Source organism: Juglans microcarpa x Juglans regia, chromosome 3D (genome assembly GCF_004785595.1).
Source record: "Juglans microcarpa x Juglans regia isolate MS1-56 chromosome 3D, Jm3101_v1.0, whole genome shotgun sequence".
In the NCBI taxonomy this organism is placed as follows: domain Eukaryota; kingdom Viridiplantae; phylum Streptophyta; class Magnoliopsida; order Fagales; family Juglandaceae; genus Juglans; species Juglans microcarpa x Juglans regia.
In genome coordinates this window covers 11,937,716-12,009,500 of record NC_054598.1, presented here as the reverse complement: position 1 = coordinate 12,009,500, position 71,785 = coordinate 11,937,716, and the positions used below count along the sequence as shown (strand labels likewise).

The 71,785-nt window shown below is 36.3% G+C and overlaps 5 protein-coding genes and 1 long non-coding RNA gene across 7 annotated transcripts; 4 read left to right on the top strand and 2 right to left on the bottom strand.

Moving 5' to 3' along the window:
- Positions 1-24,999: 24,999 nt before the first annotated feature.
- On the top strand, positions 25,000-28,753 carry LOC121254124 (probable LRR receptor-like serine/threonine-protein kinase At3g47570). Its single transcript, XM_041154089.1, has 2 exons — positions 25,000-27,780; positions 28,225-28,753. Exons 1-2 carry the CDS (start codon positions 25,074-25,076, stop codon positions 28,659-28,661), a joined length of 3,144 nt encoding a protein of 1,047 aa, XP_041010023.1. The 5' UTR covers positions 25,000-25,073; the 3' UTR covers positions 28,662-28,753.
- A 219-nt stretch (positions 28,754-28,972) lies between these two features.
- LOC121256192 lies at positions 28,973-33,714 on the top strand. 2 transcript variants are annotated; one of them, XM_041156864.1, is made up of 11 exons: positions 28,973-29,335; positions 29,500-29,591; positions 29,715-29,822; positions 30,217-30,299; positions 30,644-30,777; positions 31,390-31,439; positions 31,561-31,653; positions 32,918-33,009; positions 33,201-33,307; positions 33,459-33,547; positions 33,651-33,714. In XM_041156864.1, exons 1-10 carry the CDS (start codon positions 29,108-29,110, stop codon positions 33,498-33,500), a joined length of 1,029 nt encoding a protein of 342 aa, XP_041012798.1. In that variant the 5' UTR covers positions 28,973-29,107; the 3' UTR covers positions 33,501-33,547; positions 33,651-33,714. The 2 variants fall into 2 exon arrangements, with proteins under 2 accessions (XP_041012798.1, XP_041012797.1); XM_041156863.1 differs by having other exon boundaries at positions 33,459-33,714.
- A 14,762-nt stretch (positions 33,715-48,476) lies between these two features.
- On the top strand, positions 48,477-50,307 carry LOC121255977 (protein FEZ-like). Its single transcript, XM_041156553.1, has 3 exons — positions 48,477-48,786; positions 49,002-49,303; positions 49,411-50,307. Exons 1-3 carry the CDS (start codon positions 48,606-48,608, stop codon positions 50,149-50,151), a joined length of 1,224 nt encoding a protein of 407 aa, XP_041012487.1. The 5' UTR covers positions 48,477-48,605; the 3' UTR covers positions 50,152-50,307.
- A 1,504-nt stretch (positions 50,308-51,811) lies between these two features.
- On the top strand, positions 51,812-67,501 carry LOC121254626. The gene is made up of 3 exons (XR_005938676.1): positions 51,812-51,849; positions 57,941-57,945; positions 67,390-67,501. It is a non-coding gene; the product is annotated as an uncharacterized LOC121254626 (long non-coding RNA).
- Positions 63,140-66,338, bottom strand: LOC121254625 (60S ribosomal protein L34-like). Its single transcript, XM_041154750.1, has 4 exons — positions 66,178-66,338; positions 65,912-65,991; positions 63,621-63,730; positions 63,140-63,501 (listed from the first exon to the last, which is right to left on the bottom strand). Exons 1-4 carry the CDS (start codon positions 66,254-66,256, stop codon positions 63,408-63,410), a joined length of 363 nt encoding a protein of 120 aa, XP_041010684.1. The 5' UTR covers positions 66,257-66,338; the 3' UTR covers positions 63,140-63,407.
- Positions 67,401-71,271, bottom strand: LOC121254624. Its single transcript, XM_041154749.1, has 5 exons — positions 70,817-71,271; positions 69,427-70,730; positions 68,270-68,686; positions 67,934-68,175; positions 67,401-67,836 (listed from the first exon to the last, which is right to left on the bottom strand). The coding sequence occupies exons 1-5, from the start codon at positions 70,888-70,890 to the stop codon at positions 67,585-67,587; spliced, it is 2,289 nt and encodes a 762-aa protein (XP_041010683.1). The 5' UTR covers positions 70,891-71,271; the 3' UTR covers positions 67,401-67,584.
- Between the last annotated feature and the right edge of the window lie 514 nt (positions 71,272-71,785).

The following is a 71,785-nucleotide window of genomic DNA, read 5'->3' as shown; positions in this document are numbered from 1 at the left end:
AATAAATTGAGATTAAAATTAAAAGTTGATTAAAATATATTTTTTTAATATTATTTTTATTTTAAAATTTAATAAAATGAAATTATTTATTTTATTTTATATATAAATTTATAAAAATTATAATAATTAAATTAGATGAATTGAAAAAATTTATAAAAATAAATCACAATATAAAAGTGATAAAATTAGAATGCGAATCCCAAAAAAAGAAGGGAAAGGGCGAGGAAGAAATGCCACCCATGCGGGTATTTGACGGGACCCACGCGGAAGAAAGTGGGTGATAAATTAGGTAACAAAGGATGGGCAGACATGATATGATACGAGGGATGAGTAATGTCACTTATAGGCGAGTCGAGTGAATAAATATTACGTAGTAATTTTGACAAAGAGAAAAATTTATTATTAAAAAATTTATTTTTATTTTTATTTTTTTAGGTACACCCCGTGCTGCGCTTTCGTATTATTTCTCACGAGAGATGCAGGCTAGCTCTAGCTGGGGGGTCGCGTTAAACCTGGGGGGCTCGGGTCCCACTCCCATAAATATGAGTACGACCAGTGCACAAACGTCAGTCCCTGCCGACCGATGTTTTTGTGGATCCAAGGATTCAGATTGGACTGTCGTGGTTTTGTGGAAGAGGCGTCTTTTTATATTCCAATGTAAAAACAAAGGGGAGGAAATAAGAGCTGGTTTGGATTAAAAATGAGATCGAATAGTTTAAATGATATTTTTTTAATATTATTATTATTTTAAAATTTGAAAAAATAAATAAAATTTAAAAAATTTATATTATTTATTATATTTTATGAAAAATTTAAAAAAATTATAAAAATAAGATAAAATAAAATATTTTCTAAATTCAAACAAGGATTAAAATTCTCTTATAAACTCTACATTAATATATTGACCTCAAAGGGGCGTCTTCTTGCTTTTCCTTTTAGCACATGGAGTTTTAGCCATGAGAGGGTCTGGAGACCAGACGCGGTGTGCATATAAAATTTACACCCTCTAAAAGAAGAGTGACACGTATGTAATTTATGAATTGAATGATAGAACTATATAGATATACTTTTTTTATTTAATTTTTTAATTTATCTCAATTCATCTCAATTTATTATTATATTTTTTTTAAATTTTAATATAAAATATAATAAATAATTCAATTTTATTAAATTTTAAAATAATAATAATATTAAAAAATAATATTTTAATAATATTTTATCATCTTAATTTAACTCAATTCAATTTAATATCTAAACATAACCTTAAACAAATGTAATGCGATTCTCTCCCTCTGTCTCTCTTTCTCTCCGCTGTCTTTCTCTCATCAACGAAGGTTAGATTTTCTCCCCTCTCTCTCTCACTCCTCAGAAGGGCGAATAAGGAGAGATGTGTGGAATATCTTTGATTATCTTAGGCATTCGCATCTATAAAACGCCATCTCTATTTCTTGATTCGTACCTGCAACCTCTTCGCCCAAAGCTGAGCAAGTAAAAGCTTTCCATCTCTTCACGTCTGCAATTTTCTTTTATTGCTTTCATTCGGCTTTTCATTCATCAAGTGAAACCAGAACGTTCTTTACTTAGAATGAGACTTGTTTAGTGTCTATCCAAATCTTCATCTCTATTTGAAAACTAAAACAAAGAAAAAAGGGTCTCAAACAAATTTGTTATTGGGTGAAGCAGTTTACGCAATATATTATAATATTATTGGTTGCCGGGATTTGAAATGTTATTTAATTAGAAAATGGTTATTTGGGTTAAGATTTCTCTTAATAATCAAGGTTTTCAATTGAATTTTTATTTTATATAAACTATCATAGAACCCTTACTAATACAACTAATTTTTATGACTCCACTAGCCGGTGTTCTCCATAGATAATCTTAAAGCAGCTCTACAGGGAAGGGGGTTCTGATAGATCAAGTAGCAAGAAAGTTTTTCTTTATGTTCACACTTCAAGCTCCATCAAAGAAGAAGAAATTGGGAGATCAGATGTGTGGAATAAAATCTGGTAAGGAAAGGGTGGTGACGGGTTTGAGATGAGAGAGAGAGAGTGAGTATTGATGTAAGGGAGGGGAGAGCTGGGGTGGAGAAAGGGAGAGATCAGAGTAGCTTTAGAAAAGAGAGAGAGAGCAAAAGGTTTCACCATAAATAAACATAGGCCACTTACGCGTCCGTTTTTTATTGAAGGGTGTATAATTACATTTCACACCAAATCCAGTTTGCAGCATTTTCTCTTTAGCCATTTCATCCATGTGCGAGTATTTTCTCTTTGTTTTTTTCAAGTTCATTGAAATAAAGCTGTCAAATTAGGCCATCCAATTTCATCCTTATTAGAAAATAATGGTTGTAAGTTTGTAACTATCTCATTTGAGGCTTTTCTTAGCTTTCTTCTTGTTTGACAAGAAAACGTCCCTTATTTCGATCATGGTACTAGTAGATTGATGACAGAAAGTCATAGATAAAGGAGCGGTTACCTAAACAATTGCTATAAGCTATATCCCACATAGGTACACGCAAATATGAGAACAAAATGTTGGAGATATACTAAAAAAGTTCATTCTAGCATGGATATAATTTTTCTATATTCTCTTCTTCATTTTCTTATCATTTCATGATATGATATTAAATAATAAATTTATAAATAAAATATAATAAATAGTCTCTAATCTTCTAATGACATATAATAAAAAAATAATAAAAATTTGAATGATAAATAGTATTATTCCAACAAAATATATACATGCACTTTGATATCATTTCGAAGATTGAAACATATATTTTTTGTCGGTAATATCATGGTGGGTTCACGAAAAAGAATATTCTCACCTTTATTTTTAAAAAAATATATATATACATATACATCATTGAGTTGGACCGGCTTTCATTTTCAGCGTTAATCGAGGATTTAATTAAGAGTAAATCAGTTAATATTATATATAGTCATGGAAGTATCCTATATTTATTTTTAAAAAATGTATAGTCTATTATTAATAAATTAATTTTTTTATATGAATTTTATATTCAAAATAAATATATGATATTTATGCACTGTATGGCTATAAACATCATTTTTATTTAATTCATGGTTAGCCCCTATTGTCCCCACAACAAAATCAAATCGTTAATTTACACACGGCAAGAGACTTTGGAGTGCACTGGCCCCATCTACATTTAATGTTGAATTATATTTTTATGTCGTTTCCGAACATGAATGCAGCTTCTTGGAGCATCTGATCTTGTAATAACTCATGTTGTTTGTATTGAACTCAATTTATTTTATCTCATCTTATTTAATTATTATAATTTTTTTAAAATTTCACATAAAATATAGAGAGTACCTAAGAGCAGAATGCGGTGACACATTAGATTTACACCACCTAATCAATGTTTGACACGTATGAATTTTAGCAAATGTAAAATAGAATTGCTTGTAGGAGACAAATCAACATCCTGTTGACCATTTCTCGTTTCTCACGGAGACGTTTGTGAGAACGAGTCTATCACTTAAGAGTCATTGAAGTGTTCCACTACTCTTCCATCACGTTCATAAACTGATCTCATGAAAATAGGATCATGTGGGACACGTAAACACCGAAGTTTGATGGAGGCTTCGGCTATAAATACAGTGTTTGGTCTCCAGACTCACTCACTCAATTCCCTTCGGTATTACACCATCTAAATAGAGTGGAGAAGAGTTTAGAAGTGCCAAATACAGAGAGAAACGCAGCAAAAACAATGAATAGTATCAATGGCTGGAGGTATTTTTCTTGGCATTAAAACCTATCAATTCTTGTTTCTAAAGTGTTATTCCGCATTCTAGAATTGTTTTTAGTCTAACAGTTGGTATTAGAGCACCGTTTACCTCTGTCTTGGTGTTTAAACTCAAAACTCGATTCATCTCTGTTTTTGGCCGAAAATTTTCAAAATTTTTAAGTTTTGATTTTTATATGGTTTTGATTTGAAAGAAGTTTAGAAATATTTTAGAAATAGTTTTTTTAAACTTTTTGTGATTAAAAACGTGGTTTTTGGCGTGAAAAATGGTCTGAAAATCGTGTTTCTGCGTGCTGTTTGGAGGTTGAAGTTGTTTGGACAGGGAATGTTTCATTCAGTAATACTAAACAACATGTTGTTTTCAATTTGATGAAAACGACATGTCGTTTACTTCAGGAGTCTATATCACGTATAATGATAAACGACACGTCGTTTTCAATTTGATGAAAACGACGTGTCGTTTTGTTCGGAAGCCATTTAACAAGTATGAAACTAAACGACACGTCGTTTATAAAGTTAATAAAAATGACATGTCGTTTACATGGTTAGTTTTTTCTTTTAAACAATAAGGAAAACGACACGTCGTTTATATGAGTCTGTTAAAAAAAAAAAATCCACTTTTATTTAGATAGCTTGAAAAGTGGATTTTTTGGGCCCATGCCCTTTGTGTTTATAATTTTTATTTAATTTAATTATATGCAATTTGGATAATTGTAGTATAAATTTGTTTATTATGCTCATATTTAGTTTGCATGAATTGATTAATTTTGCTTTATATTAATACATGCAATTTTTGGATGAGTATATAGTTTAAAGCATGAAATTAAATGTTATGCATAATATTATAGTTTTGATTGTGTAATATTTATGCTTATGTTGTGAGTATATTTGTGCATAATAATAACATGTTAGTATTATGTAATTCATAACATTAAGCTAGTCTTATGAAATTTAATGTCTAGTGATCCATATAATTTTAATTAATTAGAGAATAGCCACAGCATCTTTAATTAAGAAAAATTATTATGATTAATTAGAATCACATAAAGAATATTAGACATTAATTATAATTAATTATACTTAATATAATAAATTTTATCCCACATGAATTTTTATTATATTTATATTATTAATTAGGATAAAATATCAAGTTATTCATAAATTACCTACAGGAATTAGAATTAAGTAAATAATTTGATAGTTTTATCATAAAAGCCTAAGATAGAATATAAATCAAATCATAATATACCCTTTAGAATTATGAATTAAGTAAATAATTTGATAAAATTCTATCATATAGATTAATTGGATCTACTTGAATTAAAAATTTAGCCCACAGTCAATTGTATGTCATTAGATTCAATTTTTAAACATGATTTACATTGGTAAAACATGAATATTTATTTAGGCCTCAATTTTAACGTAAGCATGTAATCTATATGCAGTTACACAACCTATAAATTTCTCTGATATTCGTTATGATATCTCTGAACTTAAGGGAGATAATTATAAAGTCTGGAAGGAGAGAGTTCTTCTTCATTTAGGGTGGATTAGACTATGCTATTAGGAAAGACGAACCATCAGCACTCACTGATACCAGCAATGGAGCAGCCATCGCACTTTATGAGTGATGGGAGCGATCTAATTGCCTAAGCATGATGTTCATTAAGACTAGAATATCTGCTGGTATTCGTGGTTCTGTCGATCAGCATGAAAAGGTCCGAGACTTGCTAAAGGCCATTGATGAACAATTTGTCAGTTCAGACAAGGCACTAGCAAGCACCCTAATCATGAAGTTCTCATCCCTAAGGCTCACTAGTATGAAAGGTGTGCGTGAGCACATCATACAAATGAGGGACAATGTGGCTCAATTGAAGAAACTCGAGATTGAAATGTCGGAATCCTTTCTTGTGCACTACATCTTGAACACCCTCTCGCATCAATATGGACCCTTTAAAATCTCATACAACACACATAAGGATAAATGATCAATTAATGAACTCATGACCATGTGTGTTCAAGAGGAAGGGAGATTGATGATGGAACAGGGTGAAAGTGCAATACTGGCAACGCATGGAAAGGGCAAATCTCAAGCCAAACTGAAAGGAAAAGGCAAAATACCTTCCCAAGGTGGTATTAAGAAAGATTTCAGGTATTTTTTCTATAAAAAGAAAGGACACATGAAGAAGGAATGCGCCAAATTCTATAAATGGCTTGCAGACAAAGGTAATCCAATCTCACTTGTTTGTTATGAATCTAATATGGTTAATGTCAATATTAACACATGGTGGATTGATTCTTGCAGGGTTTACAAAACCTAAGGAAGCCAGTGGGAAGTGAACGAAGCATCTTATCAGGAAACAAAATGGGCTCGCATGTGGAAGCTGTATGAACTTGCTATTTAATTTTATCTAGTGGTGTTGTTTTAAAGTTAGAAAAGACCTTTTATGTTCCAAGTTTCTCTAGAAACTTGATTTCAGTTTCAAGACTAGTATCTTTTGAATATTCCTTTAATTTTTCAAATTCATCATTCAGTTTATTTTATAAATCTGATTTTGTTGGGAATGATATTTTGTCTGATGGTCTTTACTGCATTAATTTACAAAATAATATCACTTATGATTCAATGCATGTTCACACTGGCACTAAAAGATGTGTTATTAATGAGGATTCCTCTAAATTATATCACCGGAGATTAGGTCATGTCTCTATAGATAGAATTAAAAGATTAGTAAATGAATGGGTACTTAATGCTCTGAATTTTTCTGATTTTGAGACTTGTGTGGACTGTATAAAAGGAAAGCAGACCAACAAGTCAAAGAAAGGTGCCAATAGGAGTTCAAACATATTAGAGATCATACATACTGATATATGTAGTCCAGACATGGACTCACATAGTCAGAAATACTTCATCTCTTTTATAGATGATTACTCACGATATATGTATCTTTACATGCTTCATAACAAGAACGAAACTTTAGATGCCTTTAAAATATTTAAGGCTGAAGTAGAGAAACAATGCGATAAGCAAATTAAGATCTTGAGATCAGATAGAGGTGGAGAATATTATGGTAGATACACAGAGAATGGACAAGCACCTGGGTCATTTGCAAAGTTTCTTCAAGAGCATGAGATTGTTGCCCAATACACTATGCCTGGTTCACCGGACCAGAATGGTGTAGCAGAAAGAAGAAACCGAACATTATTGGACATGGTGCGGAGTATGCTTAGCAACTCGAATCTTCCTAAATCATTGTGGGCTGAAACACTTAAAACAGCAGTGTATATATTAAACCGAGTTCCAACCAAGGCTGTTCCTAAAACGCCATTTGAATTATGGAAAGGTTGGAAACCGAGTTTGCGACATATGCGCATTTGGGGATGCCCGTCTGAGGTGAGAATTTATAATCCACAAGAGAAGAAACTAGACCCAAGGACCATTAGTAGGTATTTCATTGGATATATTGAAAGGTCTAAGAGTTATAGATTTTATTGTCTATCTCACAGTACTATGATTGTGGAATCAAGAAATACAAAGTTTCTTGAAAATGACTTTATCAGTGGGAGTGGTCAAACCAGGAACATAGTTTCTGAGAATGATCATTCAAAATCTCAACATTCCACTTCCAGTGATAGATTGGTTATTGTTTACAATACCCCTCAAGTGCAAACTAGTGTTGAACAACCAATCATTGACATTCCACAAGCTGCTGACGATGTTCCAGTAGATCAAGTAGTTCAAGAGTTGACAACAACTTTTGAACAACAAGTTGAAACACATACTTCTCAGAAAGATAATGGTGGAACATTAAGAAGATCTATTAGAGCAAGGAGATCAGCAATTCCTAGTGATTATATTGTGTATATGCAAGAATCTGACTATAACATTGGAGCCGAAAATGATCCCGAGTTCTTTTCACAAGCTATGAGTTGCAAAAAATCAGAATTATGGTACAATGCCATGAAAGAAGAGATGAATTCTATAAAGAGTAAAGAAGTCTAGGATCTTGTTGAGTTGCCTAATGGTGTAAAAGCCATTGGATGTAAATGGGTTTTTAAAACTAAAAAAGACTCATTGGGCAACATTGAGAGATACAAGGCAATACTCATTGCTAAAGGATTCACTTAAAAAGAAGGAATCGATTACACAGAGACTTTCTCTCCTGTATCTAAGAAAGATTCCTTGCGTATTATTTTGGCATTGGTAGCCCATTTTGACTTAGAGTTACAATAAATGGATGTGAAAATAGCATTTCTCAATAGAGATCTAGAGGAGGAGGTTTACATGAAACAGCCTGAAGGATTCCACTCTAGTGATGGTGAGCAATTGGTTTGCAAGCTCAAGAAATCCATATACGGTTTAAAACAAGCATCCCGACAATGGTATTTGAAATTCTATAATGTAATTTCTTCATTCGGTTTTGTAGAAAACGTTATGGATCAATGTATATACCAGAAGGTCAGTGGGAGTAAAATCTGTTTTCTTGTTTTATATGTGGATGACATTTTGCTAGCAACCAATGATAAGGGTTTGCTGCATGAGGTGAAACAATTCATCTCTAAAAATTATGATATGAAGTTTTAGAGAGATACCAGATGAAAGATTGTTCACCAAGTGTAGCTCCCATTGTGAAGGGTGATAGGTTCAATTTGAACCAATGCCCAAGGAACGACCTTGAGAAGGAACAAGTGAAGAACATTCCATATGGTTCTGCTATCGGAAGCCTAATGTATGCTCAGGTCTGTACAAGACCTGACATTGCATTTGCTGTATGAATGTTGGGACGATATCAGAGTGATCCAGGTTTAGACCACTAGAGAGCTGCAAAGAAAGTAATGAGGTACCTTCAAGGAAACAAAGAATACATGCTTATGTATAGACGAATGGACAATCTGAAAGTAATTGGCTACTCAGATTCTGACTTTGCTGGTTGTATTGATTCACGCAAATCAACATCAAGATACATATTTTTGATGGTTGGTGGAGCTATATCATGGAGGAGTGCCAAACAGACTTTGACTGCCACTTCCACTATGGAAGTCAAGTTCGTCTATTGTTTTGAGGCTACTTCACATGGTGTATGGCTTAAGAGTTTCATTTCTGGGCTTAGAGTTATAGATTCGATTTCTAGGCCATTGAGAATGTATTGTGACAATTCAGCTACTGTTTTTATGGCTAAAAACAACAAAAGTGGGAGTCGGAGTAAACACATCGACATTAAATATTTAGCCATAAGGGAACGTGTTAAAAAAAATAAAGTGGTCATTGAGCACGTAAGCACTGAACTAATGATCGCTGATCCTTTAACTAAGGGCATGCCACAGTTGAAATTCAAGGATCATGTAGTGAACATGGGACTTGGTTCTAGTATGTAATTTTTCATTGTATGAACAATGTTATTTTAATGAAATTCATAAATATTTTGATGTTTTTTCTCATATTGATATGCATCTTAATTTAAATTTTGAGAAAAATTCATCTGTGTTGGACCAAGAATAAACATAAGGTTTATTCATTAAGAAATTGTTCCCACATAAATTATAATGTTTAAAGAATAAATACATAGTAATACATGGAATGTAATACTCGTCATTAGAGGGTCTATCGTCATGATTCATGTATTTATTACTTAAATGGAGATTATCAATGAGTTTAATATGAAATCTTAGATTAGGAGTGTGGACCAAGTGTGAAAATGTTGACCGTTTCTCGTTTCTCACGGAGACGTTTGTGAGAATGAGTCTATCACTTAAGAGTCATTGAAGTAGTCCACTATTCTTCCATCACGTTCATAAACTGATCCCATGAAAATAGGATCACGTGGGACACGTAAACAACGAAGTTTGATGGAGGCTTCGGCTATAAATACAGTGTTTGGTCCCCAGACTCACTCACTCAATTCCCTTCGGTATTACATCATCTAAATAGAGTGGAGAAGAGTTTGGAAGTGCCAAACACAGAGAGAAACGTAGCAAAAATAGTGAATAGTATCAACGACTGGAGGTATTTTTCTTGGCATTAAAACTTATCAATTATTGTTTCTAAAGTGTTATTCCGTATTCTAAAATTGTTTTTAGTCTAACACATCATTCCCCGCTCTCTCTATTTGTGTTTCTCCTTTCACTAAGAATCTTTTTTTGCCTCTCTCTCTCTCCTCCAAGGTCTGATTCTCAACCCCGATTGTTTTTCAATGGTCGCCATATATCTTAACCAACGAATATAATTTTTGTCCAACATAGTTGAAAATACTTGGATTCCGAGTCTCTATCCTAATGAAAATATAAATGATTAACATGGATGTCTTGTCCAAGTGTTTCTAGCTTGCAGGGTGGTAGCCTATGAACAATGATTTGTTAATTTTGGTCCATTTATTAGGTTCTTCTGCATTTTCCCAACTAGCCGACCAAAATTGGAAGAGGACTAAACTTCTAACATTTAATTAGTTCATTTTACCTGGAAGTTGAGCTAGAAGGGAGGTTGTCTGTTTGTGGGTGTGTTTTTATTGCCAATGAATTGGGTACAGCTCTGCACAACAAGATGAATCAGGCAATGAATCTCTAGTAGAGAGAGAGTTAATTGCAAAGATTAGGGAAAATATGGAAATGGGTTTGAAGATGAATATGGGTTCGAAATCGCATTCCTGCTCTGGCTGAAGGAGATGGGTTCCAATCGCGACCTGTTGAGAAGAGGGATCGAGGACCAGATGGAGTTGTTTGGATAGGCAACTGGAGGGAGAACGATTGGGGGGGAGAGAGAGAGAGGGAGATGAAATGTGACCGGAGAGAGATTGATTGGGAGAAATGTTCTAAATGCGCACTTACGGTAAATAACGTGAATTTCTTACGTTTCCGTTTTCTATGAGATGACGTAAATTAAAACTTTACATATTTTCTCTAAAATATAATAAATAATTTAATTTTTTTAAATTTTAAAATAAAAATAATATTTTAACAATATTTTATTCAACTTTCATCCCATCTTATCTAAACTCAGCTCACTATCCAAACCTTCCCTAATTAAAGGTGGACCAAAAGTACTTAATAATTATTTATTCATGTTACTTTCCATTGTTCACTTGATTTTGAAATCCGACAGAGTTTGTAATTTTGATTATGCGTAAAAATTTAAAAATCTGACTTCAACCAAACATAGCTGGAGTTGGATTTCTTTTTTTAGTCAGAGGTGTTGTTGGACCGACTCCAACTCTAACTTTATCCTCCAACTCTGAATCTGAATCTGACTCCGATATTATACATATATTATAAAAATATGTATTTATCTATATATTTATCATATATATTAGTATCGTTATATAACTAGAATTTATACAGTTAAATTTAATAATATACTAGTACAAGCTAAATATTATAAAATAATATATTTATACTACAATATAAATAGACTAATGATAGTTTAGTATATGTAAACATCATAATATTACTACCATATATAATCAAGTTTAGAAATAAGTTACAAATTAGTATTTAAATAAGTCTAGTATAATAAGTTAATAGCACATATACTAATTTACTAAAGTAAAATAACATAAAATTAGATACTAGAAAGTCTAGTATATAAGACATTAACATAATAATATGTAATACTAATTTATAATAACTTTCTAATTTCCTGTTTTATCTCATTAATTTCTTGTTGTATATCTTGAATCGTAATTTTCTGTTTGTCAGTTTTAAATCAGATCAGATGGTACTATTGATTTTCATAATCTTACATATGGTGATATAATAAGTAAGATTAATAGAACTGGATTAACTATGTGCAATGATTTAAGATTAAAAAAGCAAATGGAAAAAGAAAAGAAGTTTGCTAGAAAAGAATTAGGTACTTTTTGTGAACAATTTGGTTACACTCCTTTATTAGCCCCCTCAAGAAGACACAAAAAGGGAAAAAGAGTTTATAACAATTATTCCAATAAAAAATGAAAATACAGAAAACCTTATAAAAAGACAAAAGATAAACAAATATATAATAAGCCACTTATTGTTATTACTATTTTATTTTATTGCTTATTTTATTGCTATTGATATTTCTATCTTATTTTCCTGATATTTACGATAGATTTTTATTATGCTCATAGTACTGGATTTCGCGATTTGTATGAGTTAAAATGTACAGAATATAATTTAAGAATGGATCTACAAATCTTGATGGATAATATAAAAGATCTTAAAAGACAACAACAATTAATGAGGCAAAATTATACACTAATGATGACTAAATATCATGTCTATCAAAGTAGGCAGTCTGCAATAGAATACTATGAAGCTGACTGCACTTTCCTTAGAAAAGAAATTAATGCCATAAGAACATCTAAAAATACTTGCTTTATAAAAAAAAAAAAAAAAAAAAAAAAGTAAAGGAATCATTGATACAAATTTTACAAAGATAACCCATAACTAGAGAGAAAAATGTATATTGGGAAGCTTGTGTTGGTAAGCCAAGAAAAACCGATAGTCAGCCCATTTAAGCCAGAAGGCTCTAAGGGTGGTCCCGGTGGTGTTCCCTCAAGTTCTTAATCTACTTATTTCTCTTTGGAAATAGGAAATTTTTGTTGAAAATCTGAATCAATGAATTCTTTATTCAAACCTAATGAATCTACCACTAGCATCCCTATAGAATCTGATAATATTAATCAAGAAGACTATAGTATATTAGATATAGAAAGAAATCTACAAGATTGGACAATTCCCGATGTTCCAAACAATCAAATATATAAAATCTCAACTTTTTCTTCTAAATTTTCATTCCTTACAAATTATACAATTAAAACAGTAGAGAAAACTATTAGTTTAAATAATGACTATGAATCATTACATCTCTTAACAAAAAAAGCTATTGATCAACACAAAAAGTAAAATTATTCTTTTATCCATATTGGATTAGTACAAGTAGCTATAAAGCCACTCACTCGAAACGGCTTAAATACCTCAGTATTGCTTTGTTTAAGAGACGGAAGACATTATAACTTTCATGATTCATTACTTGGAATGGTAGAATCCAGCTTGTTCCAAGGACCGGTCTATTTTAACTGTTATCCCAATTATTCTTTATCATTATTTGATGGTAACATTTTACACGCCTTAATACTAAATATTAAAACAAATGGCTATCAAATGATGAAAGGGTCACATGCTTTAACAGTAGTTTACAGGATTCATTATAAATTAATGAAAACAACATTAGAACCACAAGCTCTAATTACTAGCCCTAAAGGATATACATTATTATTACAATCTAGCACACAAAATTCTAGTATACAAATTCCTAAACAAATCAATTGGAATCAAGTCACACTTCCTAATGAATGGCAATTAGAAAATATCACTCCAACACCCAAGATAGAAAATAATTCTAAAGATAATCTCGAATATATAGATCAAAAAACGGATGGGACGGTTCAAATAGCTTTTCAGCCTTTCAGAAGATCTTTCTCACATTATTCCTCTCCAGCACCTTCCAATTATCATACACCCAGATTTATTCTTACATCAATTTCTAGAAATAAATCTCAAAATTTTGACACCAGATCTTTAGATCTTTTGATACTAGATCCCAAAATCTTGACACCCAGATTCGAGGGATCATTCCTGGAAACATTATTGATACACCAGTATATGCTATTAGGAATCCTGATAGAGCATCTACCTCCCAAAATCCTGAAAAAGAACCCTCTTCTCCAACGTATTCTCAAGTAGTTGGAGATGATGCCCAAATATATACCCTGAATAAAGAAGAATTTAAAATTAACAAAGAATATCTCAAACAAGATTATATGAAAAAAGAAAATAGTCACAAAAGAATAACATTTTTCTCAACCTTTACAAAAATAGAAAGAGATTATATTCAAGAAAAATATTACGAAGATTTAGAGAAAATACAGATCAATATTCCTTTCTTTACATGGTTTGAGATATATAAATCAAACCAATTATCTACCATAAACAGGACTACTAATCAATGGATTAAAAGAGAAAATAACCAAATTATTTATGAAGAATATCCCCCTTTTGAAGCCATCAAGTACAATCAAAGGAATACTCAAATTCTGGCTACACCAATAAAAAAACATAATATTGTAAATACTGAAAAAAACCTTGATAATATAATACAACAAAACAATTATACTAATTTATATTTAAAAATCATGGGTAAGCAATTAGAAAGGATTGAAACCCAAATATCTCCTATAAAACCCACTATTAAAGAAATAGAAGAAACTCCCTTATTTGTTCCTCACGAAATTCCATCCCATTTAAAATCAATATTTTCCAAAAACAAAAATGATTTATTGGAACAAATCTCTAGTAAATTAGAAAAATTAACTATTAGTAACACTGCCACCACCTCAAAACAATCACATATTAATGTATTAAGCAAAATAGACTCACCCGTAATATCTGACTCTGAAATTAGTAATATTGAAAACCAATTTAAAAATCTAGATTTACAGATAAACAAGATTAGAGGAGATCATGTTAATAACTTTTCGGCTAGAGATTCAAAACATCATGTCTCTATTACTCGTAATTGGTATTCCAGACCTACTCCACCGGATATGCAATTCGAGGAAAGAGAACATATAGTAAGATCAGCCTTCGCACCAGATGTATTATACGAATGGAATATAGACGGATTATCTGAATACGAAATACTAAATCATTTTCAAGAAATGATTATGGTAGCCAACGTCTATAAAAGTAACAGAAAAACTGATCATCAAGTAGCACACATTATTGTTACAGGATTTACTGGCCAACTAAAGGGTTGGTGGGATCATTATCTTTCATATGACGAAAGGTCACGTATATTAACAGCCTATAAATATGATGAAAATATGCAAATAATTAAAACGGAAAATGATTTACCCCTAGAAGATGCTGTCAATATATTAATATATGCATTAACTAAACACTTTGTAGGTGATCCCGTTCAATTTAAAGAAAGAACTAGTGATTTATTGATTAATCTTAAATGCCCTCAATTATCTGATTTTCGTTGGTATAAAGATGTATTTCTAACTAAAGTTATGATTAGAAATGATTGTCAACAGCCATACTGGAAGGAAAAGTTTATAGCCGGACTTCCATATTATTTCGCCCAAAAGGTACGAGAATCATTATTAAGATCAGACGGTACTAGTCCAAATCTTCATACGCACGGCCGCCATCTCCTCCCTATCCTTCACCTTGTCCTTCTGCAACTCCAAGACCTTATACGGTATTGGGATCATTACCACAAAATATTAGACCCTCTTACAATCCATTTTCACCATTAGCCTCTCCAAAATTACCAACCTATTCCAAAACTGTTTCTCCTCCTTCTCCTTCCCAAATTATTAATCCTCCATTATTATCTCAACCTTCTTCATCTCCTATTATTATCAAATCTCATTGGCATCCGGTCTTTCCTATTGAATCTGAAATACAACATCTGTCTGACCCTCAGAAATTACTTGATGTCTTTCTCCTACCGGACTGGCATTATGTTCCACAAAATATTAAGAAAACCTAGCATTTTTATGAATTTATATTAGTAGATACTGACTCAATTATTCTCTCAGAAATTCCTTGTTCCCTTCAAACTCAACCTTCTCCACCAGCGTCTCCAATTATTGCCTTTCATAAAGTCACTATTAAGCAAGTTCTCACCCTGGAACAATGGGAAAAAAATCCCTACTTGACAAGAAAATTCTCTCATCCCTATGATCCTCCTTATTATGATTATTACGATTACCAACAAGCATGGACAAAAATATTTTTAAAACAAAACAAAAATTTGCGTCATTCATGGTTCCTTCATTTTGATAAACTACAGGAAATTAAAACACTCCCGAAATGGTTCTCACTATGGTGGGAATATTATGGACCTGAACCTCTTCTCCTTCCTCTTCCCCTTCAGGAAAGTCTCCAAAATTTCATCTCACAGAATGACAGCCCACCAGCATTAAACCATTGCTCACCCCTCTTGCTCTTCTTTCTCAAAATAAAATTAAATTGGATTATGAAATAGGACATGAGTGAGACATGAGGGCTGCAAATGTCAGAGGGAGGTAAAAAGGAGACAAGAGAGATATTAGGGTTGTAAAGTATCAAAAGATTAATGGGAGAAGCAAACGGTTCACGCAAGGGAGATTTGCCAACTTAAGCCAGGCTAACATGTACAATAGAGGTTCAAGCAAGGCTATAAAAGGGGATGCCCAGACAATATTAAAGGGGACTTCTATACTTTTAGACCTTTTTGGACTAATGAAATAGAGAGAACGACGAGGAAGAGATGGATAGATCAAGAGGGATTTTTGAGACAGATAGGAAGAGCTCCAACCTTCTCTATACAGTGAGCTATGAAGATCCATGAGTGATTGTAAACATATATATTATATCGAAGACTTCCCTCCCCAAACTCTTGTAGACGTAGGCATATTGCAGAACCACGTAAATCTTGATGTCATCTCTTTTTACTTTCACAGTACTTATTTTTCATTCACCGCCATGTACGTACAAAACGCCAACGTACAGCCGCATCGGAACATTGTCAGGGGCTCCAAATAATTCACATTGCGGCACCAGGGGCATAGATTTGCCCAGACCTGCGAAACACGACATTAACAATATTTTTAATAATTTATTTTATTACATCTATTATATTTATATAAAAAATTAGAATTGTTTTACTTATGCTTTTATTGTCATTATTTAACTACCCATATATTTCAAATTGTTGTTTTTTTTTTTAATTTCTATAGGATGTATAGGATAAATCAGACATGAGAGTATCATATTCACTAGAATGATATTAGATTTTTATGTTAAGAACAAGTTTCACACACCGGTCAACGATCTCAATGAACTTATAGCACAAGAAACGTGAAGGCTTGGTGGGTGGTGAAGCACCTACGATGCATAAATCAGTTTTCTAGGCGTTTAGAGTGAGCTTTTATGTAAGAGTATGTGAGAGCGTATTTCTAACTTGAGGTTAAGCTTTTATATTTCAGGGCCAGGTCTTCCTGTGTTAGGGGTGTCCGTCTTGTGTACGAAGTACCATGCCATCACATTTAATGCGATGTGGCTTTTTCGAGTTATGTCCCCTGTGGCAGTTGGGTGAGTACGACCATTTTCTGGACACTCTCTTGTGCTCTATTCAAGAAAGAGCCTCTCCCTGAGATCTTCTGCTTGTGCTCTTTATCTTTCCATTTAATGAGGCGTGGCTTTCCTATAGATCACCTAGACAAGGTCGTGTCAGAGTGAACGTTATCCCATTTTTTCATGTTGATCATTTTTCCTGCATAGGCTCTTGCCCTCTTTCTCCTTTATCGCTTGTTGGGCCAGTTACATTTTGGCTATTGGGCTTCCTAGAGTTGGATTAAGCCCGGTCTCGTGAGAAATGAAAATATACCTTCCAATGCCAATCCATTTCTAAGGTTGGTTGAATCATATTTCTAGAAAATCTATGTTTCCAAAATATGACATTCCAAAAAATATGAATGCTAAAGGAAATGTTATATTCCCCTAGCCAAATGCCATACTAGAATTCTTGACCAAGCTGAGAGTGAAAGGGAGATAGCTACATAAAGTGGATCCAACAATATTTATAACTATTTAACTAAATTTCTCAAACAACATTAAATACTTAATATATGCTATGAAACCTACATTATGTGTTTATTTCTCTCCCACGCTTCATTCCGATATAATTCCAAAAGATATCAATTCAATACTTTTAATATAAAGTTCAATACTTTATGGCATGTCTGATTTAGATTAGATCTAGGTTCTCAAACAGCAATTTGTATCCAAATACTATACAAAAAATATTAGTTTAAATCATTTATTAAAAAAAAAGGAGAGAAAGTCAGCTTTCACCCTTTTATTTATAAAAGTAAACTGCAAGAGACACTACAGGAAAAGCTGGACCAATAAGATAAGGTTTGAAATTATGAAGCATGTATACTTGATTTATGAATGTCATGGAAAAGTAGATTATGAGAATAAATAAAGCTTTGGATCCACTAATTGAGTAAGAGCATTCCCATTGGATTCCCCATAAATTTCTTATAATTTAACTAAAAATCACATTTCCTAAAAGTTTTTCCTAAATTTTATTCATCTTTTAAAAACCTCATACATCCCATTCTCTATCCCTATCTCTATTCTATTAAATAATATTTCTCTATTCTTTTTTTATTACTTTTTTCTCTCACTTCAATTTACAATCTTAATTATTAACCTTTTTGTCTTATTATCTTGTTTTTAAATATCATATTCTACTAAATATTTATACGATTTTGACTACTAAATACAGTATTACTTTTCAAACCGAAAACCGTATTATAAAAATAGTAATTTTTTTTAATATGTCATAAAATTTTTTGTCTAATCTGTAATGGTAACATTTTTTCTCCTTTGTCTAACGGTAAGATTTTGAAGACTTTCTCAAACGATAACAATTTGAACTCCTACTTTCAACGGTAACTGAATTTATCTTTTCCAACGGTAACTTTTTTTCTCCAGTCTCAAACGGTATAATTTTTTGTTCTATATGTAACGGTAACTTTTTCCTTTATAAATACACATTCTGCCTTCATTCACATTCTCACTATATCAAGTCTCATTTATTATAAAGAACTGAAATTCTACAGTCTCTCCTGAGATCTCACTCTCTTCATCAAATGACTCGTACATTCTTTCATAAATTGCTCACATACTTATTCTCTGAAGATAAGTTGGATGTTGTTCTTAATGATGAAGCCGATGGACAGTTATCGAGGTATCGTGCCAATCGCCAACGCCGTAAGTTTATTCGACGTGATCATATTTAAGGGCACGCGCTCATATTTCGTGATTATTTCACAGAAAATCTAGTATATCCCTCGAATCTATTTCGAAGGAGATTTCGGATGAGCCGTCCCCTATTTCTCTGTATTCTAAATGAGGTAGAGTTTTACGAGTCTTATTTCGTCTAGAGAAGAGATAATGCTGAAAGACTCGGTGGTTTCTTTAAATTGCTAGAAGTATTCATAAATTTTTTCCCCAAATTGAGAGTGTTTTTGGTCTGTTCCTTGGACGGCATCAGGGTTATAATTAAGCCATGCGGAGACAAGTAACTTGTCTTCTTCGAGGGTGAAGTTCGCATCCCTGACTAATTTCCTAACGCCAATAAGATCGTTATGGGGTAGGGGTGGAGAGTCATCAATAGTCATAGGAGAGTTTCTACTTTACCCACCGTAAGTGGGGTCTAGTTGAGGATTTTCACTCAAGAGATTGGTGAAGTGCATATGTCCAGGGTCTTGTGAATCCATTTCTAAAAATGCCTTGAAATGTTATACACGTAAGCATGAAGTTTGAAGTTTTTCCAATTGTCGACTCAGGAACCAAATGATGACATCTAAGAAATTTGGCCACCTTCTTATGGCTGCAACAACCGGTTGCCACTATTTGTTGGCCGTCTGGGTTACCTAGCTATTGAGGAAATGACCATAAATTTTTTGTATCCCCACCAGGCTTTGTCATCATCACAATCGAGGGGGTTTAATTTACACATTATTTTTTTTTATCACAACATAACTTTCTCAAACAATGATACAGCAAAAAAACAATCTAATAGAACTGACCAATTCACATATTTACACAAAACAATAACCAAACAATAATGCAAATCACAATAATGCTAAATAAGAGCATTCCCATTAGGTTTCTTCATATCGAATTTATAAATAAATGTGGCTCAGAATGGTGGAAAAATTGACAGCATGAATAAGTAAGGAGCCATTCACATCGAATGGCTGCAAAACCCCACCCGAATGTCTATTGCCTTTTCTGGAAAGTACCACAAACTGCAATATGACAATTCGGGTGAGGATTACAGGCCATATCGATGGGGCCCTATTAATATTTGTGAATTAACCTGCAATATAACACCATCATCACAGCCTAATAACAGCCTCCTCCCCCGAGAGATATGAAACACTACAAATGATCCAACAAAACAACAAATTAATGAATGGATAACCACAAACAATGATAAATCACATTCCATAACCACAAACTAAACCAAATTTTACTCAAAACCAATAACCTCACAAATTTCATAAGCACAAACTTACCAAATTCTCATCAAAACCAAAAACTCCAAACATTCCATAACCACAAACTCCACCAAATTCTCTTCAAAACCGAAAACCCTATAAAATGGTTGGAAAACATTGAGAGAAACATATTAAAATAAAATAAATCTATGTGATAACATCATCAAATTCTTGACATTTCAATAGTCAACACAACCAACCACATTCACAGACAAAAACCCACCGCAGAGTATACTCAATAAGCCACAATCGCAAACCACAAACAATCCATCAACAAAATTGGTTGGACAACAATGAGAGAAACATATTTAAAAAAAAAAAAAAAATCCTTGTGAATGTTTAGATGAAGCCAAAAGGTTGGTTTCGCAATAAGAGAAACAAAGTAATTAAACAAAAAAATAGATTATTTTCTGTAAGTTTCTCGATAGCCAAACACTCAAGAGAGCTAAAATAATACAGAGAAATCAATGGCAATGCAATAATAAAAATGAGAAGCAATTTCCTCAAATAAAGTCTAAAATCATAAATCTAAACGAGAGTGAAAAAAAAAATTGAAAATCATTGTCTACATTCCCATAAGTTTCTCGGCAGACAAATAGCGAAGAGAGTCAAAATAATACAGAGAAATCAATGGTAACACAATAATAAAAATGAGAAGCGGTTTCCTCAAACAAATCCCAAAATCATAAATTTAAACGAGAGTGAAAAAAAAAATTGCAAATCATTGTCTACATTCCCATAAGTTTCTCGGCAGCCAAACAACGAAGAGAGCCAAAATAATACAGAGAAATCAATGGCAACATAAGAATAAAAATGAGAAACGGTTTCCTCAAACAAAACCCAAAATCATAAATCTAAACAAGAGTGAAAAAAAAAAAAAACAAAATGCAATCAGTGAAAGTGACCCATAACTTTCTCGACAGCCAAACAACGAAGACATCGCCGATAAACACACATAGTTGGAGACCTTCTATTGAAACTTACCTTGATCATAGCGTTGGGAGGAAGAAAAATGGGAAGAGAGAAATAGAGATGAGAGAGATATTCCAAGAAAAATACAAGAAAATGAGGAAAAATGAGGGAAGAGAGAAATGGTTTTGATTTTGAAGAAACCGAAATCAAACTTACAAAAATTGACGATGGAGATGAGCTGTGTTCGTTGGTGTTGTGAGGGAAGGGCCAACAGAGAGAAAATGTTTCCGCGGGATGAAGAAGATATTAGATGGGGTTGTATAGTAATTCTCCATATATGAGATGGGGGATAACTGTAGATACCGTAAATACAAACAGTAAAATAGAAATTAGGATGAAGAGAGCTTTTCTCTAAAATGTTAAAATTATTTCTAAATTATGAAGATGGAGAGCCGAATGGAAATGCTTTAATATCGTGGTAATAGTAGAGAAATATTAGGTTTAATATAAAGGAAGGCCCATCATGACCCATGCCTAGGCTAGCGTGTAGTATATGATATCAATACTAGCAGCAACACTTTTTTTTTTATTTTTTCACCATTCGTGGGGTCCGTTTGTGTGCCAATCATTTCTGTAAAATAGAATAAAAAAAAAATTATACTTACACCAAAATTTACTGAGTACATGTCATTTAAGTTTATAGTTTAGAGTTATTCTATTTATAAATTAGAGGTAAAATATCGATTTGTAAATCAAATAATGTCAAGTTAATCACGTATCTTATCTTCTATATTGATTTATAAATAGAATTTTTCTGTACTATATACTTTAAAAAGATGAACAAAATTATAAGTAATTTTTTTCATTTTTAAAGACAAAAAATTGTTCTCTCTCAAGTGATTTTTTAATTAGTACAGAGGGGTATATGTTAATCAAACTACCGCTGAGGTTGTACACCAAATAAATAATCAAAGTTTTTATAAAAGTTATAAGCTATATCCTAAATAATGATGGCATAGTTTGGTTAACTAACATTTTCAAAATTTTTTAATTTTTTTAAATCAAACCAAACATCTTCAAGTCTCAACTTTTCTCTTTTAACTTCTCTATTTCAACTTTTCATTCAATCATTATATAAATACAAAAAATGTTAATTACACTTTGTTCTTTCGAATTTTTACTCAATTCACAATGTGTCTCTAAAACTAATAATTGCATCAAAGTGGACCCGCTTACTTTCAAAACCTATCAATCTCCCATTTCGTCTACCAGAAGTGTCAAATGTAACGAAACGTGCCTCCACGTGCTGCTCACGTGCATAACATTCACTGCAAAGATATAATTTTTATTTAATTTATTATCATTGACTATATAAAATATAAAATAATATATGCTATCAATTAATAATAAATCATACATGAATAACCATATACAAATTTATTTGATACCTAAGTTGCAAGCAAGTATGAATAATCTATGTACACAATGAAATTATTTGATATTCATTAACCATATATAAAATGTATGATATTATTAATAATTATGTATACTAAAGAGTAAAGTCTAAGTTAGTAAGTTGTAACTATTCATCATTTTCTCCAGACCGATGTTGGTCCGGTCCTATCAGTTCGTTCCGGCCTAATTATTTTATTATTATTTTCATATTTTATTTTTCAAATAAATTAATAAAAAATTTATTTAAATTACTAAATTAAAATTAAGTGAATTATTAATGTGAATTATATAACTAACTCATTAAAAAAATATTTTACTATAATTATATTTATGATGTTGATAGTTACTACTTATTAATTTAGACTTTACTCTTTAGTATGCATAATTATTAATAATATCATACATTTTATATATGGTTAATGAATATCAAATAATTTTATTGTGTACATAGATTGTTCATACTTGCTTGCAATTTACGTATTAAATAATTTTATATATGGTTATTCATGTATGATGTATTAACTATTTACATATAATGACATAAATTATCATATGATTTATGATTTATTATTAATTGATAGCATATATTATTTTATATTTTATATGGTCAATGATGATAAATTAAATAAAAATTACATATTTGTAGTGAATGTTATGCACATGAGCAGCACGTGGAGGCACTTTCTATTACATTTGGCGCTGCTGGTAGACGGAAGGGGGATTGATAAGTTTTGAAAGTAATCAGATCCACTTTCATGCAATTATTAGTTTTGGAGCACATTGTAAATTGAGTGAAAGTTTGAAGAGACAAAGTATAATTAACCCATACAAAAATCAATTGAACTTTTACAAACCTTAATAAAAATACTCTTAAAAGAATTATTTTCAAATAAATTTTCTTCAACTTTACCTATTCATATTCACAAAACTTCAATACAGAATATTTATTTTATTTTTTTAAAAGTTATTCACATCATTCTCTTTCATTTCTCAAAATTCAATCATAATTTAAAAGAATTCTCAAACATTCTCCTTATAGTCTAATATTGTTGTTTTTTTAAATCTCACTAGAGTAAATGGAAGAGATATATGGTTCGATGTTAAAGTTGTTGGGCCTTTCATTGACTTTGCACATTTATATAAATGTTCATTTCCTTTAAACAACTCTCAATTATGACAAAAATCTATCGTGAGGACAAGCCAAAACAAAACATCTTTAAGTGGTTATAAAAAAGAAAAAATCTATTTACAACCGGCCAGGAAAACCGCTTAGACATTCCGCCTCACATGGCCAAATTAAAGTACATTTATTGTCTTTTCGTCAGTTCCTTCAATTTCTCACAGAATTGCTGAGAAAATGATAGGATTTTTTATCACTTCGTCATAGAAAACTTTCTGTGAGCTTTGTAAAAGTGAATTTCTTTTCGATTGTTTTAGGAAAAAAAAAACGTCATCTTGAAAGATGAAAAAAAAAAAAAAACTCATTGCACCCATATATAGGATCACCGATTCGGTAGGTCTTTTCTGTTCTTTCTTGTGCGCGGTGATTGAAAGCGACGAAGTTACCTGAGCTCATGGAAGTCGTACCTGTGAAGAACAATGAATCAAAGAATTTCAAAACTCTATTCTCATTCTATTCCAGCCATCTATGATCTACCTCTTTATTTTTCCTACTTGTTTTACATTTATTTTTTGCATGTCTTGTTTGGTTGTCAAGAAAGTGGAAGAAAAGTATTTCGGAATTGGCATTTTATCCTTTTTTTTTTTTTTTTTTTTCTTTTTCTTTTCTGGGATAGTGAAAAACACTACTAAATTGGATCTGTTGGTGAAAAATAAAACTTTGGTGTAAAAGCTTTCCTTTTCTTTAACCTAGGAAAGAGCTTTCTTCAAGTTTGAGGCTCAGGCGTTTTTTCTCTTATTTTAAGTGTGTTTACCTTTTTTTTTTTTTTTTTATTTAAATATATTGGCTGATACATCAACAGATTACTCGGCGGTTTCCCACCGTCGATTGTACGTAGCAGAGCTGGACTTCTCGTCTTCTACCCATCCAATTCTTGTTTATTTCCTACACGCTCTTTTACAGATTAATTTTATGGTGGATGCAACTTATAATACAGAGATGGTGCGAAAGAAATACAAAGATATCATAAACTTTTTTTGTATATAATTGGTACCGGTGTTCGAGAACAAACTCTCGACTAATTCCAAATGTGCACGAGCCCTCCTCGACAAGAAATTTTCTGTAAGTGCGATATCTACATTAAAAACTTTACTGGAATATACATTTTTCTGACTATAAATCCTAGATATTTTGCTTCAAAGTTCAACATGCATCTGGCTCGGTCGGACCTAGCACATAGCTGTTAGAAGCGGAAAAACAGACTCCAAGAAACTCCTTGAAATGTTCGAGTTCACACCACGAGTTACCAAAATCGCATCGATACATGGTTCTCCCCGTAATCACTATACTAATCTTTGAAAGTTTTCCATTCAAGATATGATTGCACCCTTTTTTGGAAGACTTTGACTACATTTAAGGCTTTACAGGCGGCTACAAAAGTAGAAAAACCAAACTTGGTAGGTCTTAAATTTCCCATTATATGAATATTAATGTTGCTCCTTTGAAAAAAATGTCCAAAAAGGCATATTTTTTTGAAGTTTCAAGTTGCTGTTCACACGAAACTAATCGTCGATCGATGTCACTCGAACGATGTTGTGTTTCACATAATGAGATTGAGGATTCTCACCCAACCGAAGAGTCCTCATAATACTCTGTTCCTCTGCCTCGCACCAGCACCAATATTTCACAAAGTTTCTGCTTCTCCAAAGTAATGGAGCTTCATAACCTAAAGTTAAGCGTATTATGCTCCACGTACTTTCTCGTGATTCTTCCATTTTCTTTAAGTCTACTATGCTTACAATCAGCCACGGCCAGTACCGTTGTCTTCCCAACAAATGAGACCGATCGTTTGGCTTTGCTGAAATTCAAAGAATCGATCACCAATGATCCACGTAACATCTTGAGCTCCTGGAATGCTTCTTCTGCACCCCACTTCTGCAAATGGCCGGGAGTTTCATGCGGCCGCAAGCATCAAAGAGTGACCGCCTTGCAACTCCAAGGCTATTCTTTGCACGGATCCATATCACCTTATGCTGGCAATCTCAGCTTTCTTTCGTCTGTCAACCTCCGAGAAAACTTCTTAGGCGGAGAAATTCCGGCAGAAGTTACTCGTTTGTTCCGCCTGAAAGATCTCTACCTCAGCAACAACTCATTCACGGGGGAAATTCCACGCAGCTTGACCAACTGTCCTGAACTCAGAGTCATTGATCTGGAAAGGAACAAATTTACGGGGAGAATTCCTGACGAACTGGGCTCTTTGAAGAGGCTCGAGATGCTAGTGTTAAGCTCAAATAACTTGACAGGAGGCATCCCGCCTTCTTTGGGAAACGTTTCTTCAATCCGAGGACTCTACTTAGGGGATAATAATTTCTGGGGAAATATTCCAGAGGATATAGGGCGTTTGCAGAGGTTATATTTCTTCAGAGTTTCAAGCAATAATCTGTCTGGTACAATCCCTTCTGCCCTTTACAATATATCAACTATGAGCATCCTCTCAACTGCCGATAACCGATTTGATGGAACTCTTCCCGCCAACATAGGCCTCACTCTCCCTAATCTGCAGTTTTTGGCAATGAATAGGAATAAGTTCTCTGGCCCAATCCCCGTTTCTCTATCCAATTCTTCTCAGCTTGTGACACTTCTTCTCTACCGAAACAATTTTGTAGGACAAGTTCCAAATCTGGGAAACCTACTTCATCTCCGGTGGCTAGCTTTTCATGCGAATAATCTAGGAAATAATTCATCTAAGGACTTGGATTTCCTAGATTCTTTGGGAAACTGCACCAAACTGGAAATGCTTTATTTTTCCAAGAACCATTTTGGAGGTAGTTTACCCAACTCTATAGGAAATTTGTCCATGCTGCTCACAGAACTAGATCTTGCAGGTAATCAAATATCAGGAATTCTTCCTGCAGCATTAGAGAACCTCACCAACTTAACTTCCTTAAACATGGCACAAAACCTATTGACAGGCAGCATCCCTACTTATTTTGGGAAGTTTCAAAATCTGGAAGGATTGAGTTTGGATGGAAATAGATTCTTGGGGCTGATACCTTCCTCTATAGGCAACCTCACCCGATTGGTCACACTTAACTTATCACAAAACAAATTGGAAGGAAGCATTCCATCAAGTTTTGGCAACTTCAAAGGTTTGCAAAGGTTGGATATTTCAGAAAATTCCCTTAGTGGAGCCATACCCATAAACATTCTTTCTTCCCAATTACTGGTACTCAACTTATCACACAACTCACTAACCGGCACCCTACCTGTGGAAGTAGGAAATTCAAGAAATATTTATCGATTGGATGTCTCTAAAAACAACTTTTCTGGTGAGATTCCGAGAACTCTTGCAAATTGCTTGAGCTTGGAGTACCTTTACCTACAGGGTAATTCATTTCTAGGAAACTTACCTCCGTCTTTGGCTTCTTTGAAAGGCCTTCAGTATTTAGATCTTTCACAAAACAATTTTTCAGGAATGATTCCTAAAGATCTACAGGAACTATCTGTTTTATTATATTTGAATCTTTCCTCCAATAATTTGGCGGGTGAGGTACCGACGGGAGGAATATTCCGCGATGCAAGCAGACTATCAGTGACAGGAAATAAAGAGCTTTGTGGGGGTGTACCGGACCTGCAACTACAACCATGCGATATCAAAGTTAAGAAGAAACGAGGAAAATCCCATGCTTTCAAGATAGCAATCATAGTTAGTAGTGGGATTTTATCTTTGATAATAATATCGTGCTGTCTTGTTCTTTATAGGAGGAGAAATTCGGAAAAGAAATTGACTTCAATACATTCAAAATCTGACCTTCTTTCCAGGGTTTCGTACAAGGAGCTTTATCAGGTGACAGGCGGATTCTCTCCCAACAATTTAATTGGAAGTGGTGGTTTTGGCTGTGTGTATAGAGGAATTCTTCGTCACGAAGAGAGGATGGTTGCTGTCAAGATCTTGAAGCTTGAACAAAAAGGAGCTTCCAAGAGTTTCATGGCTGAATGCAATGTTTTAAGAAATATACGACATCGGAATCTTGTCAAAATCTTAACATGTTGCTCTAGCGTGGACTACAGTGGTAATGAATTCAAAGCAATTATTTACGAATACATGCCAAATGGAAGCTTAGAGAAGTGGCTGCATCCAGATATAGACAATGGAAATCAGTCAAGAAATCTCAACCTTCTTCAAAGACTGAATACTGCTATTGATGTCGCATCCGCACTGCATTATCTTCACGACCACTGTGAAACACCCATCGTTCATTGTGATCTAAAGCCAAGCAATGTTCTTCTTGATGATGACATGATTGCTCATGTAAGTGATTTTGGTTTGGCAAGGCTCCTCTCTCCAACCAATCATCTTTCTCACAATCAAACCAGCACAACCGGGATAAAGGGTTCTGTCGGCTACGCCGCTCCAGGTAAATTAATCGTGACTTTTGTTTTTTGTTTTTAAAATCTAGTTAGCAAGCATTGCGGTCTGTGATTTTTATCAAATTAAGGAAAGACCATGTTTAGCTCCCCCAAATACTTAACTTCGTTTTCATTGCTACATTTATACATGCATGCAAGCACGAACATTAATCCCTTTTAACCATCGATTTCTCAAAAACATTCTCCAAATTTTGATTTTAGACTGTAAATCACATCTTATAACCATCATCATTTCATCTTCTTCTCAGATGGTATTTTATATTATTTCCATTGTTTGTTGTCATCTTAAAAGGATTACAAATACCTAATTAAACATGCATGTAACAACTTTGGATGTTAAATCCCATACCTTTTAAATCACATTTATTAAGCAGCTAGCTACATGAAATCATCCTTACTTTCACTATGAATGTGAAATGTTTGAAGTGCAGAGTACGGAATGGGTGGTGAGGCATCAACACAGGGAGATGTATATAGCTATGGGATATTTGTGCTGGAGATGTTCACAGGAAAGAAACCCACTGATGAAATGTTTGAAGACAGTTTCAACCTCCATAATTTTGTCAAGATGGCATTGCCAGAGAAACTTGTACAGATTGTGAGCCCAAAGCTTCTCACAACAAGAGAAGTTGATGAAATAGCAGCAGCAACAAAAGAAGATAACTACAAGTACAATGATCATGACAATGATATTGAGGAGGAAGAAAGCCAGATGAACCCAAATGTTCAGAAGTGCTTACTGGCAGTTCTGCAGATCGGCCTTGCTTGTTCATTAGAACCTCCAAAAGAGAGAATGAATATGGAAGATGTGACTAGGCAACTGCATCGAATAAAAAATGCTTTTCTAGGTTTTGGGATCTCTGGATAAGATCCCCATGTAAACTATGTCAATGTTATATGCTAGTGCTAGCCTTAATTCTGAAACCTTTCAGTTTCCAAATAATTATTGATGATCAGAAATTTAATAAGACTTTCTCAGACGAAGTTATAATTTTAGAAGTTAATTAGCATTATTGTAGAAGCATTAAAATTTTATTTGCCAGTGCTGTTATTACCATTAGGAAACTTAAAAGATTATAATTATTTTATGGGTTTTAAATATTATAATATTTTATTTTATCAGATAATATCGTATTATTAAAATTATTTATATAATATGGTGTTCGGGGGCAGTTAATAATAGTCATTCCCTTTGAGTTTTGACTTTTGGTTCGAGCCTTATCCTAGAGAGAGAGCAAGCGGAGGAGCACAGGCACAGCACGCTGGGCGCTCTAAATTTTTCTGATACTGAATAATTATTGAACAAAGCAAACAATGGTGTCGACGGTACTTTCAGTTTCCTCGCTGCTAGTTCAGTCTTCTTTCTGCTGCAGTTTTCCTGGCTCGCCGAAACCTAAAATCTTTGCCAAGCAAAGCCGTGCCCTCGCTCTCAATTGGTTCTCGTCGCACCGCCGATTTAACCGGTCCATTTCCGGTAGAGCACTGCGCTCAGTTTGCTTTTTCAATGCTGGAGATAAGTCTAAAGGCGATCTTCAAGAAAAGGTACGCTTCTCCAGCTCCAAACGACCACAATCAGTTTCGGTAAAGAAAAGATAAAGAAAACGTACCGTAAAATCAGGATACATACTCCAAATTCAATTTGTTACCTTTTTAGTCTTAAAAGGATGCTTAAACAAAAACGAATACCCTATGGTAATTTTGTTCAGGAAACTGGGTTGGACTGGCCCATTTTGAAGCGATGGGATGTGCCCTGGGAATGGCAAACCGTTTCCTTGACTTCGCTTGCTTGCGGATTAAGGTTGCATTTTTTTCCCCTTTGTGTGCGTGCTGAAAGATTGTGAAACAAACTATCTATGCGTATTGTCTGTGGCGTTTCTTTGGTTTTTGACAAGGAATGAAATTAATTTTGTTTCCCAGGCAGTTTTGTTTTGACAGGGTTGGTAGAGGCAGCGGCTATACCATATCTAGGACTTCGCATTGAGGAGCTAAGTTTAGACGAGAAGGCAGAGATACTGTTTTTAGATCAGGGGTATTGGTCATCTTTTGTCATTGTTTGGTTCTGCTTCAGAAGCTCTTTATGCTTGGGACCTGATCTTTATTTTTGGGTCCGTGCACTTACCCTTGACCATGTTTTGGAAAGCGGGATTTCCCTAACACACCTTAATTGAGTTGAAAATTGTATGTTTTTTGCTGCAGAATGTAAGACATTCTACATGGGATTCATGAAATTTTAAATACTAAATTATGCAAACTGTTCGACGACCCACCCACCCCCCCACCCCCCAAAATCATTGCAGTGTTGCCTATCAGTGAAGCAGATGATCACCTTTGTTTGCAAAGTTCCTGATTTTCCTCTCGGGATATATAATGTGGGATTTAGAAGCCTGAAATTGGTCTGACTTTTTTACTTGTTGCTTTTGCAGAATTACTACTGCAGTTGTGCTTGGAATTATGTATAGCGTTGCCAACACTTTTCAACCACTCCCTGAAGACGTTTTTCGATATGGTATCAGTCTTATCATATTTTCTGTTTCTCTAACCTAATGCAATTTTGTACTTTCTCTTTGTTGATTGCCGATCTCACCCGCGGGGTATGTTCCTTGTTCTAGGCTGCAAATCCATTAACTAAAAAAAATAGCAAATGAAGTGGTTTCTATACCAAATTCAATTGAATCTCTCAATGATATATTTTTTTGATAAGTAAAGAGAAGGTGTTGAATCTCTCAATGATATACTGATTTAGATGGTAAATATTCATCATTGGCAGCTATGCGGTTTGTTATCAGCTAATCTGTTTATTTGGACCCATATTCTCAATCTGTTGAAAATAATATTAATCAATTGTTTCAGATTGGAGGGAACCTTTTAGTCTACGGAAAGGGTGGCTCTTGTGGGCAGGGTTCGGTCTTGTTGGTGCTCTAACAGCCATTGCATTGACAGGAGCTGCCATGTCCTTTTTCAGTGGTGAGAGCCCACAAAGAGAGGTTAGGGATTGATATGGAACTTCATTGTTTTTTTCTATTATTTCATTTTCGGGCACAGACAAAATGATCCTTTGATTTTTCTTTGTTTATGTAGTGAGCTACTTGTTCCAAATTTGTAGAATTAAATACCAAGGAGTAACATCTCCTCTAATCTCGTATCATTACTATCAATATGGTTGACTCATCAGGGTGCAACCTAGTGGTCAAAGGGCAGGCTTGGGATGAGCTGGACTTATATGCCCTAGGTTTAATTCTGCATTAGGAGTTCCCCTAGATTATTTGACACGGTTTTGACGGGTGGGGTTGTATATCCCCATTGGTTTACATCCTGGGGTTGGGTTTGAAGGGCTGTGCCTTGGCGAAGTTTCATGCTGCTAAGAAAGCAAATTACCAACATGGGCTTTTCCTTCGAGTCATTCTTTGGAAAAGATCCATTATGGAATATTGCTCTCCTTTTCCAATTATTTGTTGTCTGAATGAGCTTCCTCTTGTCATGTTCTTGAAGAGAATTATTTTTAAAAAAAAATTCAATTCAACTACCATGTTTATAAAAATTACTAGGATGCTTCTGGATTATTTCTGTTGGACTTAATTTTTGTAACTTGGTTTCAGACTGATGCTCTAGTTCGCTTGCTCCCACTAATCGGATCTTCAAGTATTAGGTATCTCAAGAAAAACTTCATAGTTGTGCATGTTCTGGCTACATCCATACCAAGCTCATAAAAGACTTGCCATCATTGGGAGTCGAGAATTGACCACTTCAATTGATCATATTATTTGTAGCACTGCTTGCTTAGTGGGCATCACTGGTGTCTTTGCTCCAGTTCTTGAGGAGACTGTGTTTCGGGGATTTTTTATGATGTCCATGACTAAGTGGTATGGTTCTTTTTTGTTCCCAGTAATCAAATTTTCTTTTAATCTTGCATGATATAAGAAAGAATATTATGTTGTTTGAAAACGTGGTGTTTATTATATGCCTAGCACTATTGGTTATTATATTGCTTCCAAACTCACACATGATACTTAACAACAAACTCCCAGGTCAAAGAATTTAGAAAATTTTCTTGCCTCTATATGCCAGTCATTTTTTGTAACCTATGATTTGCTGGCATAAATTGAGTTGGTGAAGTTACTCATAAAAAAAAAATTGAGTTGGTGAAGACCTATTCTACGTTGTCTACTATAATTTTGTAAATTATTCTTACAATGGAAGTTATAGATCTATGATAAGTTCTTGTCAATAAGCTCTTGCTCAAATAGCAACTGCTCCTCCATAAGAATCAGGAAGGTTGTGGTCGTGGGTTCAAAACTTGAACTGGCTACATGCTTAGACATACTATCATTAAATAGGGAAAAAAAAAAGGTACCTGAGACATTACTTAGGCTGAATCTGATAAAAGATGGATGGAGAAATTGGGGAGAGTGCTCTGAAATTATGTGCTCAGGAAATGCATGAATAAAAGGGAAACATCTTTTAAAACTAATATAGGGGCATGATGTCATTTTTTATGGACGATTTCACTGTTAAGTTAGATTCTTGTAATACGAAAATATTGGAATTTTGATGAGATGGATAGCGGCAATACAAGACATATAGGACTAGATATGATTGCATTTTAAAGAAACTGTATACATTGATGACAAGGCAAAAGAAGGTTGGAATGGTTGTGCTCTGTATAATGAAGACTGATTGGTGAAGTAGTTTGCCATGATGGGACACCGGCTGGAGGTACTACAAGAGCAAGGGAAAAGTAGTAATGATTTGGTCCTAGACTGGGAAAGGTCTTGCTGCAGAAAACTTCCAGGAATAACTCTCATAAAGAATGATGAAATAAAATGTTCATGAGATAAATACCACATTGTTGGGATAAGCGTTAGTGGAATAGATATAGTTCTGTTATCATGCATTTTCGTCACAGCTTCCATCCCCCCTTTTCCATATAAAAACTTCATCTTTTCTGCATCCATAATTTTTCCTTTGATACCTGATCATCGTCAAAGCCTCAGATCCATATGCCTTAGCAGGGGATGGGTTGAACTTCGTTGCTTTTGATTAGGATCATTACTTGTGATTATTGACTAGCCACTTTTAAATGCTTTTTTTTTTTTTTTTTTCGTCTTCTATTATTATTTTTGGCAGGGTACCTACACCAGTAGCTGTCATTATAAGTGCAGCTGTATTTGCACTAGCACATCTCACACCAGGACAGTTCCCCCAGTTGTTTGTGCTAGGTAACATGTTTACCCTCTTAGCAGATTCGAAAGACGTGTATAGTTGCGTTCAATATCACCATGTTTTAAGTTTACTTGTTTCTATTGTAAAACACAAATGTTCGCCCAGAGCATCAAACTTATTGCTCGCGAGAGATATCAATGCGTCCATATATTATGAAGAAACCAACGCTACCTTTTGATTCCTGCAGGGACTGCTTTGGGATTTTCATATGCCCAAACACGTAATCTTCTAACACCCATCACAATACATGCTTTTTGGAACTCAGGAGTCATATTGCTTCTCACATTTCTCCAGGTAAGTTTTTTATTTCTTTCATCGTATAAGTTTGCTTGTTAACACTTGATCATGGACAACCATGCATAGATGTATTTAATTGCAGACGAACTTTACATGTTTTTTATTTGTGTCAAGTGCTAAATCTACTTGTGGTTTTTTTTTGGTACAGCTTCAAGGCTACGATATCAAGGAATTGCTGCAAGCAACCTGATAGGGATTTTCGTTGATATTGAAGCTTGTGCAGACTACTCTCTTAAGGTTTATTTACCATGGAACCGTACAGATTTTTGTCCCCCCCTCCCGTCTTTGTTTTATATATACACCCACACTTATCTCCTTTCTTCATTCTTTGTTGTACAAGTGATCAAGACTAGGAGAACAACTGACGGAAGCTAGTGAATACATTCTAAAAGTTGGTTCTTCAATTCTTAGATATGAGCATTGATTTTTTAGCAGGATTTTCTTATTACTAACTTCCTTCATCGTGTATCACTCCATGATGAGTTTTTATATGTTTTTACCCCTTAAGCCGGTGACATTATACAGAAACATGTAGCTTTCGGTTTTTTCTGAACACAGTTTCTGGAATTTAGAGTTCATATAATTAGTGCAGCTTCCTTCCAATGGAAGCTATTTGATTCGGTGCCTCAAGTTATCTGTAGATCTATGTTGTATTACTTGACGTGTTTCAGCCTGTTACCCAACCACCCGGAATCAGAAAGCATGGAGGGAGGCACTGTCCTGAAAATTAATGTCAGTGGCTCAGATAGTGCATTGGAAAATTTGATAAAGTGGAATGCATGAAGATTTCTATTCTTGATCAATTGCAGGACTTGAAAGTGGTGACTTTGATCTGACCACCGACCTACCGATTCGGATTTTTAAGTCGGGAAAATCTTCTAGAAAACCTTTGAATTTGCCGTGACTTGAATAGTTGCTCTACCTGGTGTAATCTTTATGCTCTCTTTGGGGGCAATGCCAAACACCAAAAACCCCTTCTTTTTTTCCCTCGGTGAAAGGGGTTTGAGATTTGAAGGTTTTGGGTTAGGGATTTATGGGATAAGGACACTGCGTATCAAGCATATTGCAGTGTTAGCTCAGAAAAGGAAGGATCATATGGTAGGTAGTGTTGGTAATAACATTATTCCCTGCAGGATCGTCGCTCGCAATCAAAACAAGGGCAAGGATCCATGGCGTTTGAGATTTTCAAACAATACTTTCTTTCTTGTCAACTTAAATGCTGTGCAAGAAATTTTCAATAACTCTCATACGAACCCACATAGGGAATCTCTTACATGCATGGACAAAGAAATACTATTGAACAATCATTGGCAGGCTTCACTCCAATAGATCTGCACCGACGGCCGCTCTGCCTGGGCTCGCACCCCAGGTTTTGCAGCGATCGCCGCGCCCTCCTACTCATCGGGGTCTGGCACTTTCCCTGACGGCCGGGTATAGGTTGCGACATTATATATATGCTCATGTATCCCACTCAATTTGCTATAATCTTCCTGTTAACACATGCAAGATACATTCCGTTTGCTCCAAACCTTTTGCAAATCATTTGATGATGTGTTTGAGCCATGCATCATGAGTTCCTTTATAATTAATGAGTAGAAAAACTATTCTGTACTGAGCCACCCGCCCCCATCAGCTCAAAAATAAGCTATAACGTATCTTTTGTTTTTATTAAAACGTCTGTGGCATACTGTGTACATAGGGATCTTTTGGAGTCTATTACTAAAATGCTAGCTAGGCAATAGAAACACATGATCAATTGTGTAACAGAACTATTTCCACCTTTTAATTAACATCATGCAGGTTGTGTATTAAGGCACATGGTGTTGGGAAAGGGTTTAGAGTTGAGATAAAATAAGTAGAATATTATAAACCGTGGGGCTATTGAAGCCAAAATGGCTACCGTCTGTGAAGTCTGCTAGCTCTCAGAGATTCAAAACTAGCACTATTTCTTCACGGCTTTTCTTCACGACTTTCTACAAATAGCCTCGTTGGTTTTTATAAAGGGAAAATATTTATTGTAGTCTACTGTGTGTCGCGGCTTATGCTGCGTTTAAAAAAAAAGAAAAAAAAAATTTGCATGTGGAGTGTGCGGAGAGTGCGGCTAATGTATAGCCGTATTCTTTTATAAAACTTCTCATCTCAACTCATTTCATCTCATATAATCATTACAATTTTTTTTAAATTTTTACACAAAATAAAATAAACAATTCAACTTTTTCAAATCTCAAAATAAAAATAATATTAAGAAAATATATTCTACTAATATTTTATTTAACTTTCAATTTTTATCTCAATTTATCTCATCTACGAAAATAAACGGGACACCCGTTTATTTTCTAGAATTCTTATAATTAGTATTATGTATTATTATATATAGTACTCTTTGATTAACTCAATCGTTATTTCCAAATTAAAAAAGTTGAGATTTTATCGCATCAACATTATATATTGATTATTTTTACCAACTACAGTACTACGTCCATTTCTTATATTATTATTATTATTTACTATTCACATTTTAGATTTAAATTAATGATAAAGGTACTGACAGGATTCCAACCTTCTAGTCTGAAATCAAAGGCCCATTTTTATAAGTTAAAAATTTTAGCAGATTTTTAACGTGATTGAAGTAATAACATGATCATGAGACTGTGACCCCCTCCCTTTTTCCTCAACAGGCATTCAACATATATTTAGAAAATAGGGAATACATTAAGTTCAGGATCTTTCCCACTATCTATATATAGAATACAATTATAAATATTAGAGTATCTTCAATGGATTAGTTAAAAGTTAAATTCATTGAGTATTTAGCTATTAAAGAGCAAAATATACTCACAATAGATTAGCTAAATTCCAAATAATTAGAATTTAGCTACAATGATTTTTAAAAGTTTATCCAAATTTGAAGATTACTGTACATACATCAAATACATATTTTATCAATTATTTCTCTCTTCCTTTCTTTTTATAACATATTTTATCACAATTGATATATTAATTTGAGTTAGTGATACATTAATTTAATTAGAATATAATTATTAATTAATATATAATAGGTAGAATAGTAAAATATGATAAAATTAAATAAATTAATAATTAAAAAATTAAATATTTTTGAAATTATTAGTTACTCATTACTATATAATGACTAAATAGATAATCCAATGTGAAAATTTGATGTGAATAATCAAAATCAAATTCATCTTATATTATTTTATTATTATATAATGAAAAAAATAGTTATTCCAATGTAAAGATTTATGTAAATGGAATAGCCAAAAGTTAAATTTATCTTACATTCATGAAAATGTCCTTTAATTTTGACTAATCCATTGAGGATGCTCTAAGGAGGGGTATTTGACAAAAAAACATTTTAGTCCCTGTCCATTGCGCCACTGAGTACACACACTGATTTTGAGATCAGTGTATTTTCCTGATCCTCCAATTGTCCCGAGGATGGAGGTTATGACTGATATCCTTTAGGATCAGGGATATTTACCATTGTGGTGATAGAGATTCATTTGATATTGTATCTATTATTGTTTGAGCATCTCCTTCTAATATTGAAGGGCTTTTTCCCAGATGATTTGCCATTTTAGTAGCAAGAAGAGCTGCTGATGCCTATGCAAATGTGGGGTTGATGCTTAGGATCTTAGAGGTCCAGACTTCCGTGATTCTTCCTTCTGAGTCTCGACAAATGGTTGACGCTGTTGAGAATGAGTCCCTAATTGCTGCATCGAATGAAAAACTCTAGCAATTTGATGGTGGTTTGATCCATATCTCTTTTTGGAAGTTGTTGGTCTTCTTTTCCCATGTTTTTTTGTAGTCTTGGTAAGTGGTGTTGAGCTAGATCAAATCCCTTTCGAGTGTTGTGGATGTATGATTTTGAACCATATAATTTCTTTTCCTCCATATGAAATCCATAGCTATTACTGCAAAAAGCTGGAAATAGTGAATTTCTAGTTCTATCAAACCTAGGTTGGGGCTTGGATTTAGAATTAACTTTATCTAGTTGCGTATGGTCGATAATGGAAGTGATGCCAGATTTAGGGGCCAGCTACTATGTTTCCATAGTATTCGAACCACTAGACATTCCACAAAGAGGTGGAGCAACGTTTCTTCTGCTTGATTGCCCATTGGATAAAGTTCTTGTTGTAGATTCTGAATAATGCTACTTATCTTGGCCCTGGTTGGAAGAATATCCCACACAGTTTTCTAGATTAAGAGCTTGTAACGATCATGTATTTTCAATCTCCATTTTTTTTTTTAAATTGGGAGCTAGAAAACCCTAAGGCATTGTGAGATTTGGTTCATTTGCCGCCAAATGGTATGCAGTCTTGACAGAGAATTTGCCATTGTGATCTGGGAGCCAAATCAGAGTGTCATTTCTTTGGTTGTTTTGAGCAAGAGGGTTTTTTTGTATTTGCTTGATGCTTTCTTGATCAAAGAGTGTAAACATCTTCTCAACATTCTATGTGCGTGGATTATTGGTTATGAGATCAAACACTTTCAACTGAGAATGTGCTTCATTCATGTTTTGGATAGGGTTTGGCTTGAGATCTTCCATATTTGGTATCCATGAGTCTTTCGATGTATTAACTGATCGCCCATCAAAAATTTGAAAGCATGAGCCTTTTGCTAATAAATCTCTAGTCTTGAGGACTCCTTTCCAAATCCAAGAGTCTGAATTTTTTTGATCCACATTTTTGAATCTGTTTTGGTTGAGGTATTTTTTTGAAAGGATCTTGTACCATAATCCATTATTATTATCCCGACTCAGTTCCCAACTTATTTTTGCTAAAAGTGTTAGGTTCATCTTCTCCATCAGTCTGATGCCTAATCCTCCTTGATGTTTCGGTTGACATATTGACTTCCAAGATTTCATAGCTAGATTATGATTTTTCCCTTTTGGAAACCCCACCAAAAGTTTTTGAAGCTTCTATTCTTGGTCTTGCATACTGAAGCTGGGAAAAGGAATGATTGCATTTCATATGATGGAAAATAACTTGCAACTGATTTGATTAGCATAGTACGACTTGCTTGAGATAGAACTTTGGATTTCTAGCCTTCGAGTTTACTATTAATTTTCTCCATGAGTTCTTTGAAGCTTTTTTTCCCCTCTTGAAAAGGAGGTTGGAAGTCCTAAATATTTTATTCATGCCGATGAGGATTTATAAGGCAGAATTTGAGAGATCATGGATTTAGTTGCCAAACTCACATTTCGAGTGATGAAGATGAAAGATTTATTGAGGTTTATTTGTTGTCGTGACCATGTCATATATTCTCAATATTATCAGATAGAGCTTTGGCATTGTGCTCACTTGCTTTCACGAATACTATAAGGTCATCTGTAAAAAATAACTGAGAGATTGATGGGCAGCTTCGACTTATTCGGATTCCCTCAAAATTTCCTTGCTTTTCTGATTTTGATATCAATCTAGATAAGACTTCAATGCATAATGTGAATAGGAATGGTAAGATTGGATTACCTTGTTTGAGTCCTCTCTGAGAATGGAAAAAGCCTCTCAGGCTACCATTAATAATGATAGAGAAAGACGTTGTCGTTATGCATTCCTTAATGAGATTTATCCAGGTGGCGCTATATATGAGAACTTCCATTATTTTAAAAAGGAAGTTCCATTCAATAAAATCAAAAGTTTTTTCGATATCGAATTTGATTGCCTTTGAACCTTGTCTCCTTGTTTTTTTTCTTTAGATGATGAAATAGCTAATGAGCTATCAGTGTATTTTCTTTGATGTTTCTACCAGCCACAGAAGCCATTTGCAATGGTGAAATGATGCTAGGAAGAGTTGATTTGAGACGGACAACCAGAATTTTGGTAATGATTTTGTAGCTCACATTGGTCAAACTGATAGGCCTGCAATACTAAGGTGGACTTGGGTTTGAGTTTTTTGAGATTAGTGCAATGTTGGTATGCTTCATTTGTTTCAGCAGTTTTCCATTTTGAAAGAAATTTTGCTCTGTTTTGATGACTTTACTTTTAATAATATCCCAATAATGCCTGTAGAAGAGTGCTGTCATTCCATCCTGGCCAAGTGCATTTTGGCATGGGATTTGTTTAAGAGTTTTGAATATTTCAGCTTCATTTGGAATAGCACTTACAAATTCATTTTCTATGATTGAAATCTGTCTCTCAAAGAGGTTTTCTAGGTGACCTGAATTTATAGGATTCGAAGAAGCATAAATATTCCGGACATAATCAATGAAAGTTGTTTCAATTAAAGATTGGTCCATTGACCAATTACCTGAGCCTAGTTTGATGGAGTCTATTGCATTCATTCTCCTTCTGATGGTTGTCAAGAGATGGTAGAATTTGGTGTTGAAGTTTGTTGTTGTCAGCCATGATATTCGGGATTTTTGCCTCCACAACGTTTTTTCATTTTTCAACTACTTCTGAAGATCTTGTTGGAGTTGTTGTTCTCTCATTTGACTCTGTGGAGTTGGGAGTGAACTTTGCACTTCAAGAAGATCTCTTTCAATATTGTGGATATGAAATTGGATTTTGCCATAGTGAACTTTATTCCAATGTTTTAGGGCTGCTTTTGTTACTTTTATCTTCCTGCATAGAATATAGGCCGGAGTTCCTCTGAATTGCTTATTCCATGCTTCTTGAATAATTATCTGACTTAGTGGTTTATATATCCAAAATTCTTCAAATTTAAAGGAGTGTGGCTAGCTCTGATTAGCAGTTGTACTTGGAAGAATGGGACTATGATCCGAGGCCAAGGATATCAAGTTTTGTAATGAAGCTTCCGGAAAAAGCATTTGTCATTCTTGGTTAGCGATCCCCCTATCCAATCTTTCTCTAATGAGTGCACCACCATGTTTGTTATTACTCCAAGTGAACGAAGGGCACGAATCTCCAATGTCGATTAGACCATGATTATCCATTAAATTCCTTAGTCCTCCATTTGAAGTTGTCACCACTGGTTGTCCTCCTTGCTTTTTAGATTACTTTATTAAGTCATTAAAATCTCCTACACAACACCAAGGTCTTGGGAATGATTTAGATATGGAGTCTAAGTGATTCCAAAAATTTGCTTTGAGCTGTCATTGTGCTGGTGCATAAACATAGGTGAAAATCCATGAATGGTAATGAGGATCAGAGTAGATTAAAACAAATATTGCATTCATATTAATATTAACTGGTTCAATATCTATACCCGGTTGCCACACAAGTAAAAGACCTCTTTTGATGCCAAAGGTAGGAAAATTCACAAAATTCTGGAAACCCAAGCTATTTATAATAGATATGGTACGTTCAAATGACACCATGGTTTCCGACAAAAAGATAATATTCGGGTTATATTTCCTAATATTGGCCCTTAATGATCTGATTGCTTTGGGGTGGACCAAACCCTTACAATTCCAAATCAATGTCTTCATTTGGATGGAAGAGGCATGTTGGAGCTTGCCTCTTTAGCTTTTTTGGAGTTTTGAGAAGCTGATATGAGATATGGAATGGATCTAGGAGCTTCTCTCTTTTTCTTAATCTTTCTCATTGGTTCATGTTTCAGTTGCATCAACATACTGGCCATATCAACATCCTCTAAAGAGTGGTCAGAATTGTCGAGATGACTATCTCTCATTGAATTGATTTTCCTTTTCTTCACTGGTTGCAAGTCCGAAACTTGAATTGGTGGGGGACCATTCTTTTTCACTTTTCCTTTAATCACGATTGGATTAATGGATGGCTTTAAATCTTTATTTTTGTCTGCATGTGGGGCTTCATCAAATGAGGAGCGTGGGCCGGATTTTAAGGGATTTAACTAGGCTTGCAAAGAAATATATGGGCCTTTTTGAATTAAAGATGTAGGAAGAGAGATGGGCTCACATTGGTGGGCTTCAGGTTGACTTACTTTTTCTGCATGGCTGGATTGTTGTCCCTCGAATGCACTTGCTTTTGACTGCTGCATGTTGAAGGTTGATTTCTGATTACTTGATTTTGGGTTGGATGTTGACTGTTTGAGTCTGCCATTGGTTGATATAATGCCCTCTGTTGTGCCGCTTCTGTCAGTGACTTCAAAGAAAAACTTCCTTTTTTTGGAAATGATGTTTTTGTCTCTTTTGATGAAGTAATGGTGTTAACCATGTAGAGATTAAACTCTTGTATAATGAAACTAGCAGAGGACTTCACCCACGGGTCTGATATTCCGGTGACTTTTCTGATTTTCGTCCTAGTAGCTCAGCCTTCATAGTAGAGTTAACTCTTGTCTCATCATCTGTAGCTGATTGAATAGAGTCTGCTGGCCTTGAGTTATTTTCCACATAAAGAGTCCTTTTCGTTGGTGAGGCGGATTTATTTCAAACAATAGTTGGTGTAAATGCCTTGCATTGTGGAAAATCCGGGTTGCACACAGAGAAACCATGAATTTTCGGGAATGTGAAACTAGATTGCTGATGGGTTATCGGGTTGGAATTGAGAATCTGGGTTGATGGATCGGGAATGTGCTTTTGCTATTGGGATTACGGGTTGAAGGAGCAAATCGGCTTTGAGGTATCGGGTTGGTTTGGGTATCATCTTGTTTCGGGCAGTAGCTTGATTTGAATCGGGCAGAGAAGGAGCATCAAAATGGCCATGGGCTAAGGAAGAACTAACCTCTGGCGAATGTTGTGGAGAGAGCCCGCTACTGATTAGTTGAGGATGGGGCCAATCCGCATGAAACGGGTTCTTCAACGGAGCGAAAAGGGTAAGGAGTGGGTCTATTTGAATCTCAAAGTTTCTTGCTTTCTGTGTAAAACCACTTCTGGAGATCAGTTCGTGTTGAGAAAAAACTCTCATAGGCTTTTTTTATTTCAATGAGGCTTCGCTTATGATGAAGTCTGGTTTTAATGGTTCAACAATGTGGGTCTTTATTGAGAAGCTTGAAATAGCTAGATGCATGAATGGATCCAACAGCTTGCGAAATTGATGAAGAGTTTGACGAGGTTACTGATTGAAAAGCTCGGTGCAATAATGCTTCGGGAGTTCACTTGAGAAGATATCTATTTTCCTTTCCCTTTAATAGCTTCCTTAGCATTACTTGGATTCTCAATCTGATTCAAACAAATTGTTTTGGTGTTGTCCATTGAAATAGTTTCCTCCATTTTGTTTTATCAGTTTGTAAATTTGCTTGAGAAGTTGCTTGATCTTGTTGTGGTTGATGATGTGATCTTGAATTGTATGAGTCTGCTCGTAACCATGAACCAAAAGGTAACTCAGTTGGGATTCCTTTGAGAAATGTACAGAATATTTGTGAGTGATAAACCTTTATCCTGATAAACCTTTTGCATGCTATTCCAAATTGAGGGTCCACATCCACATCCACCTCTAACTCCACTAACTTTCCCAAGGCAGTCCCTATTTTTTTTTTTTTTATAACAAAAACCATGAACTTCATTAATCAACAAAAAAAGGATTACAGACATAAATCAAACCACAATGTTTGAGATAAAAAGTTCAGAATACAATCCCTCCCCATAGTAATTCTATCAACATTTCTTGCATAATGAGTAAGACAATGAGCAGCCATGTTTGCTTCTCTATAAACATGTTGAAAAACACATTCCTTAAAACAAGATGACAATTTTTAATCTCTAAATAAAAACCACCAAGTAGTGAATTAGCCATACTGTCCTGTTGAACTGCTTCAATTGCCAAGAGACAATTACTCTCCACTTGAATCTTATCTACTCTCATACTTGCACACAACTGAAGGCCACGAAAGAGAGCAGTCACCTCTATGTGATCTGGTTTAGCAACATCCCCCTCTGAAAGCTTGCAGCCATGAGAACACTACTCGAGCTATTTCGCATAATTGCACCCGTCCCAGCTTTCCCCATCTCTAAAAAACCAGCACCATCCACGTTCAACTTGAGCATGTCTGGATCCGGAGGCTTCCATTTAAACACATCTCTCATTTGCTGCCTTGATTGTTTCTAAGTTCCCCTAAAACTTTTCAGCAGTGAGATTGCATGTACAATAGTAACTTGATGAGGAGGAAGGAGCAGTTGCTCATGAAAGTACTTATTCCTCCTATACCAAAACCCCCACGCCAAAGCAAAGAAAGTAGCCACAATGTCATACTTTTTAGCGTCACAGAGAGCAAAAGCCACCTCAAAAACATTCAAATAATTATCAATAACAAAAGCAGGAAGATAAACAATCCAGGTCCTTTTTAAGTGCACACAACTAACCAAAGCATGGTATAAACCTTCTCGTTCAACATTACACAAGCTACAGATCTCATCATTTGGAACATACTTTTTTAGGAGATTCTCTTTTGTAGGGAAACCATCATTGCAAGCACGCCAAGCAAAAATCTTAATCTTATTGGGCACATGCATTTTCCATAGTTGTTTCCACACTACTCTTTGGGCACTTGCAGTCGAGGACTCAGCTTCTTGTGAACCCTGCGCTCCAATATAAACTTGTAGCAACTCTTAACTCTAAACAAACCATTTCTCTCATAGCCCCATACTCTCTTGTTAGCCCCATTATCAGCACATATAGCAGACTTCAAAATATCCTCCACAATACTTTGATTAAAGAGAGCTCTAAGTTTAGTGCTAACGTGCCAAGGAGAGATGTTCAAGAGGAGATTAAACATTTGTGGGGAAATTCTGAAGTACATCAATATGAGATGTATTTAGGTCTTCCACCAATCATTGGGAGGTCAAAAGCTCAAGCTTTTCAATCCATCAAACAACGAGTTTGGTAGAAATTACAAACTTGGAAAGAGAAGTTACTCTCACAGGGGGTAAGAAAGTATTGTTAAAGGCGGTGGCTCTTTCTATACCATTTTACACTATGAGTTGTTTCCTTCTTCCTTCAAGTTTGTGTGCGGCATTGGAGGGTATGATGGCTTGGTTTTGGCGGGGGCAAAAGAAAAATGAGAGGAGAATACATTGGTTGAGCTAGAACAAATTGTGTGTAAGGAAGTCGTGGGGAGGGATGGGGTTTAAAAATTTGAGGGTTTTTAATTTGGAAATGTTAGCTAAACAAGGGTGGAGATTATTTCAAGAAGAAAATACTTTACTACACAGGTTGCTCAAAGCCAAATACTTCTCAGCTTCAAATTTTCTGCAGGCTGGTTTGGGTAGATCTCCTTCATATACGTGGCGTGGTATTTGGGAAGCCAAGAAATGGGTGGTGGAGGGATGTAGACGGAGGATAGGTGATGGGAATTCTGTTAATATTTGGCTTGATAAATGGATCTCGGGTCATAATACTCTAGTTAAGGAAGGGAATGTGATTAGTGAAGATAGCAAGAATGATTGTGTGAGTTCCCTTTTGTGTGCAAACTCTCGAACTTGGGATGTGAGTAAACTTAGAGCTCTCTTTAATCCAAGTATTGTGGAGGATATTTTGAAGTCTGCTGTGTGTGCTGGTAATGGGGCTGACAGGAGAGTATGGGGCTATGAGAGAAATGGTTTGTTTAGTGTTAGGAGTTACAAGTTTATATTAGAGCAACGGGGTTCATAAGAAGCTGAGTCCTCGTCTGCAAGTGCCCAAAGAGTAGTGTGGAAAGAGCTATGGAAAATGCTTGTGCCCAATAAGATTAAGATTTTTGCTTGGTGTGCTTGCAAGGATGGTTTGCCTACAAAAGAGAATCTCCTTAGAAAGCATGTTCCAAATGATGGGATCTGTAGCTTGTGTAATGTTGAACGAGGAGGTTTATACCATGCTTTGGTTAGCTGTGTGCACTAAAAGAGGACTTGGAGTGTTTATCTTCCTGCTTTTGTTATTGATAATTATTTGAATGTTTTTGAGGTGGCTTTCGCTCTCTGTGACGGTAAAATAGGTTTCGAGAAAATTTGGCTTTGTGTAACTTATTTCCAACTGCTTGAGTAAGTCACGGTGTTGTGGCATATTCAGACCATCTTCCCAATTGGGTTTAATTGGAAGTGGAGTTTCAAATTTCTAGAACCAGATGACTCTTTCAATTTGAGCAATGTGGTTGGAGGATATAAAAAATTGTGAAGAAATTGTTAAAGAGCAATGGAGAAGGAGTAGCTCCCAGTCAACTATGGAGGAGGTAGTGGGGATGATTAAAGAGTGTGGGGTGAAACTGCATTCCCTATTTTAGTAGCATACTCCACTGTCATATGGTCCAAAGTAAGGCCATGAATTTGTACGTGAAAAACTGAGGAGTTTAAGCTAATTTCATGCTAGGTGGATCCAAGAGGCCACGGTTTTAAAATAAGTAAATGGCCTTTAAAATTCCATGGAGCTTGATTGAGAATCCTCTGCCTGTCTTGAGGATTTTGGAATGTGAAAAGGAAGAGATTTACCTCTAAATCTTCAATATGAAATTTTTTGATTAATTTCCAAGCAGCTTTGAAGCTTGCATGCAATGCAATTTTGTTAAGAGGGCGAGTTGCTACAATTCTTCCCACTAGTACTAGCTAGCTTTGTTATTACCTTTGCATGATCTATTGCTGGTTCCAGATTTAGATCCTGCCAAGAGAGAGCTTCAGTTTGTTGGATTAAGGACTCCATTTTCATGTTGCAGATTGGATTTGGTTCTTTGGAATTTCAGTTGATCAGTTTTTGGGGTGATGATTGTGAGGGTTATTTTTTTTTTTTTTGGGGGGGGGGGGGGGGGGGGGGGGGGGGGGGGAGTGAATGCCTTGGATGGGGTTTGTTATTCCAGGGGCGAGTAGAGAGACTCCAGAGAGAGAAAACGAGTAGTCACCACAGCACTTAATTTAGAACAATAACTACAAGTCAATGGTCTGACCTACTACGTACCCTTACTATGATAATGTGTGCAAGCCACGTCACTAGTTTAATTTGATTTAAATCGGGTTGGTCTAATTTATCGGCCATACAGAGTGCATGAGTTGCCACCTAGATGTTTATAATTTAGAGGTTAATGTTCACGTGGAAAGAGGGTATAGAAGCTTGAGCTTGAAGAGTTTGACTCATTTTTAAAACTTTGGTTACACGCTTAAGGAAGCAAACCCTAGGTCAAGGAACATGAGACTGAAAGGGTTCCAACCGAGGGCTAGATTTTGGGAGTTTCACTGATTTTTTGAGTCCCAAGTTTGGCATTTGACTCAGTGAACTTGCCTCATTAACTACATATATATATATTATATATATATAGTACTTCGCAGCTTGCTATCCAACCACTCGACATATTTAGCAAAATTCAGTATGAAAAAGTGGACCTAATTAATTAAGTATAATGCGATTTTTAGACAAAGTTGTTCAAATTGTAATAACTTAGTTTACTAAAAGCAAGAAAGTGAGGAATTCCATACTTGGTTTTCCGAAGCCCACCCAACAAGCGAGTACTTGTGCCAGCTTGTAGTACTACTTCGATCAAATATTAATAATAATAACTGAATGTCTCCCTTTCAACGTCTCCTTAATTAATTTCGGCAAAATAACCAGTCTTTAATTAATTAAGCCATTATATATATATATATAGTCGTTCACCTTAATTAATTACCTAATCATTTTTAAAGGGGCCATGCATCTTTTATTACTCTTGAAAAAAGATGCAGAAATGTTCAAATTTTAAAAAACCTAAATTAATTTCAAGGGTACTACCATTGAAAAATTATATAAAATGATCTAGGGTTCGTACTAAATTAATTGGTTTCTACCTGCAAGGGCCGCATGGCTAGCTTCTTCCGCCAGAAATGATCATCATTTGGCACATGGACATGATGCAATGACTAGAAGACCGATCGACGACACTAGACCACAAAAATACAGTACGACCATTGTGTCAGCTTCGTGTTCATATATATCTTAGTTAATTTAACCGAATCGAAGTTAGCTGATCAACTCTTTCTTGAACAGATCATAATTAATTGCCTATTTGCTTTTTAAAATTCCCTATAAACGCGTACTAGTGTACGTACGTTGATCAACGTATTTCATGGATCAATATGTGCATATTAGATATGATCTCCATATATCCACAGCAAATATTTGATCAAGGTACTGAAACAGAGCCTTAAATATTAATTAGTTCAGTCTGAATTTCAGAGATTCAAACGATATTCTCAAATGTTTCCTTTCCGAAACAGGGTAATTAGTTTTAGTGGGGACTTGGGTTGCTAATTGCTGTACTTTTGGTTTAAGTTTTTTTATGGTTCTGACAGTCTTGCGTTTTTGCGTTAATGGGTCTGTTTACCTTAACCCATCATGCAACGGCTGAATTTCCTTTTCTAAAAACAGATATTGATGCAGGCGGGCGCCACACGATATATAAGTGGCCTGGGATTGTCCTTCCGAAGGTCAAACAATAAGTTTCACTGTTATAATAAGATCGAGTACTGATGAGTGCTCCCTTTTACGTACCCTTAATTTAGACTTCATCACACGTTTGTTTGGAGGTATCTATCTATCTATCTATCTATCTATCTATCTATATATATATATATTATCTCGAATTCAGTCTGACAAAGTCAGTGGAATAGAAGCTGTGGGGAATGGAATAGAAACGGGATTTTCGGATTCTGAGAAACTTGAGACAATAAAATAATCGCTAAGCGGTGACATGGGAATTTTATGGATGAATAAAAATTTGAGCTATCTGTTGGAAGTTGGTTCGGGTCTACGTTTCCAAATACAAGTTCAAAGATAGAGAATATAAAATTACTTTGCTGGAGGTTTGCTTTGTCTTGATTTGTAGCAGAACTTTCATGAAACTAATATGATATTTGGGATATTAAACATGGATTCACAATCCCCATAACTGCAGATTTGGTGGTTTCTTGAGATTCTTCGACAAACCCTAAATGGCGTGCATTAAGTGAGAAATTAGAGTCCTTCATAAAATCCATTTTCTTGACTTGGGGCTTCTTGGTAGTTGGTCTTTCTAGCTAAGATGCTTTGTCAATAGCTTCTGATCTGTGAGCCAACGCTATCCTCGCAAAACACACACTCCTTTAAAGTCACCAGAAAAGGCGGCTGATCCTTCGGAGGCAGACCCCTTCTCAGGAAGCATATAATGGCTTCAAACTAAGTGAACTTCGTCAAGTTGCTGCGTGCCTTTGGAGTTCATATATTTTAGGTTTACAGCACAGAAAGAAAGTAGCCAGCTAGCTTTTCTGTTAAGTTTCGAGTTTGACTTGGTTTCCCAGAAACTTCAATTGTCAAGAACATTTTTGTTTTTAAGATCTGTTTTTAAGATCTGCAGAGACGATCGAAAAGTCTATTTCGAACAAGAAAGTTGTAAAAAAAAATCACTTATTCCATAAATAGTTCTGTTTGATCTCTTTCCTGGTTACTAAGAAAAAATTGGGTTCAGAAATTAGAGAGAGAAAGGTATGGACGAGAGAGGTGATGCTGATAAACTGGACGAAATCTTGCTTCCAGGATTTCGATTCCATCCAACTGACGAGGAGCTTGTTGGATTTTATCTAAAGAGAAAGATTCAGCAGCGGCCTCTCTCTATCGAGCTCATCAAGCAGCTGGATATCTATAAATTTGATCCATGGGATCTTCCAAGTAAGTCGATCAACTAAACTCTTCAAAGCTTGTGATACTACTGCTAGTCTGCTATTGATGACTTTGTTTACGTAGTTTTCATACCCGAGCTAGCATGCAAAGATGAAGAAGCTCATTAATATTCAATTTTTTGAGTTTTTCTAATCCATCTTTGAGCCTGTTTCTATGTGTTCCGGTGGGGCTAATCATTTTTGCTGCTTTTCTTTGGGGTGTAGAGTTGGCCCCTACTGGGGAAAAAGAGTGGTATTTCTACTGCCCTAGGGACAGGAAATACAGAAACAGTGCGCGTCCTAACCGGGTAACTGGAGCTGGGTTTTGGAAAGCCACTGGAACTGACCGGCCTATTTACTCATCTGAAAGTTCCAAGTGCATTGGCTTGAAGAAATCCCTTGTTTTCTACAAAGGTAGAGCTGCAAAAGGGGTCAAAACTGACTGGATGATGCATGAGTTTCGGTTACCTTCACTCACCGACTCAGCACCACCAAAGAGATTCGTGGACAAAAGCATTCCTCCCAATGTAAGTACTCATGTCTCTGAACTACGTACTACTGTATATTCGTTTTGAATCATCTTTGCCCATATTATATTTGAGTTATATATCTATATATGTATTTTTACTTGCAGGACTCGTGGGCAATATGCAGGATATTCAAGAAAACCAACTCCACAACCCAGAGAGCTTTCTCACACTCTTGGGTCTCTCCAGGAGTACTACCAGAAAGTAATATCACTCATCATGATATGCTACCCAAATGTCCACATTACACTCAGTTTGGCTCGGAGAACATGTCATCAGCATCAAAAACCAGCTGTACTCCCGCCATTCAGTTCTCTTTTAACAATGATATCACTGCATTTTCTCCCTTAGACTTTGCATCATACAGATCCTTAAATCAAATGGCCGTAGACAAAGTACCTCCTCAACTACCCAATATCTCAACCGAAGAACACCACTCTAGCTTCTTCTTTTCACCTCTAGAAACTTCAGTACCCGCAAAATGCACCACCGTTGACATCTCTTCCATGCTGCTAAACATGCCGTCGTCAATGCTCGGAGATTTTGGAACCAAGTCCTTTCAGAGTACTGTAGACTATGGTTCTGGCCCAAAAGAACCTTGCAATGGCTCGATCTCTATCAATTTACTCCAAGACATGCAAAGGAACGTTGATGGAGGAGGTGAGCAGGCCCACGCGCTGATGAAAAACCCTCTTACCGATGACCAGTTGGAGAGCGTCCATTCCATCGGATTTCCATTCAGTTTGCCTTTGAATAACGATGCTTGGAAGCCGGATTTGGTGTGGGATTCTTCACCAAGTCCTAGTGAAATGTCAACAAGTTTCTCTACAACCAAGAGCTATGCTTGAATCAAGAACTAGCTAGATCGATTAACAGTACTACTCAAAGTCATTGTTTTCTAGCTTTTAGACGCTAACCCAGTTGGTACTGTTCATTTTGTATAATATTTTTGTAGGTCTTTTGGAATGTTTAACGATTGAAATAGAATGTGAACGTACGCACAATTAAGGAAGTGAAAGCTTGATCATAGCCATGTTGATCACGACGGACAAAAGCGTATATACACATGACAAGCATGCAAACACACCAAATATGGGGTTTGGACTCAATATCATGACTTTCATTTAGGCCGGCAAATTAACCAGGTAACACGAAAATAAATAAGGAAGGAAACCAGGCCGGTCTGCTTCAGCTCTAATTTTAATTACATCCCATGGAAGCTATTTAAACCATGAGACAACTGTTTGTTAAGGGATAATTAAGGTCAAAAGAGTACATGAGGAGAAACTGTTTTAAGATTATATACATACTAGGCCTGCAACCCAACCTGAAATAGCCGGATTTAGGCCCGGCCTGGCCCGGCCCGAAACTATTTATTTTAGGTACCAACCCAACCCAATTCGATCCGATCTGACCCGATCAAAATAAAAAGGGGTTGGACCCGTATAACCCGACCAAGCACCGTGGACCAAATGACCCGAGCCATTGCCCACTTTCCCCTTGCTAGCCTTCATCAACTCGTAACAAGGCCCAAGCCCAATTCGAGATGTTGCTTCTTCTTCTTAGGTTTTCTTTTGCTTCCAGCCGACACTTGAGATGCTCCTTCCCCGCCGCTGCTCCTCTTGCTTTTAGGGTGGTTCTCGGCAGCTGTTACAGACTCTCACTCTCACTCTCTCTTCTCTGTTTGGCTGTCTCATCTCTGTTACCGAAGCCATCCAAAAGGATCTGGGCCAAGTGGAGATGGAAAATGGGGAGGAAGAGGAAGAAGAGAGAGTGAGTTTTGCTTGTTCATGAAGGCCAACAATTGCAAGGAGAGCTTTATAATGTGGGAGCAATGCATTGAGGAGGCTAAGAAGATGAAGGAGGATATTGTCCATCGAGGTGACTGGGGTGTTGAAGAAGTGTATGGAGGCTCACGCTAACTACTACGAGCCCAGAGGATGATTGCTGAGGAGAAATCAATTGAGTTACACAGCCACCCAGAAGACTCCAAACAACGTGCAAACTGCGGCTGCATAAACTCCAGACAACGACGCCGAATTCGTGGGCTCCTGGTTTGCCAACACAGTCCTCAATTCCAATACTCCTGCTGGGCGATCACGTGGATGCATTGGAATGATGGTTGTAGAATGGCTTTAGAAAAATCCTTGGCAATCACCAAACCTTTTTGAAGATCAAATCTAAAATCTGAGCGAGTGAAAATCTGAATATGACTTGGGACTTTGAGCGCTAGGATTGGAGAACTAACTCTGATTTTATAGTCGGACGGGTTGAAGCTAAAAATTAAACCCGTTGATTAGTCAGGTTGGAGACCCGATAAGGAATAAACCGGCAAAAACCAGATCGAGTCAGGTCATTTTAGTCGGATCTGACAAAATTTCGGGTCATATGCATAGCCCTAATACACACACACACATCTAACCGTATGTGAATTACACATGTAAAATAGACGAGAAGTGTTACAGTCATTAAGAGATCCTACAAAAATAAACCTAGAAATTGGCATAGTTTCATATGATATGTTATATCTATTTTACAATAAAGTAGTTTTGTAATCTAATATACTAAATCAAACTACGTTAATTTGTACTTGTAGATTTATTTTTGTGGATCATTTTATGGCTAAAAAATTTATCTAAATAGATTATTATCGTGAAATGAATGCATATATAGGACCAAATAATACATGCTTTAGATTCTTAATTAATAAGCAGCATGATCAAACTCATATCTTTGTATAATTAATCTACATAGACATCTCTAACTTACCATGGCCATTACTATTACATTTCACAATGCGGAGAACTGTTCTATTCACAAAAAGATTTCATAAAAGTAAACTCATAAACTGACGTGGTTTCATATGATATGCGGTTAGATTTACTTTACAATAAAAGTAATATTATAATATTATAATGTTGAAGATCAAATTACATCAATTTATAAGTTTATTTTTATAAAATTTCTTTAGTACTAATCGAGTATTTCTCTGCAATGTTACGTCTAGCTTACTAAGAGCTAATAAGTTCACAAATAGCAGTCACAAAGTAATTCACAGATTGATGCAGTGCTTCAAAATCCTGGATCATAGGCATGTCAAGACAAAAGACTTTTAAAAGAAGAGTAATGCTACATATAATCGTGGATTGCGCAAGTACCGTGCAATTCTCTTGAAAATAAAATAGAGTCTACTATTAAAAAATTAGTTTTTTTATGTGGGTCCCATATATACTCACTTTTTTCAAAAGGATTATATGGCATTTACACACTCCATGACTGCAAATATCATTTCTCCTAAAAGAATGTTGTCTTTATTTGCACATCAATCTTTTCAATTTCCTATTGGAAAACTTTAATACACCAGTATAAAAGTGTTGACTAAAAGCATGTTAAATGAGATGTCATAATATTCAGGAGGGAGTATTTTTTTTTTTTTTAGCCTTTTTTTCAATGATACGGAGTGACACTGAGGGTCTGCTTGAAAAAAATAACTATTCTCAAATATTATTTTATCATCCAAATGGTGCTAATTGTAATATTGACTTTTCAAGTTAAAATATAAATGGATATGTATTTGAAATTTTTTAGACAGGTCCAGGTGAAAGTAGAGACAATCTCAGCCCAAAGTAAAGTGGGCAACGAGCTACGTATGCTAAATCTGACTGCTAGTAAATGGTAGATTTTAACTTTATGCGCAAGCATATTCTTTAGAGAATAACTTCTGGCCGGTTGGTTTGCTATCCTCAAATAATAGCCCTCCAATAAATGAGTGCTAAGTAGATCTCTCATATCAGATCTCATGTGTCCGCACAACAGATGATAAAGAAACAAAAAGGAAACTTTTCCAGTAACCCTTCCTCTCTTCCCCCTCTCCAGAAATCTCGAGAGCCTTACACAGAAACAAAAGACCCCCATCTCCCAGGACCAGAACCTCGAACAGTCGTATTGAAAAGCACGAATAGAAAAAGAATAAGCTCATTGGACTTAAGTCTCACTAGAAACCAAAAAAAAAAAATGATAAATGAACTAAGTCCTCTTTGATAGCAAAGCTTCGTGGCAAAATGAAGACAAAGACATAGAGTCTTGGGAGCAAAAGAATTGGAAGTGGTGCCTACGAGAATTGAATTTAGCCTACAAAAGTTTCCATTCTTTTTACCAGAATTGAAGATTCATATGAAAAACAAGAAAAAAAAAAAAAAACTCAGTCCACTGAATTTAGCCTAGATCATAAACCTTCCTCCTATCAACTCAACAAAATCATTCCATAAATGGAAAGCCCCATGAAAATGAAGCTATGAGTTAGCCAATCTCCAAAAATATCAAAATGGACCAAACCAAAACTATCTTGCCTATCCCCTAAACAATAAATGAAGTACTTTGATGAACGAAAAAAATATGATGCCAACCTCTCACTTCAAAATCCCATTCCTTCGACTAGGACCAGACGATAAATTATCGTGAAAAAAGAAGAAAAAAATATCGCTGAAGAGGGTGAAAAAACTAAAGGTGGTTGAGATGACAGAGATAAAAAAAAAGGGTTCAAAACCCTAAAACGAAGACTCTCTCTCTCTCTCTCTCTCTCTCTCTCTCTCTCCCCCTCTCTGCCAACACTGCTAAAACCAACTCAAATTGATGGAACTTGGTGGCTAAATGACTGTTGTGTTCTCTTGCAGTGATGGACCTTGGTGGGCGGCGTCGTTGTTCAGTTGTGGCGACGAAGAAACTAGTGTCGTGTGGTGGTCTGGAATTTGTGAAGGGCTCCAACTTTCATAGATACAGAGAGGAACAAAAATAGACTGCAGGACTCTTGATTTTATCCGGTGTGATGACTATTATAATTTTTTAGTAGAATTGTTGACGTGGCAGGATTTTAAAAGCCTTGACAATGGACGGACCATTCCAAAGAATTTTTGTATTCTTTAAGTCTACAAAGAGGCAAGTGGCTGGGCTGGGTAACGTTTCTTCCAGTATTTATTCGTTCTCCTGTATAATATAATATACAATTATATGTTTTACAATAAATAAAGTCTAGTAAATTTTTTAAAAATAATCAAATTTAGCCTTAAATTTGTTAGGATTTGAGTCTTTCTTCTTTCACTTTTCGAAACTTAGATTCATCTCTCTAATTGTATCGATCTCTTTGTCTGCAAACATCTCTAATAAGTCAATACAAAATGTAGAAAAGTAGTAGAGGCAAGCTTAGGGCCAAAGAGAAGAGGATGCAATCATGCAATTATAGAGGTGGTTCTAGGATTTGCTAATGGACATTGCCAACACGAAGGACCTACAGTCTCAATAAAATATTGGGAGAAACATAAATGATATTTGTAGTCATAAATTTGCAAGCCTCTTGCACTTCTTTAGAAAAAATTGATAAATATAGAATCCATATGAAAAATTTAAATTTTTAATAATAGACCTGTACGAGACTTGCATGTCGTAGGACTGTATCAAGAGTTACCCTCAGAATAGTCTTCATTGATCAAGGTGAGCCCCCATATGCAGCGTTTTTGTGATGACAAAATAAAAATGGTATCCCTCCTTCATTACCTGGTTACATTGCTTCTTTTTCACCTGGTTACATTGCTTGCTTCCTCAAAACCAGTCCTTTTTAGAGTAAATATGTAGTTTGGTATTTCTTCAAATTTGAAACTTCAGTTACAATGTATAGTCCCTCTATGTGCTTTAAAGCCTAAAATATCAAAAAGTTGCCCCTCAATCCCTCAACATTCACAATTTATTTTTTCAGGGTAGGTACAGTTTACATACTCCCAAATTGTCATATTGTTTTCGATTTACATCCTAAACATCAAAATTGTCAACTTTAACTCCAAAATATGACTTTTTAACAATTGAAATAATCATTTTTGATCTGACCATTATATTGGGTTGTATGTGGAGCCTAGTTTGTGAGCAGAAAATTGAGAAACAGAGAGTTCGCTCGACTGTCACTCGACCATGCGCTCAAACGAATCTCAACCTGTGAGTTTGCTCGAGGTGCGTTTGATAGTGGGCTCAAGTGAAGATCAACCCATGAGTTTGCTCAAGTCTAGCGTGACAGTGGGCTCGAGGAGACACAAACCCTAATGTTTTCTCGAGCTTTGCTCGACACACCACTCGAGACAATGTTGATTAGCTGTTCATTCGAGGTATGCTCGACACTCGCTCAAGCGAATGACCCAGCTTTTGCCAATTAGGATTTCTAGCGTTGTTTACTATTAATATGTAACATTTTACTTATGATGTATGTTTTTCAGCATATTTTTCAGAGAGAACAATAGTCAAGTGAGTGCATATTATGTAGGAGTAAAAGTTCTAGAGTGAGTGAGTTGAGATTGAGTGATTGTGATTTCATCTGGTTAATAAGATTTTTGCAGCTCTGTGGATGTAGGTAAGTTGCCGAACCACATAAATTATGTGTTGTGTTTGCTTGATCCTGTGCCTGTTTATTTGTTTGCCATTGTTGGGATGTGTGTGTTTTGCGCAACAACTGATATCAGAGCAAGGTTGGATCTGAAGGAGAACGATGGCTGGAGACAAAGTGAAAGCACTCGGGATCGAGAAGTTCGATGACACTGATTTTGGATACTGGAAGATGCAAATCAAGAACTATCTTTATGGGAAATGCTCCATCTTTCACTGTTGGGAAAGAAGCTAGAGAGCATGGATGATGCTTAGTGGACCCTGTTAGATCGACATGTCCTAGGGATTGTTTGACTGACCTTGTATAGAACAGTTGCACACAATGTCAATAAGGAGAGAACCACGACGAATCTCATGGCGGCTTTATTAGGTGTGTATGAAAAGCTGCAGTGAATAACAAAGTGCACCCGATGAAAAAGTTTTTCAATCTGAGGATATAAGAAGGTATGTCTGTGGCCCAACATTTGAATGAATTCAATACGATCAAAATAAACTATATTCTGTAGAGATTGAATTTGATGATAAGATCAGAGCGTTGATTTTGTTGGCATCGCTGCCAAATAGTTGGGAGGCCATGAGGATGACTGTGAGTAGTTTAGTCGGCAAGATGAAACTGAACTATGACCACGTATGTGACATGATCATTGCTGAAGAGGTACATAAAAGAGACTCGGGTGAGTTTTCGGGTTCGGAATCGGCCCTAAATGTTGACAATTGGGACATAGGACATGACATGTCAAGCTTCAAAAGAGCAAGACGAGATCTGGACAACAGATCACGTACTAGAATTGTGGCAAGTTAGGCCACATCAAGAGAAACTACAGAAATCAAGAAAGTGCAGAGGATGATGTTATGAATATAGTGACTGAAGAAATACATGATACCCTAACTCTTAAAGTGCACAGTTTGATTGATGATTGGGTTTAGGGGTGGGCAGCGGGACCCTGCCCCCACTGTACCACCCTGTTCGCCCCGACCCGACCCGCCCAGGCGGGGCGGGGGCTCTGTACAGTAGATGCAGGGGGCGGGTGGCCCCGCTCGCATCTGCAGCCCCAGCGGAGGCAGGGGATGGAGGGGCCTCAGCCCAGTTATACGAGTAGAACTTGAGCTGTTCATTAACATCGCCATTCATTTATAGTTAGATATCTGCAGAGAACAAAGAAAATATCATAAGGAACATCTCCTCAACAAAACAATGCAACTAAATTGTTGATGCTGTGGAAATCGTACAACAGGGCGAAAGGGAGAAAGAGTCATTCCCGACCCACTGGGGCGACTTGAGCCTCAATCGATATTATTAGGAGCCCCAACGGTGATCTAGTCCGACTAGACGATGTAGGTGCATACATCCATAACAGTGAATGAAAAATATAAGTGCAGAGAAATAAAATAGATGAACTCATGGGTTTACATGGTTCAGCAAAATGCCTACGTCCACGGGTGTTTGGAGAGAAGAAATCCATTACAATATTCTTGTTTACAGTCTCTCATGGTCTCTCATTATTCACTATACAATGGTGGCTTCGGACACATTTACTGAAGAAAAATCGGTCGTTGGAGCTCCCTGTTCTGAGTTTGAAGGAGAAGTCGAAGAGGAAGAAAACCGAAGAAGAAGAATAATAACCTATCCTCGGCAATCATTCGGACCCTCATATTTATCTAATTTCCCTTTCCCGCATGGGCCTTTGTAGTGGTAAGGCCAAGCCTTTGCGTGTCTAACCCTTCCTAATAGCCCCATGTTCCCTGACTTGGCCTTACCCCGCAACGAGTCTAGGGACCCGAATTCTTGACGAGTTTAAGGACTTGACTTCGTTGGACGAGGGGTTAGCGAGTCTAGAGATTTGACCTTACCCTGCAGCGAGTCTAGGGACCCGACTTTGTGGCGAGTCTAGGGACTCGGTTTTGTTAGACAGGGGGTTGGCGAGTCTAAGGACTCGGCCTTCCTCATAGCAAGTCAAGGGACCTGACTTCTTGAGAGTGTAAAGACTCAACTTTGTTGGACGGGGGGTCAGCACCAAGTCTAGAGACTTGGCCTTACCTCGCAGCAGGTCGAGGGACTCAATTTCTTGCGAGTGTAGGGACTCGGCTTTGTTGGATGTGGGGTCGGCACTGAGTCTAGAGACTTGGCCTTACCCAACAGGGAGTCTAGGGACCCGACTTCTTGATGAGTCTAGGGACTCGACTTTGTTGGATGGGGGGTCAGTAAGTGTAGAGACTTGGTTTTACCACGCAACGAGTCTAGGAACCCGAGTTCATGATGAATCTAGGGACTCAGCTTGGTTGAATGGAGGTGCTCATTAGTGCTGAATTGCTCTGTCGGAGTGTAGGGCTACGTGTCCGGTGTTCCGCACTACAGGGAGTTGTTTTGTCAGTAAAAATGAATTTACACAAATTTTGACAAACAACACTGGGAAGCTTTTAGTTGCTGAGGTCAATTTTTGTTTGACCGACAATTGTCTGTTGCTGGTTGTGATTCCCCCACACGAGATGGGCTCTGAGCTAGGGGTCTGAGCGGGCGAATTTCGAGCAATAAGTCTTGTGCCCACCAAATGAATTTCCCAAGTGATGTGTCCCATGCTGACCTTCCGAGCTGGCCTAAGCTGTGTTCCGGTGCAGATGACTTGAACAGTGTTCTTGTGTGCTGCAAACTCTCTCGGTCGGAGCAAATATCACTTTCTCGAACGACTAAAGGCTTTCTCGTGCAAGGGAGATTTTTCTGAGCGAAGGAGACTTCCCCGAGCTATGCATTCCCGAGGCGTGGAGGTGAATCCCGAGTGGAGTGGAGAGTTTGAGCGATGTTGAGGGTCTATCCGGAGGAGAGTGGGTTGTGGAGATGCCGAGCCAGTAGGCTAAGTAGGTAACACTCGTGCTACATGAGGTGTTGTCTCGAGTTGGTGGGATGCCGAGCTGGTGACTCCCGAGCAGCTGGTTGCAAAGCTGGTGAGGTGGCTTCTGAGTAGGAGAGTGGTGGGGTGTCGAGTTGGTGACTTCCGAGTAGCAGGTTCTCGAGCTGAGGAGCTAGCTTCCAAGTTGGTGATCGTTGGGCAAGTGATTGCTGAGCTAAGTTGCTCCCGTGTAGGTGGGCTGCTGAGTTGGTGGCTGCGATGGTGACTCCCAAGCCGCGTGATGGTCGGTCCTGAGCAAATGGGCTACTGAGCAAGTGGCTCCCGAGCGGAACGAGTTCTGGCTGTGACTCCCGAGCAGCACGAGAATTGGTCCCGAGCTGGTGGAGGTGTTGAGCGGAGTAGCTATCGAGCTGAGGGGCTGCCTTGTGGTGCTCCTGAGCAGGTGGGCATGGAGTTGGTTGTGAAGAGCCACGAGAACAGCTTGGTCTGAGACAAAAACATCCGGTGGCCTAAGTGGTGGCTGCCGGAGGGTTAGGCGACTCACGGGAAATCATCATGAGCTTCTGTGTTGTGTGGGGCCAAGCTTGGTCCCATAGCAGTGCACGGTGTGCATGGCCAGTTGTCGCTGCCAGTCGTCTGGGCTAGTCAGCAACCACCTCAGGGGAGGCAGACAACGTTTGCTTGGTGGAGAAAGAAACGTCGGAGACCCAGGTAGTGGGCGTTGACACCCTCTTTTGTCACGGCATGGCTGGGCCGTGCCATGGTCTCCATGGGCATAGGGCGCACCGTCCATGGCCCCCCTAAGGGGGACCGTGGCTATAGGGGCAGATCCCATTGGCAGCGGAGTGGTGATTGCAGGCGGTTCAACTGGGCTGTGCACTATGAGCTTTGGGCGTATGTGAAGCCATGCCCTGTGCACTATGAGTGCACAATGGTCGTGCAATGGACGTGCATGCATGCATGGTGAACGTGCAGAGCACTGTGCACTTGCCCTCTCGAGTACTGTACACATGGTACTGTACACGTGGGGTGCAGTACTTGTGTGCTACTGTGCACTTAAGTGCATAGTGTTTGCCCACTAGTGTGCGGGCAGTGTGAATTTTGAGCAATTGGTCCATACCACGCACTTAGTCTTGTGTTGTGTGTTAAAGTGAACTGGTATAATGGTGAGGAGTTTGGTTCCTCGCCTGGGCGAGAAAAGATTTACTCGCCCATTTTCTGCAGCAGCATTTTTTATAAATGTAAAAGTTAAGAAAATTGAGAATACTCATTTGGTAGGGTGTTATCCGTTCATCCGATGATTTATTCAGTGCGCCGAGAAATCGTACTTGTCCCACCTTCGACGAAGAAAGGAAATTAGATTCCACAGACAACGACACTATTGATACTATAAAAATCGCACAACAGACCCAAATGGGAGAAAGAGTAATTCTTGACCCATTGGGGCGACTTGGGCCTCAATCGGTGCTATTAGGAGCCCTCGATAGTGATCCGATATGGCTATACGGTGTCAGTGCGTACATCCATGGCAATGAATGGAAAACATAAGTGCAGAGAAATAAAAGAGATGAACATATGGGTTTACGTGGTTAGGCATAATGCCTATGTCCACAGGCGTTTGGGGAGGATAAATCCACTATAATATTCTTATTTATAGTCTCTCATGATCTCTCATTCTACACTGTACAATGGTGGTTTCAGATACATTTACTGGAGAAAAATCGGCCGTTGGAGCTCCCTGTTCTAAGTTTGAAGGAGAAGTCGAAGAGGAAGAAAACTAAAGAAGAAGAAGAAGAAGAAGAACCTATCCTCGGCAGTCGTCCGGACCCTCCTATTTATCTGATTTCCCTTTCTCGCGTGTGCCCCTGTAGTGGTAAGGCCAAGCCTTTGCGTGTCTGACCCTCCCTGACAGTCCTATGCTCCCTAACCCCCTGGCAGCCCACTACACTCCCTGACCCCATGGCCCCTACCCCCTGACACCCTTCACCTGCTGCACGTCCTCCCTTGTCCCCCACTCATATCTTTTTGTCTCTTCTCTTAATGTGGCCTGGTGGCTAGGTCTTATATTGGGTTTTATTGTTTTTATCCCCTCACATAAATAACTACAGCCCTTGTTGGACAATTTAGGAACCATTTGTAGTGTATAAATAAAATCTATTTTTTTATTATGGTTATGCAAAGACAACCATTGATGGGTATGATTACGGACAAGCATGTATGTTTGTATCCATGAGTTAAATGATGCAAACAAGTTAAGGAACTACATTATCACATCCCTATACCGTTCTCTGCATTATAGACATGTATGTATGTTTGTATTTATATTTTATATAGTTTTTGTATCTAATTATTTTTAACTTTTATAATCTCAATGTTGTATGCCGAATCCTAATCCTAACTTCCTAAGGACCCAATGATTGCTCTCATCCTGATCCTAATTTCATCTTTGTTAGTACTTTTAATGTTAGTAATTTTTACATTTCTAATATATGTTTTAATTTTTGTTTCATGTTTATGAATCTAATTTGTTTTCCTTTTAAATTATTAATGTTTTAGGTTTTATGATCTCAATTCTCAAAGTCTCACATCAGTCAGCACAACTCACTTTTCTACCACCATGGCCGCCCCAAATTCCATTAAAGAATGAAATGTTATACTTTTGTTAGTTTAGTTAATTGTAATGTTGCTACAATAGTACAATCTGTAATACTTTTAGATGAATTTGTAATTTTGTAGTAGTTTTCTCTTAATTATCATTGTAATATACTAATAGCTTAGTTATGATTATTAGTTAATAGTTGCAACTTAGTAGTTATAATTAATAATTTCTATTAGTGTAAATTATTTTTTGTAAATTTATTATTATTATTTTATTATTATTATTTTTAGTTAAATTCTTGGCGGGGGGAAGGGGCAGACGACTGGGGTGTCCGCCCCTGCACCCCGGTATCTAGACGGGGTACCCAGCCCCCGCACACCGAGCGTGGGTGCCGGGGTGGAAAACCCCATCCCTGCACATGCGGGGGCGGGGGGACGAGTAGCCACCCTAATTGGGTGTTGGATTAAGGGGTTTCGTTCCACATCACTTTACATTGAGAGATCATGCAAAATTATGTTGCTGATGATGTTGGAAAGATGTGTGCGACAGGTGGAAATGCACTGGATGTAATGGGAGTGGGTGATGTGCACATCACACTTCCAAATATGGGCGTGTGGACTTTACAACAAGTTAGACACATTCCAAATCTGAAGAAAAATTTGATCTCTGTGGGATAATTTGATGATAGGGGTTATGCAGTAGCGTTCTCTAGAGGAGCTTGAAGGATCACTAAGGGTGCGCTGGTCTTAGCACATGGTAAGAGATCTAACTATTTATATTTAACATCAGAGTCCAGTATGTGTAGGAAAATACAAGAGTGCAGACAGGTAAGGCTTGATCGTGCAAAACTTATGAGGAAGCCAAATGAAGTTAGCTTTGTCATGTAACCCTGGGGAAGTTGGTTGAGGTTGCTAAGATCGATTCGAAACCGGTTCTACTGCAGTGGGAGTTGTGAATCGCCTAGTGGATGTGCTGATTACGGGCAATGTACGTAAGAGATTGAAGTTCGCTCGACTTCAGTGTGTATTCTAGCTTGAAGACGAGATTTGTGAGTTGCAGAGGTGGTAGGGCTTGGGCTAGAAATATTGGAGGGCATTTGGAGAACCATTCTCCAAGTGAGAGATTTTTGAATTGTGTGTGGAGTTTGATTTGTGAGTAGAAAATTAAGAAATAGAGAGTTCGCTCGACTGTCGCTCGAGCGAATCTCAACCCGTGAGTTCACTTGAGGTGCGTTTGATATTGGGCTCGAGTGAAGATCAAATCGTGAGTTAGCTGAAGTCTCGCTTAACAATAGGCTCGAGCGAGATGCAAACCCTAGTGTTTGCTCGAGCTGCACTCAATACACCATTTGAGCAAATGGCCCAATTTTTACCAATTAGGATTACTTATGATGTACGTTTTTTAGAGAGAACAATAATCAAGTGAATACATATTGTGTGAGTAAAAATCCTAGAGAGAGTAAGTTAAAATTGAATGATTGTAATCTCCTCTGATTAATAAAATTTCTAAAGCCTTGTAGATATAAGCAAGTTACCGAACCACGTAAGTTGTATAGTTTTTGCTTACCACGTGCTTGTTTATTTGTTTGTCATTGTTGGTTTGTGCGTGTTTTGCACAACACATTAAGCCACATTTCAGATTTTTGACCAATTTTGATGATCTTTCAATCATGCAACCTTGTGCCACCAAAACTTCCCTGAAATTCACCCTTCGCCACCAACCCAGCAGAGAATTTACGTCTATTTATGAATTTCAGATTTTAAATGAGCATAGCTTTATCCCAAGCACCTTCAGCGCTTTAATAATGGAGACATTTCCACCAATTAGGCTATTACGAACAAACTGGTTGCCACGAATAAGTGCCAGGTTTACGCATATCATATAACAGATGCCACCGGAATCGCACCACAGAAGATAAATAAGATAAACCGCCATAAACAGCATTCAGATGATTAAAACAATAAACAGTAAATCACAAATCATTTCTTAACGAAGCATCTGTGTCGATCTTTAAGAAAATGACAGAATAAGAAAACTAATATGGCACCACACAGCAAAAATCAAAATCTATAGCACAAAGGATTTGTCGACAAAATTAGAATATGCATTAAACCAGCCAAAGAAAAATGCAAAATGAAGATCCAAATCAGAAAACCTCATTACTTTTCCATAATTCGCCACTCTGCCATAGTCAAAATTACACTAAAGCTGCTTCAAAGTCGCTAGGCTTCAAACCTTAACTCCTTGAGGCCTGCTTTTCCTTTGTCTTCTGAATCTTCAAAACCTTTTTCACAATCTTTTGCTCTTCCACCAAAAAGGCTCGAATGATCCTACAAACCAATTGGAACAAATTCAGAATGCTCATTCAAAACATCCCAACCACATGCACCAAAAAGAATAAAAAAAAAAAAAGAAAAACTGTTGATATTAGGCTCTAACAAAAACAAACCTTTCTCTGACAGCACCTCCAGACAGCACTCCACCATAAGCCCGGTTAACAGTCCTTCGGTTACGAGATAACCTAGACCTCTTATATTCAGCAGGCCTCAAGTGAGGAATCTGTAAACACAGCCAACATTGTATCAAAGCAAGAACTATACTTTTAACTCACGTGGTGAAGAAATGGAATATCACAAACTATATCCATAATTGTGCTATAACAAAAACAAATCCTAATATTGTGAGCAAACAAAACCCAATGGCTATCAATACATTCCAAAGAACTGGAATCAATCCATTTGAGGAGCAAAAGAAGAGAAATATAACATAAACTAAACAATCATATTGGCTAACTTGTCATCAAACAAATATCTATACTTTTTTACTACTAAGACAAAATAATTTATTAATGATGAAAAAGAGTACTAGCCCAGACACAGGTGTACAGGAGCTCCACTGAGAATTCAAAAGGAAAAATAGCTAGAAATTCTTGAGTAGTAGAAATAGTAAGAGCTACATCATCTTGGGCCATTAGCCAATGATAAATGGTCATCAAACAAAAATTGCAACCACGCTTGTTCATTTCAAGTTCTGACACGTGCAAAACTTCAATGGACCCTAACAAAAGGTACATTATATTGTGCACCTTCAATAATGGGTGCCATGTGAAAACAAATGACTAAAAGGAAAAAAGCCCACTGTCTCTCTGTGATTGACAAGGAGGGAGGTACCCTGAAGCTCGCAGTCTCAAGCCTAAAGATACATCTGGAATAGGCAAAGTTGAAACAGTCCAATCCAATCCATGCAATTAGAATGTTGTTTTGGTACTATGGTTTTCAAAGAACAAGGATTGGCAAGGAGTGAAAAGTATGCGTGCCATCCTTTCTGTATACAAAAGAAACATTAGAATAGCACTTTCCCTACTATTCATTATGAGGATCTATGGAGGTAATACGTTGACAGTTTGACCTTATCCTTTCCAGATGTTTATATGAGGTTGACATCATATTGGTGCCTAGGTATCCTTTGTAAGCCTTTCCTTGTTTGAATCATCACATCATTAAAAGATGAACGGTTCAGATATCAGCTGTTTAATGTCTTGGCATTGCAACGAAAATAAACCAACCACACCGCCACTATTCAATAGAAATTCTCACTCCTGAAGTAGTTTTCCTTACTAAAAGAAAAAATAAAATTTTTCACACTCATCCACAGCAAAGACAAAACTACAGTACTTAAAAATTTTATAGGTAATAAGAGAACTATCATTAAAAAGCACAAAAGGCACAATCCAAGTACACAGGACGTATTTTTTTTATAAGTAAACAGGACGTATATAAAACTTTCTTCAGGAAAATGCTTGAGAAACATTAAATGCTCCTATTTCAAAATTTGACACGTTTCTTTCTAAAGTTTAACTTTTTACACAGCTATTAAGGAAAAGACGGCACAAGTGTACAAGGAGAATTATACTGCCTTCTTTTAGCTTTTCCTAGCTCTTAGTTCCTAGCTTGTATTACTTATAAAAAAAAAAAAAGTTCCTAGGTTGTATTTAGATTTTTCTGCTTGTATATTCTTTGTGTACTTGGACTATGCCTATTTACTTGCCTTAATAAAACTTCTTATTGCTTATAAAAAAATGGAGAATTATACTGCCTTCTTGAAAAATATGAAAACTACCGGTTAAAGAGTAATGAATGATCTTTAACAAGATCCTATTAGGTTTCAGTTTATTTGGTACCCTTGACCTCAGTTCAGTTATATTTTTATCCGTATTTAATTATAAATTGGATCTATGGCACAGAGAGTTCAAAAAGCCAAAACAACTTACACCAATGTCAACACCTTCCATGCAAAAAACCCTGCCCTACACTAATAATAGTTACCTGTATTTACTGTTGGATCTGTCAAGTGGCCATAAACAAACTAAGGAAAGAATTTTCAATCTCCTTACTCTAATACAGCTCCGTTATAACAAATTCCCACTTAATCATGCTAAAACTTGATGTATAGTATTCACCCTCCCATACCAACGCCAATTAAAGATCTGTTGTATTCCTATCATTTCCATGTTTATCAGTAAAGCAAATCGGATTTTCGTTAAATCCTTTCACACAAATAGCAGCTTTTTGCAGATTTTACCCAAGAAAGGCTTCTGGTAAAGGCTTCGCATTTAAAACATATAAAATAAAATTAAATCAGAATCAACTTCAAACAAACGATAGGATATAAAATATATGTTCAGATCTCTGTATTTATATATATATATAAATATTGGAGAAATGAGAAAAATGGAAATACCCCTTGGATCCTCTTGCCAGTGACGGGACACTTAGGCCCACTCGCTCTCTTCTTAGTATTCTGGTACACGAGTTTCCCTCCTTGTACACCCAAACAATCAGACACAAAATCATACATGATACAAATAATCAAACAACCAAATCAAATCTCGCATATACAATACAAATAAATTGGTTGTTTTCGTAGCTCACTATTGCATACGATATATATAAAACCAAAAAACTCAATAAATTGAGTGAAGATTAAAGAGAGTATTAAGGGTTTACCGGGAGTCTTGACGATACGATGTTGGTTTGATTTGGTGGCGTAGCTGTGACGCGTGCGATAAGTGAGGCGCTGAACCATTTTTTGAGAAGCTCTGAGACTAACTCTCTCTACTAGGGTTTTGGGCGAAAGCAGAGGAGGGTTAGAACTGCGTGAACAAGAAAGGGAAAAATATATTGGAGGTTTCGACTGTTTAATGCCCTAGATCCAATGGCCGTGAGTACATCTTAGATAAATTTGTGAAATTAAAGAAAACCGTCGTTGTTTTGCCTTCGTATATATGGGAATTTAGGACTGTTTATTGAAAAATGATATGAATAGATTTACTCTTTTCTACATAGCCTGTTTTTGTTTTCTTTGAACAATATTTCAATAGATCAAAAAGGGAAATGTATGGCTATGTTAACTCAATCCATACTTTTTTTAATTTTTATAAAAAGTTAAATTCATGTTGACTTATTTTATATATTTAAACATATATTTTAACTTATTTTATATATTTAAATACATCTCAATAAAATTTATAAAATATTATTATTTATAGATCAATTCAAATCACCTCAACATTCAAAAAGCCTAAAATTACGGTGTGCGATTGGTATCCTGCAAATGTTAAAAGAGAGACTGGACAAACTCTGCCAGAAAATCAAAGGAAAATGGAAAATTAAAGATAGAAGATAAAAGAAGGAAGCGTTATAGTTTAAAATTAACCAATATAATCGTGATACTTTGTTAAAAATAAAAAACTTTGTAAATTAATTACTATCTTAAGAAATCATGCGTATTGCGTTATGAGAGGGGTTTCTTTAAAACTAGTGAATAAAATTTCTCAAGAAGGAGCTTCAAGTGTTATGCTGTTATGAGAATAGTTTTCCTTAAAACAATTGTTATTTCAATGGTGGAACGTTATTGGTGTGTTAAAAAAAACATTATATTCCTGTTTGTCGAAACGTTGTGCTATAACCACAAAATGATTTCACAAAATTAAATTCACAAACTGACATGATTGTATGTGATATGTTATTATAAAAAAATAACTTCATAATCTGACATATCATGTCAAACTACGTCAGTTTGTAAGTTTACTTTTGTGAAATCTCTTTGTGACTAAAACATGTCTATTTTTTTTTTTTTTAATGGTTTAAAATGGCTAGTTCAACTAATATTGTTCATAATCTATGAAGAGTAATGCCAAATTATAATGAAATTGGGAGCGATAGGAAAATAAGACCAAATTTTCTGAGTTATTTGTAAAGCTTCCCTAGTGAATCTATACATCAATTTATAACCTCCTTAACAAGCATGTCTAACCAAATGCTATACTTTTTTTTTCTGTGTGTTGTATAAATCTAGAGTGACCAGCAGCATCTATACAGCTCAAAAGAAGCATCGTGGCACTGGCTGCCCTATCAACATGGAAACAGAAAAAACGAGGGCTCCACCTGAATCCTTCTGCTAACAATGCTAATCTGGTCTAGTTTTTCATGACACCACACTAATTGGTCCCTCGTTAATCTTGACATGTTTAGCACTCTTGAAACCAGTTTCAGTTCAACCTGTGCAAAGAATATTGAATAACCCAAATCCTCGCTCTGATGCTTTTGGAACTTCTTTACAATGCAATTTGCACTTCTCAGTATGTCCTTGAGCTTTTTCTCCTTCTGCAAGGCATTATTGAATTAGAAGGTTTAAATTGAATTCTTGAGTTATAAACACCAGTCCTAATAATGTTAGTATCTAGAAATTTAGAAAGCAAACCTTCTGAAGATCAGCTCGAATGTCGATCAGGAGCGTGAGGTCTGCATCATTTTGGAGATTGACATGATTTTTCTGACGAGGAACATTTAGGATCGTCTTCCCTTCATCTTTATCAGCACGAAGAAATTCCCAAAACACTCGCATTGATTCCTCAATGATTCTTACTATCATGCCACTTGAAATTGCATGATCTTCCTTCGCCTGATCCGACGTTCCTACCTTTTTATCCTTCATGCAATCATCTGGCATGCATGCACATATACTAAATTATATGAAGTGCAAGGTGCTTAAATGACATTACACAGTATGCTTTTTTGTCCAACTTTAATTATTTACCTCTAATGGGTGGCACTTGGAGAAGGTTTCGAAGAACACATCGACTGTTGACATAGTTTCGCACTCTGGGGCCTTGAAATGGTTCGTTCTCTAAAAACCTCTGCAGAAGTACTTGAAACAATTGAAATTCACCTGCAACTTGATTATAGAGATGAAAACCCTGAGAGTCGTATTCCTGCATGAGTTCTTGAGCTTTCCCAAACTGCCAATGGAGTATTTCCCATGAAAGGCAAACCTGCCCAACATAAACCAATTCCAAGTTGCATTGCAATTCTTCGTTGAGTTTGTGCATAGGGTCAGCCGTACTGACTCTTCGAGCTTTTCGTGGCCATATGTTATGTGGAAGAGATTTAGCAGCTGAAGCTGAAGATTTTTGCATTGAAATCGATTTAACTGGCTCTTTCAACTGGAGAAACCCTACACAATTTTTTATTTTTATTTTACCACAAAGCAGATCAGTAAAGTTGTTCGTTTTATCATTAAATAATTTATGAAACTTGTTTCAGTCAAAAAGCATTCGGAAAGCTAGGTTTGTTCAGTTTCGTGGATGCTTTACGAACCACAAAGTTCATATGGGAGTGGGGTATAGACTAAAGAGCCATTAATTAAGATTCTGCCTGTATCACCATCAATAAAGCAAGTATTACCATTGGTAGATCGCTTAAAGTCCGATCGAAAGGAGGGAGGAAGGGACATGAAAGGGAGGTTAATTGGATGGATCAAAGACTTCGGACATGTACCTGTTACTGGTAACTGTGGCATGCATTTGAATCTGACAAGTGGCACATGATCAGCATAAACATGAAGATGATAAAACACCAACAAAGAATTCCCTTTCCAGTTTCCAGTAATGCCAAAATCTATCACTATGCCATCGTTACCCTATTTTATGATTTATCAGTTTCATAATTCATTAATTTTTTTAGTTTTTTTATTAATTGATAGTGAAACATTAATAGCGTGGGTTTTAGTATTTTCTTTTGGCATGCATTGCGGAGTAGCACTAGCCTTCAAAAAATGAATTTCAAACAAAGATGTTCCTTCACACTGCAAATTGAAAGGCTCGGACGACGAGCCCTTGAGAAATAGGCACTACTGCTTTAACATGCCTGGGAACGAAATCACATACCAAAAAAATAGGCTATTCCGAAACTCACCAATTGCATGCATGGTCTGGCTATTCAAGATATCCAGTTTTCGCATTTTTTCTGAGTAGCTCTTGTACACCTTTTGGATCTCTTCTATTCTATCTTTGAACTCGAGCTTTTCTTCAATCTTCAGTGGCTTTAGATCTTCCACCTTTGCTGGAGACTCTGGTTCTTCTTCTTCTTCTTCCTCTTCTAATATGGTAGGAAGTCCCCCAGTTCTCAGATTTCTCAATTCCATTTTCAGCTGTTCTAGTACATCTCCGTGCTCCCATAGGAATTCCAAGTCGTTTTGGTAATCAGAGTTTGATTCCGATGGTTCGGTTCCTTTAGATTCTTCCAAAATATATTTGGGTTCTGACTCTTCTTGGCCTAAATCTTCCTGTTCATGTTTGTTCTCAAGCTTTCCCGACTCTCCCGCAAACAAAGCTGCGTCTTCCACGCTGCTTAAATTCTGCAAATGGGGTTCTAGTTCTATGTATTCTTCATCGGAATCATGTGGCTGATCAACAGCAACAATTTCTTGGGGCCCCCAGAGACTTGTTTCAAAGCTTGAAACTTCTTGAATATTGTCTTTTACTTTTCCTCCATCATTGGCCAAAAGGGCTTCACATTCCCATCCTTCACCGACATTTTTGCTGGCCAAAACCTCATAGGTAATTGAATCAATCATGTGATTGTTCATCGACAACTCACCGCTTGAACTAATCGACTCTGTTTCTGATCCAAATCGTAGAGAGCAATCTTCGGAAACCGATTCAACTTCATCCACAATATCATCGTTACATAGAATACTCCTTTCTGCGCCACCTATCTGGTCTCCCTCCCCCGAAATCAATTTTTTTTCATTGGATGTTTCCTGTTCTGCTTTCTCCAAAACCTCACCAAAACCAAAGTTTTCGACAGAGTCCTCTGCTTTTTCTTGATCAATGGCCTCTTCTTCTAAATTGAGCTCCCGAAAATCTTTGTCGGTAAAAATCCTAGGACCAAGACTTTGGTCGTTGCAAACAGTATAATCATCCGAGCGAGCAAACAATTCTCGGACACTGAAGCTCGTGGTTTCGGGTCCTTCCAAGAATCCACGAACACCTTTCCCGGACACAAACTCATACCTGCTAGCGCCGGCAGCCGTGGCATACTCAGAACTTTCTCTTTCTGCATTGCTTTTATTGCCAGTTTTACTGTCCGGTTCGCTAAAAGCAGCCTCTTCTTTTCTGAAACCATCAGTATGCGAATCACTTGAACCAGTTTGATCGTCTTGTCGAGAATGAATGTCACCGCTACCATTGGCGTTTTCCGAATCATTTGCTTGAGATCTGAAAGTAGCAGAAAAGAACTACGAGTTTTAAATTATCAAAAGCTTGAAAAAGGAACTATTCAAAACAAAAAAATGAAAGCGTACCTGAATACGAATATGATAATTAATCCAAGAATAGGGAAGACGAAGTTCCAGACAAAAACCCATACAGAACCCATAACCCAAACCTTGTTCCGGAACACATACTCATTTACAAGAAGATTAGTAACCAAATCGAAATGGCTTTTGGCGTAAGCAAGTTTTTGGTACCCATCATTTCAATCAACCTCGAAGTTTTTCCCTCAAATTCTAAGCAAAGTCGGAGAGTGACACGGGCACAGAATTTCTCAATCAAGGTTTACTGGAGATAGTGGACGCTCCACTTGCAGACAGCGAACTTTGTTGGTGAAAGAAAAATCAGTGATATTATTCGAGGCCAAACGGGCGAGATTCCAGGAGGGGTTGAGAAAACTCTGCAGAGAAAGAAAGCAACTTGCGAAGAATATATGTTGTTTGTAGGAACAATTAAAATGCACAAATAAATAATATTCTTTTTGGGGTCGGTCTAATATGCCGTGGCAACAGATTGCGAGTTTCTATTGCGGTTTTGGGAATATTTACTTGATAGTGTGACACGTTTGGAAAACGGAGAGTCAAATATGATGAGGTGGAGACAGTGGCCGGTTCGTGTGATTCATGCATGTTATCTACTTTTCAGTTGGTGGTGGTGTTTTCTCTGCGCTGGTCAAGGCACTGAGAGTTTTTTTTTTTTTTTTAAAAGTAGATTCTTTTCATTCATTCACTGATTTAGAAAACACATTGAAGATAGTGGGGAGTTTCCTCCAAATCCACTATACAGTCTGTTACAAGTAAAGCATGTTTACTTAATTTATGTGCAACTACGTTACCTTCTCTATATATGTGTTTAGTAATACAAATACCAAAAAAATGCTAAACTGTCTCTGATTTCTTCAATGATCATCCCAAAATAACTTTCATCTTGCTCTTGTTTCTGAATGGCCAAAACAACACTCTTAGAATCTCCTTTAAGCACTACCCTTTTCATCCCCAAAT

Bases quoted from the DNA above. Each gene is read 5' to 3' on its own strand.
- LOC121254124 (XM_041154089.1), top strand. From the start codon at position 25,074: ATGGAGCTTCATAACCTAAAGTTAAGCGTATTATGCTCCACGTACTTT. The intron at 27,781-28,224 runs GTAAATTAATCG...TTTGAAGTGCAG, and splicing joins TGTCGGCTACGCCGCTCCAG to AGTACGGAATGGGTGGTGAG.
- LOC121256192 (XM_041156864.1), top strand. From the start codon at position 29,108: ATGGTGTCGACGGTACTTTCAGTTTCCTCGCTGCTAGTTCAGTCTTCT. The intron at 31,440-31,560 runs GTATCTCAAGAA...TATTATTTGTAG, and splicing joins ATCGGATCTTCAAGTATTAG to CACTGCTTGCTTAGTGGGCA. The intron at 33,308-33,458 runs GTAAGTTTTTTA...TTTTTGGTACAG, and splicing joins TGCTTCTCACATTTCTCCAG to CTTCAAGGCTACGATATCAA.
- LOC121255977 (XM_041156553.1), top strand. From the start codon at position 48,606: ATGGACGAGAGAGGTGATGCTGATAAACTGGACGAAATCTTGCTTCCA. The intron at 48,787-49,001 runs GTAAGTCGATCA...TTTGGGGTGTAG, and splicing joins TGATCCATGGGATCTTCCAA to AGTTGGCCCCTACTGGGGAA. The intron at 49,304-49,410 runs GTAAGTACTCAT...TTTTACTTGCAG, and splicing joins ACAAAAGCATTCCTCCCAAT to GACTCGTGGGCAATATGCAG.
- LOC121254625 (XM_041154750.1), bottom strand. From the start codon at position 66,256: ATGGTTCAGCGCCTCACTTATCGCACGCGTCACAGCTACGCCACCAAA. The intron at 65,992-66,177 runs GTAAACCCTTAA...TGGGTGTACAAG, and splicing joins TCGTATCGTCAAGACTCCCG to GAGGGAAACTCGTGTACCAG. The intron at 63,731-65,911 runs GTATTTCCATTT...CTGTGTTTACAG, and splicing joins CTGGCAAGAGGATCCAAGGG to ATTCCTCACTTGAGGCCTGC.
- LOC121254624 (XM_041154749.1), bottom strand. From the start codon at position 70,890: ATGGGTTCTGTATGGGTTTTTGTCTGGAACTTCGTCTTCCCTATTCTT. The intron at 70,731-70,816 runs GTACGCTTTCAT...TGCTACTTTCAG, and splicing joins ATTATCATATTCGTATTCAG to ATCTCAAGCAAATGATTCGG. The intron at 67,837-67,933 runs GTTTGCTTTCTA...AATGCCTTGCAG, and splicing joins TTCGAGCTGATCTTCAGAAG to AAGGAGAAAAAGCTCAAGGA.